The sequence below is a fragment of the Cololabis saira genome, chromosome 22 (assembly GCF_033807715.1).
Source record: "Cololabis saira isolate AMF1-May2022 chromosome 22, fColSai1.1, whole genome shotgun sequence".
NCBI classification, from domain to species: domain Eukaryota; kingdom Metazoa; phylum Chordata; class Actinopteri; order Beloniformes; family Belonidae; genus Cololabis; species Cololabis saira.
In genome coordinates this window covers 4,449,836-4,516,449 of record NC_084608.1, presented here as the reverse complement: position 1 = coordinate 4,516,449, position 66,614 = coordinate 4,449,836, and the positions used below count along the sequence as shown (strand labels likewise).

The window sequence follows — 66,614 nt, the reverse complement described above, 5'->3', positions numbered from 1 at the left end:
TTTTAGTACAGTAGCCAATACCCTAGTTAACAAACTTCCTAGTCCGTCTGGTGTCTATGGAGAAAGTCATGTGGTTAAATTTTACAACCAAAAGGGAGTCAAAGTAGATGCATTCTCCTTTTCAAAGGTGTCTGAGGAGGTGGTCTTAAAAAAAACTCCAGACCCTGAACCTCAATAAGGCTACAGGACTGGATAATATTTCCGCTAAATTCCTGCAGGACGCGGCAGAGGCCATTACTCCATGTCTAACTTTTATTTTTAATATGTCCATAGAGCAGGGGTGTTTCCCAACAGATTTTAAATCAGCAAGAGTTGTAGCTCTATATAAAAAAGGGAATAAATTAGATCCAGGGAATTATCGTCCTGTCTCCATACTGAGCACGGTATCAAAGGTAATGGAGAAAATCATCTCAGAACAAATAAATGCCTACCTTTTATCCAACAACCTTCTGTTTGATTTTCAATCTGGTTTCCGTATGTCACACTCCACGGATACCTGTCTACTTAATCTAACAGACAGGATCAAAGGGGAGGTGGATAAGGGCAAGTACTGCGGCATGGTCCTTATTGACTTACAAAAAGCCTTCGACACTGTCAACTATAGGGTACTCTTATTTAAACTTAGAGCCATGGGCTTCAGCAGCGCTGCCTTGAAATGGGTGAGCTCCTTCCTTGAGGATCGTAGGCAAATGGTGCAAGTAAATGGGTCCATGTCCTCCGCACTTAAGCCAATGTGTGGTGTTCCTCAAGGAAGCATCTTGGGTCCGCTTTTCTTATTATTATATGTCAATGATATGAAGTCAGCCTGTGACTGTGATCTATTTCTGTTTGCTGACGATGCAGCTCTTCTGACGTCTCATCAGGATAAATCAGAAGTAGAAAAAACACTTAGCTGTGAGCTCAGTAAGATCAGTACCTGGTTGGTTGACAATCGTTTATCCCTCCACCTAGGTAAAACCGAGTCCATCCTATTTGGGTCAAGCATTAAATTAGCGAGGGCTGATGGACTCAAGGTGGTGGTGGGCGATACGGAGGTGACGGATAAGAAGGAGGTTACCTACCTGGGCTGTATCCTGGACAATACGTTGACAGGAGAGAGTATGGCCAAGAGGGTTATATCAAAAGTAAACCAGAGAGTCAGATTCCTTGCCAGGACATCATCTTTCTTAGATAGGACAGCCCTAGAGATCTTGGCAGGGGCCTTGGTTCAGTGCCTCTTTGATTATGCTTGCACATCGTGGTTCTCTAGCACTTCAAAACATCTGAAGCATAGCCTACAGACAGCACAAAATAAATTAGTCAGGGTAGTCCTCCAACTACACCCCAGAACTCACCTCACTCAGTTTCATTTTGAAAGCCTCAAGTGGCTAAGAGTGAAGGAAAGAGTGCTACAAATTAAACTCTCTATGGTACACAGAATATTACACAAGCCGGTGCCAAAATATCTAATTAACTATTTTACCAGGGTCAATAGTATTCATGGACATGCTACCAGAGGAAGCTCCACCAATGTGGTGCCGGCCAAGTTCAGGACAAACGGGGGTCAAAGTTCATTTTTGTACACCGGGGCCTTGGCCTGGAATAGCCTACCTGAAGATCTGAAATCCACTAGCTCCTCTGCTTCCTTTAAAACTTTTGTGAGGAGCTGGATTATCAGGGGTAGAAGATGGGTGTAGGTTAATTTGAAAAATATTCTGGTGCATAGTGTTTTAAAATTGGATTCGGATCTGCTTTGTATTGTAATGTATGTTAAATGTGTGTATTCCTGCCTTATATCTCTCTCCCTGGCGTGGTAGGCCGACCCACGCAGTCCACATTTTCTCCCACATGTCCTGACGTACACCACACTTTCATTCAGCAGACCATTGTTTACGCACACACATATCTTAAAGGACCGCAATGGAAATAAGCTCCTGCTTTATTGTGTTTTTATCCTTTTGATGATGGTGTGGCCTATGTATTTATACATTTTCCATTGTCAATAAAGATGTCAAATCAAATCAAATCAAATCAAATCCATCCATCCATCCATCCGTGCGTCTGTCCATCCAGGTTTGTAAAATAGCGTTTTTCCATCTCCGTAATATTGCAAAAATTAGGAAAATCCTCTCGCAGAGTGATGCAGAAAAACTAGTTCATGCGTTTGTATCTTCTAGACTGGATTACTGTAATGTGTTATTAGCAGGATGTCCAAGTAATTTGCTGAATAGGCTCCAGCTAATCCAAAATGCAGCAGCACGAGTACTGACAGGAATCAGCAGGAGAGACCACGTCTCTCCTGTGTTAGCGTCGCTCCATTGGCTACCCGTAAAATTCAGAATCCAATTTAAAATTTTATTACTTGCATATACTGTAAAGCCCAAAACGGCTCAGCTCCGCAGTATTTACAACCCCTGATAGGGCCTTATGTTCCTGGCAGAGCTCTCCGCTCTCGGAGTGCAGGTTTACTCGTAGTTCCTAGAGTATCTAAATGTAGATTTGGAGGGCGGGCGTTCTGCTATCAGGCACCACTACTATGGAACCAACTTCCAATCTGGGTTAAGGAGGCTGACACCACCTCCACCTTTAAAACTAAACTTAAAACCTTTCTGTTTAGTAAAGCCCATCCATCCATCCATCCATCCATCCATCCATCCATCCATCCATCCATCCATCCATCCATCCATCCATCCATCCATCCATCCATCCATCCATCCATCCATCCATCACCCATCCATCCATCCATCCATCCGTCCATCCATCCGTCCATCTGTCCATCCATCCATCCGTCCATCCATCCATCCATCCATCCATCCATCCATCCATCCATCCATGCATCCATGCATCCATGCATCCATGCATCCATCCATCCATCCGTCCATCCATCCATCCATCCATCCATCCATCCATCCATCCATCCATCCATCCATCCATCCATCTTTCCATCCATCCATCCATCCATGCATCCATCCATGCATCCATCCGTCCATCCGTCCGTCCGTCCGTCCGTCCGTCCGTCCGTCCATCCATCCATCCATCCATCCACCCACCCACCCACCCACCTGTCCGTCCGTCCGTCCGTCCGTCCGTCCGTCCGTCCTTCCGTCCGTCCGTCCATCCATCCATCCACCCATCCATCCATCCATCCACCCACCCACCCATCTATCCGTCCGTCCGTCCGTCCGTCCGTCCGTCCATCCATCCATCCATCCATCCATCCATCCATCCACCCATCCATCCATCCATCCATCCATCCATCCATGCATCCATCCACTGAACTAGCAGCAGCAGATTAGAGTATAACATATTCATTAAAAACCGCCAGAGCAGCAGAGTTGTAGTGCATCTACATTAAAGTGTATTATACCCAAATAAAGTGCACTTTGACAGGTGGCCGCTGTCAGCAATCTGTGCCAGTGTGTGGTGGGGGGTGAGGGTCTGGATGAGAGAGTGCAGGGGGAGGGAGGGGCATCTGCGTGACAGTGGGCAGGGGGAGGGGAGGCAGACTCGTTTATGGGAAGAAGCTGTTCAGATTACTGCTCCACCTGCAACAGATGCTCCTTTCACTGTAACCAGTACTGGAGTTGAGGGGGGATGAGGTGGGACGAGGGGGGATGGCATCCCCCCCTGAAATAAAAATGGTCCAAATCATCCCCCCTGGAAAACTGCCATCCCTCCTTTCCATCCCTTATGTCATTTCATCAATGAATGTGGTTTTACTGCTATTTCAACATTTAGAGTCATCACCAGAAAAATAACTTATTTGACAAATTTCACCTGTTTCAAGTAAATTTTCACTTGAAATAAGTAGAAAAATCTGCCAGTGGGACAAGATTTATCTTCTCATTACAAGCAAAAAAATCTTGTTCCACTGGCAGATTTTTTTTACTTATTTTAAGTGAAACAGGTGAAAATTGTTGTTTTTTTCAGTGATGAGTCTTGTTTTAAGTGTAATGAGATTTTTTTTACTAAAATGAGACATTTTAACTAGAAATAAGACAAATATTCTTGTTAAGATTTAGAGTTTTTGCAGTGATCCATTTTACTTATCCTGTGAAGGACAGAGTCATATTGATAAGTTCAGAAAAGTGTTTTTTATTGTTGTGTTTTGATGTATTTGATGTAATCCCAGTGGATATTTAAAGCTTACAGAAGACTGCATTTAACTGCTGCTATTCAATTCAATTCAATTCAATTTTATTTATATAGCGTCTAATACAACAGAGTTGTCTCTAGACGCTTTACAGAGACCCATACCCAGAACATGACCCCCGAGCAGTTATTACATAAACAATGGCAGGTAAAAACTCCCCTAGTGGGAGAAAAACCTTAAGCCAAACAGTGGCAAGGAAAAACTCCCCTTTAGGAGGGAAGAAACCTTGAGCAGGACCAGGCTCATAAGGGGGGACCCTCCTGCCGAGGGCCAGACTGGTGGGTCAGGGACGGCAACAGCACAGCAGGCAGGTGGAAGCAGCAACGGGATGACCAGGGGTGGGGACCGCAGGCCAGCACGCAGCTCCCGAAGCTCCGGCCCAATCAGCAAGTCCCAGGTTGGGGTGCAGGGTCAGGGAAAGACTTGTGCTCCGTAATGCAAGCTACAAGCCACCCACGACCACCTGCAGGACAAAAGAGAGAAAAGGGAGGAGAAGGGGGGGGCCAGCAACGGGATGACCAGGGGTGGGGACCGCAGGCCAGCACGCAGCTCCCGAAGCTCCGGCCCAATCAGAAAGTCCCAGGTTGGGGTGCAGGGTCGGGGAAAGACTTGTGCTCCGTAATGCAAGCTACAAGCCACCCACGACCACCTGCAAGACAAAAGAGAGAAAAGGGAGGAGAAGGGGGGGCCAGCAACGGGATGACCAGGGGTGGGGACCGCAGGCCAGCATGCAGCTCCCGAAGCTCCGGCCCAATCAGCAAGTCCCAGTTTGGGGTGCAGGGTCAGGGAAAGACTTGTGCTCCGTAATGCAAGCTACAAGCCACCCACGACCACCTGCAGGTTCCGGTGTCCGGCAAAGGATGCTGCAACATGGACAAAAGAGAGAAAAGGGAGGAGAAGGGGGGGCCAGCACAAGAAACTACAGGAGCGACTCTGACACACTAAAGTTTACACTACCTAGAGATTTACCAACACCAGCTAGAGGTTTACTAAACACTAACTATAGGCTTTACTAAACAGAAATGTTTTAAGTTTAGTTTTAAAGGTGGAGGTGGTGTCAGCCTCCTTAACCCAGATTGGAAGTTGGTTCCATAGTAGTGGTGCCTGATAGCAGAACGCCCGCCCTCCAAATCTACATTTAGATACTCTAGGAACTACGAGTAAACCTGCACTCTGAGAACGGAGAGCTCTGACAGGAACATAAGGCACTATCAGGTCTTGCAAATAATGCGGAGCTAAGCCGTTTTGGGCTTTATACGCAAGTAATAAAATTTTTAATTGGATTCTGAATTTTACGGGTAACCAATGGAGCGACGCTAACACTGGAGAGACGTGGTCTCTCCTGCTAATTCCTGTCAGTACCCGTGCTGCTGCATTTTGGATCAGCTGGAGCCTATTCAGCAAATTACTTGGACATCCTGCTAACAACACATTACAGTAATCTAGTCTAGAAGATACAAACGCATGAACTAGTTTTTCTGCATCACTCTGCGAGAGGATTTTCCTAATCTTTGCAATATTACGGAGATGGAAAAAGGCTATTTTACAAACCTGATTGACATATGGTTTAAACGACAAATCCTGATCGAAAATAACACCAAGGTTTCTCACAGTTGCACTGGAAGCCATCGCAACACCATCTAATCCCTTCCTAAGATGCTCTGGACCAAGAATGATAACCTCTGTTTTATCTGAATTTAGAAGCAGGAAATTTCTGGACATCCAGTCCTTGATGTCCCTAAGACATGCTTGAAGTTTAACTAACGGTTCTGTTTCATCCGGCTTCATAGACAAGTAGAGCTGCGTATCATCAGCATAACAATGAAAGTGTATGCCGTGATTCTGGATTATACTTCCCAACGGCTGCATGTATAAACTGAACAAGATTGGCCCTAGCACTGAACCCTGCGGAACACCATAACAGACCCTTGACTGTTCTGAAGAAACCTCATGTACATGAACAAACTGGAACCTGTCAGATAGGTATGATTTAAACCAACATAGAGCTGTCCCTTTAATCCCAACAACATGCTCTAACCTGTGCAGTAAAATGCCATGATCTATAGTGTCAAAAGCAGCACTGAGGTCCAGTAGAACCAATATGGACACTAATCCCTTATCTGAGGCCATAAGAAGGTCATTCGTAACTCGAACCAGTGCTGTCTCTGTGCTATGATGCATTCTGAACCCTGACTGAAAGACTTCAAACAGATCATTTCTATACAAATAGTCACATAACTGGCTTGAAACTGCCTTTTCCAGAATTTTAGACACAAATGGAAGGTTGGAAATTGGTCTATAATTAGCTAAGGTGTCTGGGTCAAGAGAAGGTTTTTTAAGTAAAGGTTTAATTACTGCGACTTTTAAAGCGCTTCTTTAAGTCGGCCATCACTTGCGTTGGTTGACCACGTTGAAAGGTTAGCCGTGGTCTGCACCACGTTGTAAGCTGCCCCACCTATGTGCAGAATTGTTGTTGTAGCGACAGTCACCACTGCAGTGTCATCTGCATATTTGATGATGTGGTTGGTTCAGAGTCTGACAGTGCAGTCGTGGGCACGCAGAAAGAAAAGCAGAGGGCTCAGGACACAGCCTTGGGGTGCACCAGTGCTCAGCACAATGACTGGTGATGTTTCTCTGCCCAACTGGTCTGTTAAAATGTTGATATGGGCATGCCCTACTGCCCATTCGTCCCCTCTTTTTGCTTTGGTTTGGGGCTGTAGTGGTTGTGTAGTAGTTGTGTAGTAGTTGTGTCGTAGTTGTGTAGTGGTTGTGTAGTGTTTGTGTTCAGGGTGGTTCTATGTCAGTTTGAGGTGTTTATGGTTGTATTGCATTCATTCCTGTGCTCCCAGCAGGGTTGTGGTTTAGGGTTGTTAATAAACCACAGTCCCTGCTTCGGGGTTGTGTGGTTTAGGGTGATTAATAATGGCCAAGAAGTAGTTTAGGGTTGTTAATAAACAGTTAAATGTTGCTGATAAACCTTTGGGGATGGGGCCATTTGGCATGGATTTTGACATAAAATTTCCTTAAATCACAGCTTAATGAAATTTGAATATGTTGAAGTCCACAGCGTGCCGAGTCGGGTAACATTTGTGTGATGTCTCTACGATAACCTGTTGCCTAGCAACAAGCGTCCAAAGTCAAATGGAATTTATTTTAAATTGAAAGTTAAATATCGCAAAAACCGTAACAATTAGCATGATGAGGTTGTACGGTCCTTTAGTGCCAATAGGGCCGAGTGTTTGTAGATTTGAACGATGTCTCTACGATAAAGTTCGGCCAAGCAATAAGCTTCCGAATTTTCGCTTTTTTTTTTGCTTTTTGGCATCTAGCGTTGCCACAGTAACGCTTTTGACTGAGAAAAGTAATACCCATCGAGGCACGATGGAGATGGCATGCATGGGTGCACGTTGCGGTTTGAGCCGTATTAACGGACGAAAAAAGTGTGCGGAATAATAATAAGAAAAGGGAAACCTTTTCTGTATACTATTATATCGCCTTCATTTTCATGTTTTTCCTCGTTTTTTCGGGCGTGTTTTATTTTTTGGGGATTTTTTTCTTCCACATCAGAGCGGGGTCATGCTGTACACCCGCTGCTGCGCAATGGGACTTTTGCGACTTTAGCTTGTTAGCAAAATGCTAGCAACATTGCCCTTTGGGCCATTCTGGACGATTGCAATATGCATAATTGCATAATAAAAGATGTTTGATTTTGTTGCAACACTAAAGCCATGGAAAAGAGCCTCTTTTTTCCACCGTGCACCTAACGACGGAGAGCACAGAAACACACCCTAAGTCAAGGAAGACTCCTCAGGACTTTCTTCCAGCTGTGGAATTTCAGATCACGTTTCATAGCAAATTCATTTAGAGAACCATTAAATTCCTAAGGGTTCCCATACTTTTTAGCAGCAGTAAATTATGGTGTTTTGCTTGACCTACACCATGAGGTCTACTGCCATGTCCTGGGTCACATGACCATGTAGAAGCACTTATGACACACAATTTTAAAGAATGTTCCTTTGAAACAGCAGCAGAACCATCTGGGAGTGAATCCATGGTGATAAAACACAATCCCTCACATCTGTCTCTGTGAAGTTTATCATCCAGGAACCATCAGAGTTCTCCCCCACCCCCCACGATGAGCCTCTGCTGCAAACATCAGCCTCCTCTATTTCTCTTTAATCCATTTAAATCATGAAGATGAGCGTGCACGTCACCCCCCTGTGTGAATAATGCGAGAAAAACCCTGCAGCGAGGGATCGATGCAGAGGAAGTGTTGGTCATAACTGCAGATATTAGAGGGAGATGCTCTGCTATTGACCAGCTGCTCAGCAGAAGCCAATCAGCTGCAGGGCTCAGTAAGTGAATTAAACTGTGTCTGTGGCCCCCCAGGGCTTAATGAACGAGGCGGGTGCAGCTGGGGCTCTGATCGATTGGGGAGGAGGAGGATGAGGCAGACAGCCTCCTCTTCTTCTTCCAGCTTCACTTCAGAGCGAAGGCGCAGCAGAGAAACATGAGAGGACGGCACTGACGGCACTGGGCTTTTATTTTGAAACAAATCTTCTCAAAAAACATTTGCAATTTTTTTATATACCTTTCACAAAGAAGATGACTCTTCCCCTGGTGATGCTGGGGGTCGTCATGGTGACGGAGGTGATCCAAGTGGAGACTACGCGGGTCATGAGTGGTGAGTGTTTTTGAGATCAGGAACTTTTATATCTGAAATGTTATTGCAACATCACACTATATCATCTGTCATTACTGACCACACGCGTAAAACGATCACTGATGAGACGAGCTAGTCAGTCTCTCATTCCTTCTGTACGACATCAGTACTCATACGTTGCAGTTTTATTAGTTTTAATCTGTTATTTCCATGGTGCAGGAAGCTTTTCTTAACAAACACCTGCTGGACATGAATTAATCTGGGCATTACTTTTAAAGAGGAACGATTTTAAGATATTAGAATTAAACCTGTCACTTACGTTCTGCTTCACAGGCTTGAAAATCTCTTAAGTAATGCTTTGGATCCACTCAGAGTATTAAATCAAACCCCCACTTGGCATGAACCCCCATCAAGATGAAGCCCAGTCATGATTAGTTCCTGTATTTCATTGATGATCTTCCCTTTTACATCAAAACAGTTTGTAGTGTAATGATGACAGCATCATTACTCTTAGACTATATTAAATCCACGGTACATAAATATGTACTGAAATGCCGTGTTCCGCTCTGAATATTCTGACCAAATGGAAATGATAATAGCTGTGTAGGGGATGAAGTGGCATCTAGAGGTGAATCTGTAAACTGCTACCAACAGAAAGGGCCAGCTATCGTCCTGATTGAAATGAGAGTATGTGGGCTTGATAGGAATGACTGGAGCTGTTCAGCTTTGTGGACTGTCCCTCCTGGGCTCCTGTAGCTACAGCAACCATAAGTACCTGTATTAGAACCTGACTAATAGCTTCTTTTTGATTTGTTTTGTTTTATTTGGTTTGAGGGGCGCTGGTGGCTGATTTATTGGATTGATTTTTGTTTTTGATATTATATTCACGGTAAAAATATAAAATGCTATCAAAATTCCATGACCCTCATAAATACTAAGGCTGCGTCCGAAATCACACACTTCCACCCTAATGAGTAGCAAAATGAGTGTGCGAGATTTTTTAGTGCGTCTGAAACATTAGTACGTACTCAATAGTATGTACTATCCATACTCATTCTGGAGAAATGTATTAGTGTGGATTGATGGACACTAGCGGTGTTTGGTTGCTAAGTGCTGCACAGATACTTATGTCATAAGTATAATATTAAGTATAATAATATTATTATATAATATTAATATAATATTCGTATATAATAATATTATATAATGTCATCTTGTTTGGGCCAGAATAAACGGGAAAGAGCAGAGCGGAGCTGCTACTGCTGCTGTGACAGGTTACCATGGTAACAACCCCCCCCCCCTCCCAACGGCAGGAAGTGATGTGTGCACTCTTAATAGTACGTCCAAATTAATGCATACTACTGATATTTACTCAAAAGTGTGCCGAATTTAAGTATACTTTTTAGTATATACTGTTTAGTATGGCATTTCGGACGCACCGTAAGTGTTTGAGGGTTTACTGGAATATTCTGTACTGTTATGGAGGATAATGCAGTTGTAACCTGTTGCCAGAAGTTTGCATCAGGTTGGCATTCCCAGACCATAAGGATGGGGGTGATGGGGGTTCATAAGGATGAAGGTTCCTGGTTTATTCTGAGATAACCAGGATCTTCATATGGTAAAGCTTGTGGGGTGTTAAATAAATTCTGTGTACAAATTGATAATGAATAAGCTGATGATCTGGTTTTCTGGAAGAAGATGATATTATATTGGTCCATATTTCATTCCAGTTAAAATTTGGATCCCAGTCAGGTTTATCCCTTCTCTATATCGCATCTAGGGCTAAAGGTTTATATGACATTTTTAAAATATATTGATATATAGTTGTGGCCACGCCCCTTGTTTTTAACTTGTCTATCAGCTCATACAGGGGATGTTCAGATAACTTTACATCATTAGGTACACCTCGGCCTTAAGTGCAGCCCTAATTTGCAAGTAGAAAAAAAAAGACGTGTTCTGTAAATTAAAACTAAACTAACATCCTCCTCTTAACATCGTTGTGGTAACTTCCTCCTGGTAGTGTTTTTACTGTCCTACATTTGGTTTTAGTCATAAAATATTAAAATGGTCTCAACTTCCGTCATGACAACATCTGCTGTTCAGGAAAGTAAAATAGATCTCATTTAAAATCGTTCGTTATTCAGTAAAAGCATTTTTAATGAACAATTATAAATTTAATTTGGATTCTAAATTTACATTTTATAAAAGCATTCACACATTTTCAATATAAACCTGTGACAATATACTTGACGGATTAATATGTATAGATTGGTGGGGAAATATGACCTTCATTAAAATGCAGCGTATTGGTAAAATATGTATAATAATTCATTATTTTTTCATCAACAACCTTTGTTTTTACTGAAACCCTGAAATTTTGTTAAAATTCTGAAGCTTTGAAAACTGTATCTGGGATATAAAACCTGCCTTAAACCCCCTGAAATCATCACTTAATTTCTAATATTTTGATAGGTGTATTTGATTTTTGTTTCCGTGTCTTAACATCATGCCGTCTTCAGTATATTGCTCTCGCCGGTGAAATCTGGAAATCACCACAAACTCAGTCTTTTCTAATAATCTCAACAAGTGAAATAGTGGAAGAGGAGTGAAAGTGAAAGAGGATTTATAGAGATTATTGATTGATAGAAATGTGAATATCAGGGTTCATAATGCATTAGAACCTGTATGGACTGTATGGTCGGGATACCCGGGCCTGGCGGAGCTCGCCGTGCAGCCTGGGGCGCCTTCTGGCGGTGCTGGACCCCTCCGGGAAGGGGGAAACGGTGCGTGATTGTGTGTCTGTGTCGGTGAGAATGCGGTATGGAAGGGTCCTGCCATGGAGGATTCGGGCCTCCATTGGCAGGACATCAAAACTTAATAATTTATCATTATTATATTATACAAAGATGGTTATTATTATTATTATTATTATTATTAGTAGTAGTAGTAGTAGTATTATTAGTATTATTATTATGTATAGTATATCATATTATTATTAGTATAGATATCGGATAGGTGAATGGATGAATGAATGGGATGCCTGGGTCTGGGGCCCTCCGTTGTCGGGCCTGCACGGGTGTCGCCTTGTTGGGGGGTTCCCTCTCTCCGGGCCCGTCTCCGGTCCCCCCCGCTGCCTCTGCGGCGGGGCACCCCTCTGGTCTTGGAGGGCCACTTTCGTGGGGGGCGGGTGCGCCTGCCCGCGTCGGCGGCCGGGGGGGGCTCGCAGGCGGTGGGTTGCCTCCCTCCTACTTCTCCCCTCTGTGGGGTTGCCGGTGGCCTGGGTTCCGGTTGGTTTATTACACACACACACACACACACACACACACACACACACACACACACACACACACACACACACACACACACACACACACACACACACACACACACACACACAGTCACAGTCACTTAGTCACACGCATATACACACACACACACACACACACACACACATGATCATATACATACACACACACACACATAGACATACACACTGGCTTGTTCACCTGCATGCTGGCTCTCTAGTTTTTGGGTTTAGGTAGCGGTAGCGGTAGCTTAGCTCAGACTGCAATCAGATCTCAAGATTTAGGTCGATTGCTGTTATTGTTTTGGTTGGCTCCGTGCCGGTTTCGTGTTTTGTTTGTGGTTTTTTGTTGCAGATTTCCAGTGCTTGACGTGTGTTTCCGTGTGTTCCTGCTTCCTGGATTGGCAGTGGATGTCGTCACCCCCCCCCCCCCCCCAACAAAAAAAAAAATAATAATCACTGGGTTTGTATGTGTATATTTATGTATGTGTACGCATATGTATGCGTATATATATGTATATATATTAAATATAGTAATAATGCACATATATATACTTTTGGTTTCTACCGTCATGGTATCAATCATTAATATGTGTGCAGACAAGGGAAAAAAAAAAAAATAAATAAATAATCTGTATGGACTATAACCAGTACTCGAGTTGTAAAAAAGAATCAGGGGGGATGGTGGATTTTATCATATGGGGACAGATAATTTGTGCTGATTACAAATAATATAATATATTACAAATAATAGCAGTGACCAAAACAGCTGCAGAAATACTGCAGGAATGACATAGCAGCAGTTAAATGCAGCCTTCTGTAAGCTTTAAATATCCACTGGGCTTACATCAAATACATCAAAACACAACAATGAAAAACACTTTTCTGAACTTATCAATATGACTCTGTCCTTCACAGGATAAGTAAAATGGATCACTGCAAAAACTCTAAATCTTAACAAGAATATTTGTCTTATTTCTAGTTAAAATGTCTCATTTTAGTAAAAAAAATCTCATTACACTTAAAACAAGACTCATCACTGGCAAAAAAACAACAATTTTCACCTGTTTCAAGTAGATTTTCACTTGAAATAAGTAGAAAAATCTGCCAGTGGAACAAGATTTTTTTGCTTGTAATGAGAAGATAAATCTTGTCCCAAATAGCAGTAAAACCACATTCATTGATGAAATGACATAAGGGATGGAAAGGGGGGATGGCAGTTTTACAGGGGGGATGATTTGGACCGTTTTTATTTCAGGGGGGATGCCACCCCCCCTCATCCCCCCTCATCCCCCCTCAACTCCAGTACTGACTATAACCCAGTATGATTAGAAGTGACAGCTGAGAGACAAGACGCAGCAGCAGGATGAAGAAGTCCTGGTTGTTAGTCTGATCCAGACCAGGTTAGCTGTTAGGAACCTCCACAGTAACTAATCCAGGGCTTCTTTCAGGAAATGGACTCAAGGCTAGATCCAGCCGGGATGAGTGCCATGTCTTGGTTTAATCCCTGATCTTTATACAACAGCCCTCACATCACTGATTCTTCCTTCTTCATCCTCGTGCAGATGGCCTGAAGCTGCAAATTCTTCATTTTGATGTTAATTAACTTCAGAGGGAAGAAAAAACACTACATCGTAAGAGTTTTCTGTAAAACAGAGGGTGCAGCATCTTTTAGACATGATGGCTGCTCGTTTTCCACCATTGCTCCACTTACAGTGGGACCTGATCTATGCTGATATACTGATGTGTATCAGTCAGGCTGGAAGCTGCTGCTGTAGTGGCTAATTATGGGATACAGCCTATGAGTTAGATCAGCGAGTGCGTTTACATGGGAAGTTTAATTAGGGCCCGAGCACTTACAGTGTGAAGGCCCTATTGTATCTGTAGGAATTTTTTCTTTCTTTCTTTTTTTTCTTTCTTCTTCTGACGAAATGAGGGCCTTTTTTCCCCCTAAACGTGCCCAAAAAGTCACCAAATTTTGCACCAAGCCAGGCCTGGCGAAAAATTTGATATTTACAGTTTTTTCCAATTGCTAACACACTAAAATGACATGCATAGAACAATTATTTAAACTGACACACAGAGAGCAAAACCTCTTCTCAAGTCTCCAAAACTCTAAACACATTTTCTGCTTTACGCACATTTTGCAATTCAAAATGGCACTTTTTAAATGCACTGGACACGGTTCTCTAGATAAGACACAACAATCTGACATAAAGTCACATGTTTGCCATTTCAAAACACTGCCATTCAAAATGACCCTGCATGAGCTAATTGGCCAACACATGTGCCACCTGGCCAAACACCTCAATGGTTAATTGTTACCACTTCAATCAGGAAGTAAGCACTATAAAAAGACCACAGGTGAGCACCTTTTTCTTGGAAGAACAATGGAAGACGTTGCAGAGAGAGGAAGAGGAAGAGGAAGAGGAAGAGGAAGAGGAAGAGGGAGGGTGAGAATGAGAATGAGAGGGGGAGGAAGAGTGAGAGGTAGGGGTAGAGGAGGTCATGGCCAAAGAAGACAACAACTTTCGAATGAAATCAGAGCAACCTTAGTTGATCATGTCATCAACCATGGGCTGACAATGCGAGAGGCTGGACAGAGAGTGCAGCCCAACTTGAGCCGTTTTACTGTCGCCTCTGTCATCCGGACATTTAGACTGGAGCACAGGTATGTAACCAAACTTTCTTTCACACTATGTAGTACACCGCATGTCATAGTGTATCAGTTGGGTGACACCTGTTTACTTCATGAATGGCTGATGCCATATACTAACTGTACAAGTTTCCTGTACAATTTACTCTACTGTGGGGGAAATATCCTTAGGCTGCATTGTCCAAGCCCTATATTTTAGTTTTTTTGTTTTTCTAAAGGACTGAGAGACGCTACCATGGTGGAGGAAGGGGCCAAATGTTCACCGGGGTACAGGAAGCTGCCATTGTAAACTTGGTTTTGGAAAATAATGAAATCAGATTACGGGAAATTCAAAGCCACATCATCCAAGACAACACCATATTCAACAACATTCAACGTGTCAGTCTTTCCACATTGGCTCGCATTCTCAAGCGAAACCAAATCGGAATGAAACAACTTTATAAGGTGCCTTTTGAGAGAAACTCTCAAAGAAACAAAGAGCTCAGACGAGCGTATGTGGATGTAAGTACAATATTGACTGCAGTACACTACATGCAACATTTTTTCCCAGTGTACTGGATAACACCAAATTGACTGCTTTTTTGGTTTTTGTTTTCAGAGAGTACTGGAAATGGATGCTCATGCAATCCCACATGAGTTCATCTTTATAGATGAGGCTGGGTTCAACCTAGCAAAGACCAGAAGAAGGGGAAGAAACATCATCGGCCACAGAGCCATTATAGATGTTCCTGGCCAACGTGGTGGGAACATCACAATGTGCGCTGCCATCTCCAGTACGCATGGTGTCCTCCACCGTCATGCCAACCTTGGACCATACAACACAGCCCAAATTCTCACATTTCTGGACAGACTCCACAACATTCTCATACCACCAGAGCGTATGAATGATGCAGACCATCAAAGAAACCGGTACGTTGTAGTATGGGACAACGTGAGCTTTCATCGTGCAGCCCCAGTCCAAAACTGGTTTGCTGACCACCCAGCATTTCTCGTGCAATACCTCCCACCATACTCGCCATTTCTGAACCCCATAGAAGAGTTCTTTTCGGCATGGCGGTGGAAGGTATACGACCAGCAGCCCTTTGTGCGCATGCCTCTTGTACAGGTTATGGAAGAGGCATGTGACGAAATTGATGTGGGTGTGATTCAGGGATGGATAAGGCACTCAAGGCGCTTCTTCCCTCGATGTCTGGCAAGAGAAGATATTGCCTGTGATGTGGACGAGGCGTTGTGGCCAGACCCAGCTGTGCGGCAAGATGCTGCCTAATTATTTTTCTTGCCTCTTTTTTTTCCAACATTTTTTCTGCACACTTCTTCTGCAGTTTTCTTTTTCAGTGTACTGTTTTTTGTGAGGATATTTTTGTTCATTCCAATGTATGACTTGTTTGGTGAAAAATTAAAAAAATAAATGTTTCAACAGCATATGAGTGTATCCGCAAATATTTCTGTGCATGAGAACAATCTGAAGAATTCTCTACAATCTGAACTATTTTAGCATACTAAAGATGAGAGTGCTTTACATTATACCAAACGGTGTGTAGTTGGTTAGACAAAAATCTGGTAACATGAATGGAGTGTGTGCCATGTGGTGCAAAAGTTTGATTTTGATAATGCTATATGTAGTTTTGGTTGCAGTGCTTCATTTTGCAGGATATATGAGGTATTTTGCAGTTTGGGTGTGTGGTTTTGTGAATTGTGTTAAAGGTATTGTGACATCATTTTTAACATGCTTTTAACACTATTAAAAGTCTTGGCCAACATCCCTCAAATGTGTCTAAAAGAGTGTAACAAGAAAAACTTCACTCTTAGTACTCTTTTCCTGGCTTTTTATTACAGTGTTTTTTTGCGCCGTGAAAAATGCTTCCTTTCCCCCCTTTCCTGTCAATCATTGCTCCGCTCCTCCTCCAAACCTCCTCCAGCCCAACCATACGCTCACAGCGGCGTCGGAGCGACAGGCGAAGCATGCACGGAAGAGCAGCAGGGAGAACCACAGCAAACAATCATAAAAATAAAGGCATGCAAGCAGCACTGTCCCCTTATCTTAAGTCCAGTCAGTGGCCGCGGGTCTTCTTAGCAGTTTTCCTCCGGTGATTAGAACAAAAGACGCTCTAAACAGCTCCGTGTTAAGCCTCATTTATGGTTCCGCGTTAAATCGACGCAGAGCCTACGCCGTAGGGTTCAGCGTATGGTGCGCGTCGCAGCGTAACCCTACGCCGTAGGTTCTGCGTCGGTGTAACGCGGAACCATAAATCAGCCTTTATGGTGCGCTGGAGAGGAGGCAGGGAGCTGGGTGGAGGGGGCGGTGATTTAGCGGGCCGTTACGTAACGGCCCGCCACCAAACCACATGCGCCGTTTTTGCACAGTTATGCGGAAAATCCCAGAAAGCACACAATACACTGAATGTTAAAAGTTCGTTGTTTTTTGGGTGTAATTGATGTCAAGACACCCAACAAAACACAAAAAATCAAGAAAAATTTGTTTTTCATGTCACAATCCCTTTAAGTATTTTGATAAAACCAGCCTAGTTTGCAAAATTGTGTTAGCAATTGGAAAAAACTGTAATGGTTTGCATTAATGGGCGTGGCAAAATGGCTCAACAGCGCCACCTAGAAAACTTTGTGCCTCAATCCCCACAATACGGTTTGACGTACATGCACGAAAATCGGTACACACTTGTATCATGTCGCAACTTAAAGAAAAGTCTCTTGGCGCCATGGCCGAAACCAAACAGGAAGTCGGCCATTTTGAATTAATTGTGTCATTTTGGCACTGCAAATAAAATAAACGCTGAAAATATAAAGAAACCCCGCTGCAAATAAAATAAACGCTGCTGCAAATAAAATAAAAAAACGACGCAAATAAAGCAACAACGGTGAATTAGTGAATTACCGGGGGCTATTTTTGCTGATGCACCGGTGTTTTTTAAGTGAGAGGAGAAGATGAAAAAAATGACACGTAGCGACGTTGAACACTAACCCTTTCACTTATTTTCTCATTCGTTCTTCTTATTCCTCGCTCTTCTTATTTCTTCCTTTTCACTTACGTCCTCTTCTTCTTCTCCTCTCATGTAAAAAACACTGGTGCATCAGCAAAAATAGTCCCCGTTGTGGCTTTTTTTTTTTTTTGCGTCGTATTTTTTTAACTTGCAGCGGCGTTTATTATTTTATTTGCAGCGGGGTTTGTCATTATTTGCAGCCTTACTTTAATTTGCAGCGTTTGTTTCTGTTTGCAGCGTTACTTTTACTTTCAGCAACGGAGGGTCTCGGCCACAATACTTTTCACTGGCTGAACCCCCAAAACGAAAGCCTTACCACCTGTTGTACACCAACACTCTCAGTGCCTTTTTTAAGAAATTAGGCTTTGCTTCGTCTTTTTTTTCCACTCTTTTCTGCATGTTCATAGCAAACCCAAACCGTCCTGAAGTCTCAAAGTCCGGTCAGTTTCCTGCTGGAAGTTTCCCAGAACTACTGGAGTACTGCAAGTACTCATAGCAAATAAACAGTGCATCACTTACTGTGTTCTATATTTAGTTAAAAGTGGTCTCAGAAATGGCCTGCGTGGTTTATTTCACCATCAGATTTGATGGTCAAAGAAACAAGTGACGTAGTGTTTAAATGTTCACATGGGATTGGGCCAGGATTCAAACCCCTGATTTTCTGACTGACAGATGATCGATCCACCACCTGAGCAACAGCTGAGTATCCCTGCATCACATCACAACTCTGAATCAATCGTCTCATACAAGTGATTAACACCTGAATAAAAACATCTGTCTGCCTGTGATTGTTGCACAGAGGTTTTTCAGAGTGAAATAGCTTCAACAGTTCACTTAAATAGGACTTCAACAGAACCTCAGGACCTCAGAGTGTTGCCTAGCAACCCATCTGAGATGGACGGAGGGTTGGATACCTACTGAATTCTCCCTCCGACCACCCCATTGTCAGCTGTCTGCATCTGTCTATACAGTCATCCCTGTAGTGCACCAGTTAGCCATTGTGTCTGTGTCTCTCCTCTCTCTGTTCTTCATTCTCTCTGTCTGTTTTCTCTTTTCCTGCTCTGCCCAGCTGGTCTCCAGCAGGAGGTTTCCCCTTATGATCCAGGTCCTGGTCCAGGTTTCTTTCCTCCTAAAGGGGAGTTTTTACCTGCCATAGTTTATGTAATAATTGCTTGGGGGTCATGTTCTGGTCTCTGAGAAGATCCTGGAGAAAACTTGTGTTGTAATAGAGCAGGGGTCGGCAACCCGCGGCTCTAGAGCCGCATGCGGTTCTTTAGTGGGTCCTGGAGCTTTTTCAAAAATGTTATACCTTTTTTTCCTTTTTTTATTTTTTTTCTCTTTTTTTCCCTTTTCTCTCTTTTTTTCTTCCTTTTCTTCTTTTTTTTTCCTTTTTTTCTCTTTTTTTCTTCCTTTTTCCTTTCCTTTTTAATCTCGACATTTCGACTTTTTCCTCGACATTTCGACTTTTTTCTCAAGATTGTACTTCAACATTAATCTTGACATTTCGACTTTTTTCTCGAAGTGCATAATGAAAAAAAAAAAATCTCCCCCCAGTTATAACTAATATAGAAACATGCAGCATGTGTTGTCTTCATTCTAAGGCTGATACAAGACTTTTCATTTTTTTGCGGCTCCAGACATATTTGTTTTTTGTGTTTTTGGTCCAATATGGCTCTAAAACATTTTGGGTTGCCGACCCCTGTAATAGAGGCTTTACAAATACAATTGAATTGAATGGAAGATGTTGTTGACCTGCAGCAGAAATGGACCACTTCATGAAATCTATAATATGGAACGATTGACTTTTTCTTTGAGACATGCTAACAAGAAAGGTGAAAAATACTGGGAAAAATGGAAGTCCTATTTGAACCTGAAATGATTTTCTGTATATGTTTGGCAGAAGAAATATGCCATTGTTCTTTTTATTTTCCCTCTGCACAAAAAGAATGGACTTTTGAGTTACGAAAGAATGGGAGACATCTTCCTTGGTACGGAACGCTTAGGATCTACAAGAAACAGAGTGAAGGAGCTAAAATCCTCTAGCACCACAATCGGCACACATGGACACTAAGGACCCAATATATTTTGATAAAAATGTAACCCAGACCCATCCAATCTTGTGTCTACAATATGCATTTCTATACACCTGTGATGACCCTGTCTGTCTTATGTTTTGTTTTTGTTGAAAAACTAAATAAAAATAAAATATAAAGAAAAAAAGAAATGGACCACTTCCTGAAAATGCTTTCGCTAAGGTGTTTCAGGTGGTTGCTAGGATACAGATTTAAGTCTTCTGGTGCAGACATGTTTCTGAGTCATTACACCTCTTCCTGAACAAAACCTATTCTTCATTGCTGATTTATCCATTGCGTGGGAACAGGTCCACCTCATCTGTCGGCCCGTGCGCTGAGGACAGATGATCAGACGGGCTGAGGGAGTTGTACGTATATGGAGCTCTTTGGAAGCTTTGCAGCAAAGTGATGATTGTGCAGAAGAGAATCCAGCTAATCACTTAAAGTAGCTCTGAGGACATTTATACCAGAGTGTGTTAATCACTGCTACACACACACACACACACGCTGCATCAGCAGTGATGTGGTTCAGGTCAGAAACACTGTCAGCATCACAGTGACGGATGGGGTAACAGGAGGGCGTGGTTCTGTGTCTCCCAGGTCAAAGGGTGTGTTTGGACGACGCCGAGCGGCCCTGCTACAAGATCGCCTACTTCCATGACGTGTCGAGCCGCGTCTCGTTCATGGAGGCGTGGGAGGCCTGTGAGATGGACGGAGGGTCACTGCTGAGCATCGACAACGCCAGCGAGCAGAGGGACATCGAACACCTGCTGCAGGTGAGGGTTGTGCAGGGTCATGCTTCTCATGAACTAGTTCAAAGTTCAGTTCACATAGTTTAAAAATGAACAGTTCACGTTCATAGTTCACCATTTTCATTTTGAACTAGTTCAAATTCAGTTCATTTCAATATGTTTAGGTGAGAAGTACGAATGAAACGCCCCCCTATCCTAAAACTGTTCACCGTTTACCAGTGGTCTTCAACCCTGGTCCTCGGTAGGGATGGGAATCGAGAACCGGTTCTTGTGAAGAACCGGTTCCCAGTGTTTCAATACCTTGGAATCGTTTGCCTTTTTCTCAAACGATTCCCTTATCGATTCCAGTGGGCGCGAATGACGTCACCAAGCACGTTGTGCAACGTGCGCATTCGCGCCCAGCAGGAAAACACGGGGACAAAGCGGCATAAACGCTCGAAAGTTTGGTTACATTTGACCAAAAAGGATGACAACAGGGCAACAATAATTGCAATGTGGACATTTCCACAAAGGGGGGAAACTGTTAGGACTCGGCCGGCTGATGCGCTGGGAGCGCGGAGTCGGCCGGCATGTGGTAAGGCTTATTTATGGTTCCGAGTTACACCAACGCAGAGCCTACGGCGTAGGGTACGCAGCGACACGCACTGTACGGCGTACAAAGATATAAAACAAAGTTGATACTAAAATTGTTTGTTCTCCTTTTTTCCAAATGTGAATCGATAAGAGAATCGATAAAGAATCGAATCGTTAAGCAGAATCGAAAATGGAATCGGAATCGAAAAAATCTTATCAATTCCCATCCCTGGTCCTCGGGACCCTGTCCTGTGTGTTTTAGATGTTTCCCTGCTTTAGCACCCTGGTAAAAATGATTGTGTCATTAACAGACTTGTGCAGACCTGGATGACAAGCTGATGACGACCATTAATTACAATCAGGTGTGATGATGCAAGGAAACATGTAAAACATGCAGGACAGGGTTGGAGACCCCTGCTGTAAACTATCATGTATTGTCCTAGTGGCTTTTCTTGGTCTTTCCTGATCACTTTGTTTGATTGTCAAGGACTTGCAGATATTTTCTCACACTGGACGGATGTTTTAACTCCACATGACGTTTCAAATTTGAAGTTGACGAGGCAGAAGCTCGGACTAGTTTTCTCAGCGCAGGTGGACATAATTTGTACAGAAAGGTTAGATTTTTACCGTCGGACTCTTTGGGAGACGATGTGTAAAATTCCTGCAGATAATGATAAGGATCATCATCTGATGCCTCGCTGACGCTGCGTCTGCAACGTCTCTCTCTTCACTGATCATGTAAAGATGCACCAGGCTCGGGCCGCCGTTGCTATGGAGATGGTGCCCGTTGTTACGCTAGTGTGCACTGCATTGTGGGTAATGTAGTGTGAAGTCGTCGTCTTGTCAAGTATTTTAAATGTGCGCACCGCCTACTGGTGAAATGAGGAGGATTATTCCGTAATAATGGGACCTAAACAGTGAAGCTGAAACTCACATAATCTGAACAGTTCAAGTTCCAGTTCATGATCTGCAGAATGAACAAGTTCACGTTCTAGTTCTTTATTTGCAAATATGTTGTGTTCAGTTCAACGTTCTCACAGAAATGAACCTGTTTAATGAACGCGTTTATTTGAACTCGTTGATGCACAACACTGCTGCAGGTGAGACTCACACCTGTGTCCTCACCTTCTCCTCCCATTCCCCCTAAACTCCTGCTCCTGGTCTCCAGGCCATGCGCTCCGGTGCAGTGGGGATGGCAGGAAGAGGTGGCGGGATCGCCGACGGAGACTTCTGGATAGGTCTGAAACGAGTGGATGGAGGTGAAAGGACTCGTGCAGAGCTGGGGGGCTCCTTCACTTCCTGTCCGCAGCTGTACCAGTGGACCGACGGCAGCGTGTCCTCCTTCAGGTGAGTGTGATGTCACCACAACTCCATGTGACGTTCCTCATCCACTGAGAACATCTAGGAACTATCAGCATCAAGTACCCACCAGGCTCTAGAGAACCATCAGCTTCTAGGGAACCATCAACACCTAGGAACCATCAGCTTCTAGAGAACCATCAGCTTCTAGGGAACCATCAACACCTAGGAACCATCAGCACCTAGGAACCATCAGCACCTAGGGAACCATCAGCACCTAGGAACCATCAGCACCTAGGGAACCATCAGCACCTAGGAACCATCAGCACCTAGGGAACCATCAGCACCTAGGAACCATCAGCACCTAGGGAACCATCAGCACCTAGGGAACCATCAGCACCTAGGAACCATCAGCACCTAGGGAACCATCAACTTCTATGGAGCCATTACCACCTATGAAACACCGGCTTCTAGGGAACCATCAGCACCTAGGAACCATCAGCACCTAGGAACCATCAGCACCTAGGAACCATCAGCACCTAGGGAACCATCGGCACCTAGGAACCATCAGCACCTAGGGAACCATCGGCACCTAGGGACAATCAGCACCTAGGAACCATCAGCACATATGAACCATCAGCTTCTAGGTAACCATCAGCACCTAGGAAATGCCAGATTCTAGGGAACCATCCGCTTCTAGAAAACCATCAGCTTCTAGGTAACTATCAGCACCTAGGAACCACCAGCTTTTATGGATCCATCAGCACCTAGGGACATTCAGTTTCTAGAGAACCATAAGTATATAGGAACCATCAGCCTCTATGGAACCATCAACACCTAGGAACTATCTAAATATCTTCCCCTCTCAACTATCTTTTCTCCTGCATGGCCCTAATACTGTTATGTAGTGTTATAGTCACAATTTTAGCTGCAGATAGTTCTTCATCACGTCATTCTTCATGATTTAACCGCGAGACTTGCACCAACACTGTAAAGGAAATGTGACTATTATGGTGACGATGATGCAGGAACTGGTACTTTGACGAGCCGTCCTGTGGAGGGGAGGCCTGCGTCGTCATGTACCATCAGCCCACTGCACTTCCTGGTCTGGGCGGGGCTTATCTCCACCAATGGAACGACGACCGTTGCAACATGAAGCACAACTTCATCTGCAAGTATGAGCCAGGTAACGCCAGCCCATCACACTCAGCACCTGACGCAGGTGGTGCTCTTTATTTATGCTCCACTGTCCTGCAGAGAGCCACCTGGTGAAGGAGCACGGAGACACACCTGGGGGGCGGCACACAGGTGAGCAGAGCTTTGGAGTCATTCCTTCATTTCCTTTATTTTCAGGCCATGAGCTCAGCTGTAAGAAATCGAGGCTGGTCTCAGTGTGAGGCCTCAGAGCTGGGCCTTAAAGTTCAAATTAAGGCTCCCTGTTCACACCTTTTCCACCAAGCAAACATAGGACTGTGGCCCAACAGTGCGTTTGTGTTTGTGTGCCCTCAGCAGTGACTGCAGGTGGAGACGTGGTCACTGCAGGGGATGAGGACATCCCACCAAACATCACAAAGGCTGGAGCTTCAGGTAAGGGCCCCTATGACGTGTAACCTGCTGTGACATCACTCCGGTCTCATGTGGGCGTGACCTCTGTGTCTCTTCAGGGATGTTGCTGCTATACGTCGTCATTCCTACAATCCCACTGCTGCTGCTCATCCTGGTGGCTTCTGGGACGTGTTGTTTCCAGACGCTGAGCCCGAGGTAAGAGAAAAGCAGAAGGACTCCACATCCCAGCATCCTCCTCTGCTGCCGACAGCCAGAACCCTTAGAACAGCTGCCATCCGTCAGTGATGATGGTTGGTTGTAACCAGTACTCCAGTTAAAAAATATATAAATATATAAACTGCTCCGCTACACGCCGGGATGATGCCGGTCTGGATGTAGCCCAACGGACAGCCTGGAAGTACTCTTGTGCGCTGAGAGGGGACTTTTCTTTGCCTTTACTCTTTAGGTACATTTAGGGGCAATCCCAATACACCCCCTACTTTCTACCACTAGCCCTAAAATTTAAGCCCCACATTTTTAGGGCCCTTGTAATCTTCCCAGGGCCCTGTCCCAATACTCCCAATACACCCACTACTCCTACTTTTCAGCACCACCCCTAAATGTAGCTTGCTACGTCACTGCGTGGTTTACGTTCGGGTACGTAAGCGACTACGTAGTTACGTTTGCACAAACGTCACACCATATCAGGAAGCCCAGAGCTAAAAGCTGTTTTAATTTCAGCTGTAGCGCTGTTAATATGCCACTTTATTAAGTTTTAATATTTTTTCAGGCGTAAAAGTAACCGTTAAGATCCCCAACCTGGGCTCAGTTTATCCAAATAACGCCTGTTAAGAAATTTGATCCGAAAATTTCGAGATGAGAAGAGCAGCCGGCTCGGGAGCTGATCTATGGTTCTGCGCTAAATCGACACAGAGTCTACGGCGTAGGGAACAGCGTACTGAGCGCGTCGCCCCGTACCCTACGGCGTAGGCTCTGCGTTGGTTTAACGCGGAACCATAAATCAGCCTTTATTCTGGCGAGATCTGAAAAGACTTCGCAACAACGGGCAAGCGAGTGATTATGTACATTCACTGAGTGAATATTATGAAAGTAAAATATATATTTCTCACTAGAAATGTAATCAAAATGCATTTTTATGCAGAAACTAACTCAAAATATTGATTTTATTCACTAAAAAATAGGAAATGTCCGCCATGTTTTTTTTTTTTCTGATTCAGTCCGCAAATGATGACGAAAAGCATTCTGGGAAATTTTTCTGGCCCTCGGTCAGCTAGTCAGCATCTGAAACCCCTCGCTCTGTAGGGCTAGATTGATCCCCACTAGCCCTACATGCAAAGAGGAATTGGGACACCACTACCCTCACGGGAAGGCGCAAAATTTAGGGGTAGTGCTGAAAAGTAGGGGTAGTGGGGGATTGGGACTGGGCCTTAAACCACTTGAGGATGTTGTTATTACCTGTCCTGACATTAGTCCAGACCTGGTTTCAGCGTCCTGGTTCTGCACGTCCTGTCACCTTCTGAAACAAGAGTTCAGAGGACAGCTGTGTGCATGCACGCGTGCAGTCTTCTGCGTCTGTCTTTTCAGTAAAACCCGTTTCAGGCTGGAAGTGTTTTCAGACGCTCGGCTCAGGAATGTGGTTTTGCATAAGTAGGGCCGTTTAAACATGAGCACTGATGATGTCATCCACTCCCTCCCCACAGAAACCCGCGCACCAAGACCGCCGCCCCCCACTCCAACCTGTGGATCTCCCAAACCTCGCCCAAAGCTGACACCATGGAGGTGTGACATCACCGCTCTGCCACGGCGTCACACCACAGAGTCCTTTAACTGACACTTCCACTTCCTGTTTGACTGTGGACCCTTCCCCGTCTCCTTTCCTTCTGCTGCTCCTTTGCTTTCGTCTCCTCTCTCATCCAGTCTGTATTGTCTCTGTCTGTCTGTCCTCGTGTCCCTCCCCCCGCCATTGATTAAACACATGTACCGTATTGGCCCGAATAGAAGACGGTGTTTTTTGCATCGAAATAAGACTGAAAAAGTGGGGATCGTCTTACATTCGGGGTCTAGACGTTATACCCATCACAACGCTAGATGGAGCCAGGCCAAAACCAACCCCTGTCATGAAGAAGAAAAATAAAAAATAACGGTAAGAAAGAAAAGAAAAAGATAAAATGGAGAAACGTAGCGACAATCTGGAGAAAAGTGGGTGGAAGATCGACAGCTGAGGAGAAGTTATGATGCAAACTTCAACATGATGGTGTTGGGACTCAGCGGGCTGTCGGCGCGTGGCCGGCGACGACCGGGCCGCGAAGGAAAGCGGAGGCAGAGTCTTCAAACAATTGCAAATCTGCTGTGAAACATGGTGTAACAGATGTACTGTCATTATTTTCTGTAGCCTATAAAAATTGAATTTGGTGTTCAAAAAGTCTTTTTTTCAAACTTGAAAAAAAAAGACGGGGAATGAATTGTCCAATCACATTAGATTAAAACAACATACGAGTCACAATACTGATCGCTGATTCGTTGCTGATAACTGAGTTTCTGGGACGCACACTATTGCGTCCCTTTACCAATCTAATTCAAACAATTAACAGATCCTCAGGTCACCTGCTTATCAAATGTTGGAGAGTTTACACTGGATTCTGTTTGACCGGCGCCCCGTAGGTACTTCTGGAAGTAAATAATATAAAATAAAAAACATTTTGGAACCAAATAAATATTTAAACAACATTTAATTACCATTGACACTCACCCACAGACTAAATAACAATGACGAAATAACACTGTCTTTTAATATGCACCTTACATGTTTTTTCTTTTTATTTTATTTTATTCTTCATCTCTTGATTTGATGGCGGCGCCCTAGCGCCCTCTACTGACCAGCTGGTCCTCACTCAGACCAAGAGACCTGAGTCCTTACTATGGTCATATTCTGGTCTCTGGAAAGCACCTAGAGACGTTTTCTGTTGTAATACGCTGTATAAATAAAATGTAATTGAATTAATGCACTATTTCTTCACGCTGCCTAAGTTAAATCCTGCATGCATGCAGGTCAGGTTCTTGCAGCAGCAACCAAGACAGTAGACAGGTACCAACCCATTTTATTTACAGGCGGAGAACGCCAGGCTGGCAAATCAGATGGAGCAAGTATGAGCTGATGAAGCAGGACCAGAGGAGGCAGAGCCGGCAGAGAGGGCTTCTCTGTACAAGGTTTTAAAGGATGTCTGAAACACCACTTCATTTTTGTTTTGTAAATGGAACTGCTCTGGCATAAGTAATGGTTGTACTGACACATTTTTATTGTCTTGTGTAATCTCCTCGAAATTATTTTTGTTTGTGTTCATTTGGTTTGTTATTTAGTCGTTTGTTTTGTTTGTTTCTTAATTATTAAATTGTACTCTTTATCGTTATTCCTATATCCAATAATTTTTCTTTTGTGTAAATTCTTTGTAATTTTCATTTATTTCTATCATCTATAGATTTCTAATTGCTCATTTGTATATTTTGTTTTTATAAGTATGATATTAAATTTTACGTTAACTATAGGTGGAGGCTCCTGATAAGCTCTTTGAGTTTTCGCCTCTTCCTGCACTTTAATTTGTAAAGTTGTTACTTTTATTTGTGTAATTTTTAACTGTGCAAATAAATAAATCTAAAAATTTAAATCTAAAAAAATCTAAAGGGCTGCTGGAAGCGGGTTCTCCTACAAGCACTAGTATTTTCAGCACCCTGGAGGAACATGATGGAGCTGCACCAGGTACTCATGCAGCGGCTCACCAGATGCAAATCCCCCCCCCCCATAGACCCGCAAGGACCCCTCCGGTCAGAGACAGGGCCCCATGGAGACGACCCCCACCCCCCCCCCAGGGGCCACCAGAGGCCCGCACCCCAGCCCCCCAAGCCAGCCCCAACCCCAAGGGCCACGGGATCGCCCACCCCCCCACCCCCACTAGGTAATGCCGCCTATAATCACGGACCAGAGAGAATGCAGTTCGGCCGAATGTTGTTCACTCTCATTTTTTTACTTGATATTGAACATATCCGGGGTCTCTGGTGGAAACGGGTAGCATGGACATGGACGGCTCAGCTCCAGCTCCATCTGCCATTTCTTCACGTTCTCGCCTTCCATTAATGAAGGAGACAAGGAACAGTGTTCAGTCCTGGTGGGTCAGTACCAGCACCAAAGCTCAAAACCAGGCGACTTCTACTGAGCTGTTGATTATGCTCCGTGCTGCTGTTATTGTTGTTTTGGATTTGGATACAGGAAGAAGAATCAGAAATGATGGTAATTGTGTCATGATGTTCTCCGTGCGTCGCTGGTTTGATCCAGATATCCTGAATGATTAATTACCATGGAAACGGAATATTCCCAATGTTTCAGTAACCGGAATATTGACCATAAACCCAATTTCGACTGCATGTCTTTCCAGAGACCAGAACATAAACCCCCGAGCAATTATTACATAAACAATGGCAGGTAAAAACTCCCCTTTAGGGAGGCCCACGTGGAGACGAAAAGAGCGGTGAAGCTCGGCTGCAGGGTTCAGGTCTCTTCTGGACATTATCCCATCTTGAGCTAAAACAAGTGTTTTAAAAAAAAAAACACCCTGAAAACTCTAATCTGTGACTAAAGGAGGAAGGTGGATGGACGGACACGAGAAGCCAGATGTCATTAAACACATGTCACGTGTCACGTGCTCTGACCTCGTGGAGGAATGTCGCTGGAGCCCCAGATGTGACGCAGCTGCTTCCCAAACGCCAGCTGCTCACATTCAACCAGGCCATCACACCCCAGAACCAGGGGTTAAAGTAAGCCGGTACGATCCAGTACTCCGTACCACCAAAAGATTCTGTCGGTACTCGGTACGCAGTACCGGAAAAAAAACACACAAATTACTGACAATAATCTTTGCATACAGCGGGTCTCAAACTCTCAATCTCTCACGCCAAAGACGGCGACGCTACCACTCAGCCATGACTCAGCTCCGCCTTGTTTGACTGACTGATGAGGAGAGACCAACATGGCGATATAATCTAACTGAGTCCCGACCTGTTTTTCATAAATTTTAAAATATTTGTACGATATAAATATTAGTAAAAACCCACTATTTGTGCTTTTGTGAATAGCGTATTCCAGTCTTTACTTCCTAAACACACACACTGCATGGAAGGGAACGTTTGATTTATTGTTCACGTAACGTTACTTATTTTTTGACAACCAAACCACGCACTTTATTTATGTCATTTGCACCAAATATGATATTTGTGATGGGTTTTCATTCCTCGTTTCAGGAAAAAAAAGAAAAAAGCGGCAAAGATGTTGAAGTAACGTTTTTTTTTAAAGATTTAAGTGTTTTGCTTTGATGAAAAAAATGCTTAAGAAGTTTTCTTCCATTTCAATGCACACATTGTAAGAGACATTTTGAGACATTTTACTCATCTTTTACTCTTTTTTCATTTATGTGCCCAATGTTCTGAAAATTCAAAGACAGAGACTTGTTAACCGTTAAGATGCTGATGAATTTAACTGTAAATTTATTCTAATTTGAAACAAAACAAATTGTTATGATTTTGAAAGTTTTGTCAACATTTACAAATTATTCTGTGACAATCCTTGGTCCGGACTGGCCTTTATTAACACCATTTAAATAAATCATTTGCTATAGGCCTACACAGTGTTGTGTTTCTAATTTCTACACCGTACAGGCGTTAAAAAATTGAATGTGTGTTCAGGGATGAAGAAGCTGGAGGTGGGAGGAGAACAAGCTATGAAGGTTGGGATAGTTGTACCAGCAAGAACTTTAATCTACTTTCACCCCTGCCCAGAACACAAACCCCAGCTGAAAACCAGGACATGTGGAGGCCTCGGCCGCAGCGCCGTCACGTCCTCCGATCTGACCAGTGCAAGAAAAGCATCGACAACAATAAGGCAGCGTTCTTTCTTAGGTTTAATCAGCTCAAACATTTAGAAAAGTCACATGTGTTTCTCCCAGCCGGTCCGTGGTGACGGCTGGTCGACCTCCTGCAAGGCAACACCGAAGCGTCCGGTTCAGTCAGAGGCAGAACGGGCCCCGTCTGACCACAGCCAGCACCTACTGAGGACAATCGGGTCTTAGTGAGGTCCAATCGTGTCCTGGGACGTGTCCAGGTCTGGAGAGCAGCTCCAGCTCCTCCCTCCTCCGACGGAGCTTCTGGTCCCGTTGCCGTGGGGACGTCTCCTGTCAGTTCAGCTGACCCCCTTCCACACGCCAGCCTTCGTCAGCCTCTCTGCCCCAGAGAGTGCGTTGCCGTGGCGACCCCGGTTGATTCTGCCATGTGACTGAAAGCTCAATTTATCATTAAGAAGCATCTCAAAAGTTAAAATTGATAGTTCTGATCGGCGGAGGGTGCGACCCTCCCCTCGGATCCAGCGTGTTTCTCTGGCGTCCTCCAAGGACGCTGCTAGCGAGCTTGGATCTTTGTTCAGGTGGTCTCCAGCTGTGCGGCGACCTCCATGTCGTCCGGCGCGGCGTCGAACTGCTCCTCTGCCGATTCCAAGGCGTCCGCCGTCTCCGCCATGTCGTCGTCCTCGTCGTCATAGTCCTCATCCTCGTCACCAAACAGGACGGGCACGTCCTCCTCGTCCGCCGGCTTGCCCACGCCGTGCATCCGCTTCTTGTGCTGCTGCAGGTTGCCGTGGCGATTGAAGCGGGCGGGGCAGAGGTCGCAGACGAAGGGCCGCTCGCCCGTGTGGATGATGACGTGCCTGGCGAGCTGCGAGCGGCACTTCTTGTCCTTGCCGCAGATGTGGCAGACGAAGCTCTGGGGCAGGCGCGCCCCGTTGGCGTGCACCACCTCGCGGTGCCGCTTCAGGTGGCTGAGGCGGCGGAAGCTGCGGCTGCAGAAGTCGCAGGCGAAGGGGCGCAGCTCGCTGTGGATCAGCGAGTGGCTGGCCAGCAGGGAGCGGAACTTGAAGACCTTGCTGCAGACGGAGCAGGGGAAGGTGTTGGCGGCGTGCGAGCCCCTCCTGCGGCTGGCGGCGTGCGACGCGTCGCCGGCCTTCATCTTGAGGTGTACGCGAGCGTGGTGCTGCTTCAGGCAGGCGGCGCGCTGGAAGCTGCGCAGGCAGATGCTGCAGCGGTACGGCTTGTCGCCCGTGTGCATGCGAGCGTGGGCGTGGAGCAGCGCCTCCGACTTCAGCCGCTTTCCGCAGACAACGCAGACAAACGCCGCGTCGGGCGGCAGGTTCTCCTCGCCGTCCATGTGGTTGGCGTGCACCAGGATCTTGTGGCGCTTGAGCTGGTACTGGCGCCCGAACTTGCGGCCGCAGATGTCGCACAGGTGCGGCCGCTCGCCGGTGTGCGTCTGGAAGTGGATGGCGAGCTGGGACTTGCACTTGAACTCCTTGCCGCAGAAGTCGCAGAGCAGCGAGCTGGGCCGCTGCAGCTCGGCGGCGCCGGCGCCGTCCACGTGCACCATCTTCTTGTGGTGCTCCAGGTCGTTGGTCCGCATGTAGGCCTTGGGGCAGAGGTCGCAGCGGTGCGGCTTGACGCCGGAGTGGATGACTTCGTGGGTCTTCAGCCGGGACCTGCAGCTGAACGTCTTCCCGCAGACGGCGCACAGCCACGCCTGCACCTGCCTCTGCTTCTCCAGCTTGGCCACGCCGTTGGGGTGCAGCCGGGTCAGGTGGTGCTGCAGGTTGTCGCGGCGGTTGAAGCGCAGCTCGCACAGGTGGCAGGCGAACGGCTTCTTCCCCGTGTGGATGAACGAGTGCCTTGCCAGACTCGACTTGTTCTTCATCACCTTTCCACAAACGTCACATACGCTGTTGTCAGGTTCCAGCTCTAGCTTGACGTCACACAGAGGTGCATGCTGGGAGTCCGAGTCCAGCTGGGCGTCTCCGAGAGCAGAAGGGAGCAGCCGGGACTCCATATCTGAGGTGGACAAGAGACAAGATCACGTTAAAACTAGCTTGTTCTGCATGGAGCCAACACCCACCGCACTCTGCACATGACTAAGGGCCAGTCCCAATCCCCCCCCCACCCCTACTTTTAAGTCCTACCCCTAAATTTTGCACGTTCCTGTGAGGGTAGTGGTGTCCCAATTCCTATTTTCATCTAGGGGTAGTGGCTTAAACAAGGGGTAGGGTGTATGAATCTGGCCCTACGGAGCGAGGGATTTCCGATCCTAACTAGTTGACTAGGGCCAGAAACATTTCCCAGAATGCTTTACATCATCATTTGCAGACTGAATCAAAAAAAAAAACATGGCGGACATTTCTTATTTTTTAGTGAATAAAATCAATATTTTGAGTTAGTTTCTGCATAAAAATGCGTTTTGATTACATTTCTAGCGAGAAATATATATTTTACTTTCATAATATTCACTCAGTGAATGTACATAATCAATCAATTGTTGCGAAGATCATGCCAGAATAAAGACTGATTTATGGTTCCGCGTTGATTTAACGCAGAAAACATCGGATCAAATTTCTTAACAGCGTTATTTGGATAAACTGAGCCCAGGTTGGGGATCTTAACGGTTACTTTTACGCCTGAAAAAATATTAAAACTTAATAAAGTGGCATATTAACAGCGCTACAGCTGAAATTAAAACAGCTTTTACCTCTGGGCTTCCTGATATGGTGTGACGTTTGTGCAAATGTAACTACGCAGTCGCTTACGTACCCGAACGTAAACCACGCAGTGACGTAGCACGCAAAATTTAGGGGTGGTGCTGAAAAGTAGGAGTAGTGGGTGTATTGGGACAGGGCCCTGGGAAGATTACAAGTGCCCTAAAATCTGTGGCTTCTTTTTTAGGGGTAGTGGTAGTGAGGGAGGGCTAGTGGTAGAAAGTAGGGGATGTATTGGGATTGGCCCTTAGAGATACAGAGATACGGAGAGAGAGATACGGAGAGTTAAAGATACAGAGAGTTAGAGATAAAGATATATGGAGAGTTAGAGATAAAGATATATGGACAGTTGCAGAGATACGGAGAGAGAGATACGGAGAGTTAAAGATACGAAGAGTTAGAGATAAAGAGATACGGAGAGTTAAAGATACGGAGAGTTAAAGATACGGAGAGTGAAGGGAAAAAAAAAATATGTTTCTGTGTCCTGAAATGCCCTGAATTCCCAAAACACAGTCTGCACCTGCTGTTTGTTAACAAATGTAGCTGTGATGTGTGGCTTGTTCACACAGGGCTGGGTTCCCTTGTGAACCGAGGTCTTATTGTGAGAGCTTGCGGGCGGGCTTGAGTAAAAGGTATAAAGACGAGAAAGCCGGAAGTTCGAGTCGGAGTCAGCTGCGGGTCTAGTGCACGGACGCCCAGCGGGTTTATGGCTGCTCTGCCAGGACTGTCCGGCTCTCCAGGCCTTTGTGTGTCGAGGTAAGAGTTATCAAGGCCTAGCCCCTGTGTAATTGTTTGTTGCTCTGCCATTTGCGGGGGATAACCTGACACAGTTATCCTAGCAAAGGACAGTTGTGTGTGAGTCTTTTTGTGTGCACTGCTTGCTAATAAGTGTATTCATTATAGCAGAAGCGAGTGCGTGTGTGTGTGTGATTCATTTTTGCGCAGCCGACCGCTCTCGAACCCTAAATGAGATTCTCCCAAAACAGAGAGTTAAAGGTACGGAGAGTTAAAGGTACGGAGAGTTAAAGAATCTGAGATATGGAGAGTTAGAGATAAGGGAGATGGGCACCGGCGTCTCTTCAGAAGAACGAATGGTAGTAGTGCTGAATTAACAGACCTGGTTGTGTCCTGGCTCACCTCCTTCAGCTGGATCCCAGGTGGGATCACCTGTGTCCTCCTCCACCGTCATCATCTCCTCCTCTACTTCTTCCTCCTCCTCCTCCTCCTCCTCCTGCTGGTCAGGTGACTTCTGGCGGCTACGGCGTTGTGACAGACTCTGTCTAGTGGTAGAGAAGCTCTGAGGTGGTGCTCTTCTCCGGACACTGGCCTTGGACTCAGCAGGTGCATCAGAGAACTTGATGGCGGGTCGGATGATTCTGGTTCTGGTGCGGTTGGTGGAGCAGTGCTGCAGCAGAGCGCCTCCGTCCTCACCGTCGGGTCGGCAGCGAAGCAGCATGGTTGACGGGCCTGCAGACAGAGTCCCCCTTCAACATGTCAGACCCAGTTCTCCACGGGTTCCTGCCCACCCTACGAATTAGGGCTGAGCGAGTACACTCGATGTATCCCGTCTTCTACTCTGTGCGATGTACAAAATGACTCTATCGTGAATATTCGAGTATACATTGTCACGGCCATTAAATTACAGGCTCTCTTGTCTCGCCTCTCCTTCTCAGAGAGATAAAACAAGCGCACCCTGTTAGATACGTCAGTCACATACAGTCGTGCGTGCATCGTCATACGCCCAGCAGAAAGGTAGCGACAGCAGGTGTCGGCGCTGCTGTCCGGGACCGCCGGTGAGTTCCACCTAACTTTCCCAAACTCGTCCTGTTTGCGCCGTGAGCTCATCCGCGCGGTTTCTACGTGCGACGGACTCTTTTCAAAGCAAACTGGGACGGCTTAGTAAAGACGGGAGGAGATGTTTTCTCCTCGCACAACGCGCACGGCTCTCCAGAGAGCCAAGGAGCCGCTCAGCGCGACACGCGTCCACATCTAGTTTAGTGTTGCTTAAATGTGGCCACATGAAATCACTATCATCAAAACAAAGTCAAACGACTATATGATGTCATATTTCTAAAAGTAAGTGAAAGTGATGCAAAGTAAAGGAGAGGATGAAACATTGCAGTCCCAACACCTACAATTAGTCTTCATATAAAGGTGCTCTAAAGGCCATCCTGCTCAGAGCAGCTCATCCTGGTAAAACCGGGACCAGAAGATGATCTTAGCAGATGTTCTTCAGACAGAGAGATGCAACGTGCACTCTGTTTTGAAACTGACACTTTTTTATGTTTGTGCCACTCACTGCTTGGTAACTGTTTAATAAATATAGTTTTGGTAAATTTGACTAATGTCGCCATTAGCGGCACTCCGGCTGAACGTTGACAGCGAATGTGCCACCGTGCATGTGAGGTCAGGCCAGGTGAGTGCCGAGCACCGCTCAGACCGCTGCAGGTCCATGGGAGCATCTCTACACCAGAGTTACGGCCCGTCCATGCGGGTCGATGATCCGGGACTTTAACCACGAACCCCACTGACGTCAGCACTGATCTCTCTCTGGATCATTACCTTATGGCGCTTTTCCACTAGCTTTTCCTACTCATCTCAACTCGGCCTGGTTTCATTTCCATAACAATTCAGCACCTGGAGCAGAAGTAAGAGGTTGGAGTGAAGCTGCTGTGACGTATTTGATTGTGCAAAGTTAAAAAATGAGAATGAGAAGCTTCAAGTGGCGACGCTTTTAAGTTTTTTTGTTTGTCTCGGTGCTGTGTCAGCTGGGAGCGACAGAGCTCCTGGTAGATCTGGTCGTTCCTTATCTCCGTCTAGATCCCTTTTTAATTCTCTCCTCAGCACCAGGTTTATGAACATCTGCACCTCAGAGTTGGATCATCAAACAGACTTTTGCTGCCATTGCTGGTTGAATAAAATGAACAAGAATCCGTCAGAGTCTCTTTCTCTGATTTCCTCCTCCTGACTCAGACGTCTGACTCCAACACCCCGACCAATCGGTGGCCTGTAGTGTGATGATGTCAGATACAGCCGACTCAGCAGCTTAGAACCTCAGCAGAATAGTTACAGAAAAGTATCTACTCGGCACGTTAGACCCCTGGTGGAAAAGAACCAAACCTTGTCTAGTCGGGCTGAGTACTAGTGGAAAAGTGCCATTTCTGTCAGTCACAAACACTGATTTTATGCCAACTTACTGGCGCAATTTGACAGTTACATGTTTATGTTAACGGTATGAAATGTCACATTCCCAGTGGGCCGTGTCCCCGGTGCGGGACTCACCTGAGTGTCTCCAGCTCAGCTGCTGGCTCAGCAGGTCCACCTGGACGCCGGCGTCCCGGGTCTCCGCCAGGTCGCTCTGGCACCCCACCTCCCTCCGGTCCTCCTTCCGGTCCTCCTTCAGGTCCGGGTCGGGCCCCTCCCACTGGCAGCCGGCGTCACTGCGGGCCACGTGCTGCCCCGCCCCGTGCTCCAGCAGCAGCACGCACAGCTGCTCCTCTCCTGCAGGAGGCTCCATCCCTGCAGCACCGGCACCACGTCCAGGGTCGCCACCCGTCCCTTCAAACACGCAATTGGTACCAAATTGGGAATTAAAAGTTGCGTTCCGTAGTTGATTCCGTATTCCACAATTGTCCCATGCACATCTGTCACACAATCGCACACACATGAACAATGAACTAACATGAATGAACAAAATAAAGGACAGGATATATTAAAGACAGTAACACTATGTTGGTTCGCTCTCTGTTATTTATTGATGTTATATAGTTGAAGGTTGGAAAATTTTAATATATTGCAAAACTTCATTCGTTTCAGTAAATTCAACTAAAAGGTGAAACAAATATATTATTTCCTACTACATGCAAAGTGAGATATTTCAAGCCTTTATTTGTTATAATTTTGATGATTATGGCTCACAGTTTATGAAAACCCCAAATAAAAAAAATCTCAAAAAAGTAGAATATTTTATGAAATCAATAAACAATTCAATCATCAAAATAACAAATAAAGGCTTAAAATATCTTACTTTGCATGTAATGGGACTAGGTAATATATGAGTTTCACCTTTTAAGATGAATATAAATTAACTTTTACACCATATTCTATTGTTCCGACCTTCACCTGTAGCTATATTCTACATCTGGGCTGATGTGGACGTACGTACGTACGTACGTACGTACGTACGTACGTACGTACGTACGTACGTACGTACGTACGTACAGGGTTCCTACACATTTTTCAAGGTCAAATTCAAGCACTTTCAAGCGTCATTTTCAAAATCTTCAAGCACCTTATCGCTGGGGTAAAATATCTACAGGAATATATATATTCCTCCCAAAGGGGAGTTTTTCTTGCCACTGTTTGGCTTAAGGTTTTTCTCCCACTAGGGGAGTTTTTACCTGCCATTGTTTATGTAATAACTGCTCGGGGGTTCATGTTCTGGGTATGGGTCTCTGTAAAGCGTCTAGAGACAACTCTGTTGTATTAGACGCTATATAAATAAAATTGAATTGAATTTGAATATATACTCATAATTATTTTTTCCGCTTTTTAATCACAATTATGTACATTGTATCGTGCTGTAAACATCTAGTTATGTTTCATCTTACTGATTTTATTTCTCCTTGTATTAACTAAACTATACAGTCTGATCCCAATTTTATGAAAGACAAAGTTATAATTTCAAGCACTTTACAAGCACTTCAACTAAAATTCAAGCACTTTTCAGGCCTTGAAAACACAACATTAAAATTCAAGCACTTTCAAGGATTTCAATTACCCGTAGGAACCCTGTACATAACATAAGAGGATATTTCAGTTGCTAGTATGGTTGGCTCACTGTACCACAGACATATATACGTAGACGCCTCATAGATTGATGCTGCCTATTGGAGTTGACCTTCAGCGTGGCCGCCATCTTGGATGGGTCTCCAACGGCCCCCAGTGCATTTATTTCTACTGAGGAAGGTTTTATCCCCGACTACAGTCATCCATAACTCCCCGAGATTTAGTTATGATACAGGACGCTGTCACACATTAAAAATACATACTTTTATGCTGAAAGACTTTGTATTATGCTCTTTAACAAAGACATATGGTATGGCATATTGATAAATGTATAAATTAATTAATTTTATATTTTAATAAAGAAACAAGTTTGATTGTTCATTTGAATGTATTTGAAGGGGAGAGGGTGTGTTGTATTTATTTATTTATATATTTTTTCTTTCTTTCTTATTAATATTATTTATTTATTTTTATTTAATTATTGTTTTGAAAAGTTAAAAAAGGGGAAAATATTGATATTTCTATTGTTATTGTAAATGTTTTTTTTCTCTCTTATTGCCCTCAATAAATATATCTATAAAAATAAATCCAGGTAATTCCAGGGTCTTATACTACTAGAGATGCACCGATCAGGATTTTGAGGGCCGATCACCGATCTCGAAAACCAGTATCGGCCGATCCCGATTTTTGCCGATCACCGATCACAGGGTGAAATCCATAAATTCGTCAATATTGTTGTCTCATGTACACGACACTGACATTGTATTATTAGGTATCAAAATTATGAGATTAGGTGTAAACTCGGCTGTAGTTTAGTAGCTTCAGCTTTCCTGTGGTAATAATTATGTACAACATGTGCATGAACACAGACAACAGCGGACATGTCACTCTCTAAAAGTTGATACAAGTTGTAAACTATAAACCTTAGTTTTCCTGTGGAAAGAGGAATTAAATCTTAAAATAAAAATTAATTATGAATTATTAAGCTTTGTGAAAGCTTTAGCGATAGCATCCGCCGCGTGTGAGGAAACTCTTGTGAGTGAAGCAAAACTCTTCACACTAGAACTCCACATGTCACTGGTGAAGCGACTGACACGATTGTCGTCCTGCGTGAGGGTTTGGACTGTATATAGTCTGGTAAAACTCCGACAGGATTTCATCAGTGAAATATTTACGACGCGGCAGCGCGCACCGGCAGCGCGCACCGCGGATCCAAGCTGCAAACGTGTTTAAACCAGATGTCTTCTACAACAGAAAGCGGCTGATGAGCAAAACATATGAATTCATTACCTTTTTTCCTCTGCCTTAGCTGCAGCCAACTTTGAAAACTCAATATACTCCGTGTGAAGAACTTTCAAATGTCTTATCTGCTTCGTTGTGTTGAAATTCTTTTGTAATATTACTCCTCGTGGTATCTCCATTGGACACACTTTGCAAACTGCAAATTTGTTGTCCTTTTCGGACATTGTGACGCGGTCGGGGGTTTGTTGTTTTAAACGTCATCAGATCGGCCGCTCTGAACTATTATTTTCCGATCTCCGATCAAAACCGATAGGGCCATTATCGGCCCAATCCCGATCAGGGGCCGTCCGATCGGTGCATCTTACTACCCTGTTGGGCTTGAACTGGGGCTGGGGAGCTAAAATCCTTGAAAAAGAACTGTTTTGCAGCTTCTTGCGTGTGCTGGCTGTAACTGTAACTCTATAACTCCAGCATAGTTAATTTAGCCTTGAGTGAGCAGACCCATCCAATATGGCGGCGACACTGGATTACGTTCCAGCATGTCATGAGGCGTCTACGTATATAAATATATATGTCTATGGTCTGTACAGTCATGCATTTCAATGTTATTAAAGCACTTAAAACTTTAAATCAAAGCATTTTGTTTTTTGCACATAAAATAAATACATTTCTATGCATTTTAGAAGTTTTGGGGATGTCCCTTTTTTTGGCGCCTGCGCTGCTGAAATGGGGCGTCCCTTATTTGTATTTCTGAAAGGTGACAACCCTAACGACGTCACGTGGTCGTTACCTGCACACCCGGGACTCCCGCTGTGTAGACGGCACCTGCACCACGTGACTCACCTGCAGGCCGTCTCCCCCGAGGATCAGTCAGCTCACTTCAGACGCTAACGGAAGACAACAGACTGCTCTCCGGGAACCGCGGGGACGTTTCACGCGGTATCAAAGTCCGCCCCGAATTTTTGATTCAGTCGAGACGGCAACTGAGGCCGAACTTGAGGTTTTATTTGACTTAAGGAGAGAAAACAACAGACGAGCACAGCTCAGGCCTCAGCGCTTCTTCTTCTTCTTCCTCATGGTCCGCTCCCGCTTCTTCTTCTGCGGCTCCGCGGCTGCAGGCGGAACTGCAGCGCCGCCCTGCGGACGCAGCGGCTGCCAACAAAAATACAATAGAATACAATAGAAATAAAAACCTTTATTGTCATTATAAACAGTACTCGAGTTGTAAAAAAAAATCAGGGGGGATGGTGGATTTTATCATATGGGGACAGATAATTTGTGCTGATTACAAATAATATAATATATTACAAATAATAGCAGTGACCAAAACACCTGCAGAAATACTGCAGGAATGACATAGCAGCAGTTAAATGCAGCCTTCTGTAAGCTTTAAATATCCACTGGGCTTACATCAAATACATCAAAACACAACAATAAAAAACACCTTTCTGAACTTTTCAATATGACTCTGTCCTTCACAGGATAAGTAAAATGGATCACTGCAAAAACTCTAAATCTTAACAAGAATATTTTTCCTATTTCTAGTTAAAATGTCTTATTTTAGTAAAAACAACAATTTTCATCTGTTTCAAGTAGATTTTCACTTGAAATAAATAGAAAAATCTGCCAGTGGAACAAGATTTTTTAGCTTGTAATGAGAAGATAAATCTTGTCCCACTGGCAGATTTTCCTACTTATTTCAAGTGAAAATGTACTTGAATCAGGTGAAAATTGTCAAATAAGTTATTTTTCTGGTGTTATTTTTCTGGTGATGACTCTAAATGTTGAAATAGCAGTAAAACCACATTCATTGATGAAATGACATAAGGGATGGAAAGGGGGGATGTCAGTTTTACAGGGGGGATGATTTGGACCGTTTTTATTTCAGGGGGGGATGCCTTCCCCCCTCATCCCCCCTCAACTCCAGTACTGATTATAATAATATAATGAGATTAAGCAGCTCTATAAAAGGGCACACATGTAAAAGGCTATGTAAAAACAAAATAATAAACAGACAATATAAATATATATACACTATGAAAATGAATGAATTAAAGAATATTGCATATAAATGAGTGAAAAATATTGCACATAATGGATGAAGAATAAAAAATATTGTGAGTTCAGAAAGTTCACAGCTTTGGGAAAGAAGGTGTCCCTGAGTGTGTTTGTTGGGGTCTGTATGGACCTGAAGCTGCTGCCAGAGGGAAACAGGTCAAAGAAGTGGAAACTGGGGTGGGTGTTGTCCTTTAGAATGTTCCTTGCCCTGCTGAGGCAGCAGGAGACAAGAACAAGAACGTGAATGCAAAAATGATAATGCTATTTACATTCTTTTATCTAATAACAGTTAATAATAATAACGTTCATTTATTCAAGAAAGGACAAAGACCTTCAGAACAAAAGAAAGTTTAGTAAAATTACAATTTAAAAGGCTCAGAGTTTCAGTAGGTGCTTTGTGAGTGCATGAACACAAACTTCCTGATGTGGCCAAATGAAAAAGAAACAACACAAACCGCTGTTCATATCAGTTAGGACATAACAATATTTATGATTACCGGTATACAAAGAAATGTCTAGAACGCTTACATTGATGTATATTTTTATAAAAGGCACATGCTGTAAATACATTAATAACAGAAGTGATAATTTGATTACAATCTGGAAATCCCTGTTTAATCCTGTTAAATGTCTTAAATCATTGTCTTCAGCACATCCAGCATTCATGTTGAAGATGTTTCCTTCTCTTTGCTTCGCTCATGTCTGTTCTTTCTGAGTATTAGTATAAAAACAGCTTAAAAATGTAAATCTTTTATTTCTAAATTGAGTAAAAACAAAGTGGAGTGAAGGTTGACTCAGTTCCAGTCGTTCAAGGAGCACAAAACTTTCCTCCATGTTGAAAGATCAGCTTCACTTTAATTTTAACGGATATTTAATAACTTTTAGAATGTTAATAATAAAGTAATTACAGACGACAATATTCGGAATTCAATTCAATTCAGTTCAATTTTATTTATATAGCATCTATTACAATAGAAGTTGTCTTAAGATCTTTCCAGATACCAGAACATGACCTCCTGAGCAATTATTACATAAACATACCATAAACAATGGCAGGTAAAAAACTCCCCTAGCTGCAGCTCCTGGAGCTCTGGCCTGCAAACAACAAAAAGAAGAAGAAACCGAACAAGAGCAACTCTCTGACAGGGTTGTAGAAAGGACTTAAAGGGGACCTATTATGGCATTTAATGTATATTTTAAACAGGCCTTGAATGTCTTTAAAACAATCAAAAGCTTGTTTTTTCTACATAAATCAGAAATTCAGCCTGTGGGCCATGTCTCTAGTTTTACCGCTTCTAACCTTCTCTATGAGGGATTCTGAGGGGGCGGGGCTATGATAATGAGGCTCTGTGCTGATTGGCTGCTTGAATGACGTGTAGCAGGGGAGGACACAAAGCCTCGCTCCGGATAGAAGAGCCGGCTGCGTACAATCGTGTCCTATGCGAGCGAGCTTCGGCGACAAAATCAATTCCATTGTTTTATTTTCTATTGGACTGTCCTAACTGGCCGCGAGTTTTAGTAGCAGAGAATGAGAGGAATGGAGAAGAAAGTAAAATCCAAGACACTACAATAACTTTTTTCCACCAGAAAACCAAGTTCTTCTGATGTTTCCCAGACAGAGACAATGTGAAACTAATTTCACGTGTGCTCTGGTCATTCAACTGGGAAATGAGGAAGGGCTTGGTTTTCTGTTATGGTAGAACACATCATCAAGATCCAGCAACGTGGATGCAACAGTAGACAAACGATAAAATAAACAAACACACTTAAAGGATCTCTTATCCCGCTGCTGCTTCCACATGACTGTTGTGTGCTGCTGACGCGAAAGAATGAGCCCTCTAGTGTATCTCTCCGTTGCCTTGAACAGGCTGTGTGCTGCAAAATGTGCTGCAATTCTGGCCCAAATTTCCCGCGCTGGGCTGCGGATGTGACGTCACATGACGCTGCATGTGCGTTCTCCCCGTTCTCCCGTGCCGGCTTCACTGTTGGCTGCAGTACCCCCGACGGCCGTCGTGGTGAAGGGTGGCGCTAGAGAGTCTCATTTCTTAAAAGGAGCCTCATGCTCCTTTAAGCTAATAAACCCAGGTGATCCTGATAAAGAGCAGCTCTCTCTCTCCTGCTCTCCTCATCTTAGTGTGGATAAGAGGATGCAGCATGGGCTCTGCAGCTGGGCCTCCTTCAGCTCCAGGTCGGTCCAAAGGCGTTCACGTTGAGGCATGCAGGGTCCCTGGTTCGGCTCATCTGGGGCTCGGAACGTTTACGGGTCACTTGTTGCAGCGCTCTAGACAGACGCCTCTTCGGTCACGATAATGGAGAAGGCCGGCTCATAGCTAGTAGCTCTTCATGCTAAAATAGGAGCTGTGGCTTCTTCATAGCTCACAGAGAACTCCATGGGAGAGGGCTTGTGAGAAAGAGAAAGAGAAAGGGGCAGCACACGATAGAGGCCACAGACGCAGGCTGCAGGGTGTATATTTTTATTTGTAGTATTTTTTTAATCATACAACATAAATAAAAGTTTTCATTACAATAATATTCTCATCAGCACCAGAGCCATATGCCAACAGATCAGTCAAAACCACGAGCACACATTCCAGAGCCATGTGTCGACAGGATTCCATCAAAAACCTGCCCGAACTGTGGTTCTTCAAGTGGAACATTAATGTCATCAATCATGATTGTCTCTCTCTGTGCTTCACGAGAACAACAGCGACAACACTGAACAACTGAGGGAATAAATATTCTTCCTGCTTTCTCCTGCTTTATATACATTATTAACAGCTCACCTTTTGTATCAGTCTGAAATGAAACCTGTGAGCAGCTGACCCCAGCCTGACGGGGACCAGCGTCAAAACTGAGGCCTGGGCTGTCCCCCCCCCCCCCGTCCAGTTAGTTCAAATCTGCAGCAGTACAGTACAAACACCAGCGAAGAAGACTGACGGACGGTGACACGTAACATAAACAGCTGCATGTTTTTAAACATTTTTACCTTTCTCTGTGGACATACATAAAACACAAATATGAAAAATTTAACAATCTCCACTCATGTTCCTGAGTGTTATATATATATACGGTGTTATATAGTCCTGTCAGTAAGTTGAGGCTGTACAGCTGCCATGGAAACGTTCCCTCATCTTAAACTCCTTAAACTGACATCTGCTGGTACCCGATCTGTAATAGAGCTGAAGGTTACAAAAGGTAAAGTTAGACCAATCCATAACCTCGGTTAGGTCGGCCAGGGACGGATATAACCAGACTTAGACCGGCAGGGCCTCATATAACCAGAGTTAGACCAGCCAGGGACGGATATAACCAGAGTTAGACGGGCCAGGGACGGATATAACCAGAGTTAGACCGGCCAGGGACGGATATAACCAGAGTTAGACCGGCCAGGGATGGATATAACCAGAGTTAGACCGGCCAGGGATGGATATAACCAGAGTTAGACCGGCCAGGGATGGATATAACCAGAGTTAGACCGGCCAGGGATGGATATAACCAGAGTTAGACCGGCCAGGGATGGATATAACCAGAGTTATACCGGCCAGGGACAGATATAACCAGAGTTAGATCGGCCAGAGATGGATATAACCAGAGTTAGACCGGCCAGGGACGGATATAACCAGAGTTAGACCAGCCAGGGACAGATATAACCACAGTTAGACCAACCAGGGATTGATATAACCAGAGTTAGACCAGCCAGGGACTGATATAACCAGAGTTAGACTGACCAGGGATTGATATAACCAGAGTTAGACCGACCAGAGATTGATATAACCAGAGTTAGACCAGCCAGGGACGGATATAACCAGAGTTAGACCGACCAGGGATTGATATAACCAGAGTTATACTGGCCAGGGACAGATATAACCAGAGTTAGACCGGCCAGGGATTGATATAACCAGAGTTATACTGGCCAGGGACAGATATAACCAGAGTTAGACCAGCCAGGGACGGATATAACCAGAGTTAGACCGACCAGGGATTGATATAACCAGAGTTAGACGGGCCAGGGAGGGATATAACCAGAGTTAGACCGACCAGGGATTGATATAACCAGAGTATGACCGGCCAGGAACGGATATAACCAGAGTTAGACCGGCCAGGGACGGATATAACCAGAGTTAGACCGGCCAGGGACGGATATAACCAGAGTTAGACCGGCCAGGGACGGATATAACCAGAGTTAGACCGGTCCATAGAGAAAGAGAAACCTAATCATATTAGACCAGGGTTTGACCATATGCTATTGGTAGGATTTTTCTCTGGTTTCCATGGCAACACACACCTAATTTTTTTCCATTTTGACCTCCTAATGACCACATAGTTTGATGTCTGACATGAGTGAAAGTTCTGGGACACATTTTTATTATGTGAGATGATAAACTGAGGAGCTGAAACCTTTTTAAAAAAACCTTTCGTTGCTGATTTCGATGAAAATCTTTGTCTTCCTCAGAATCAGAACTAACCATTTCAACACACAAACAGGAAACACATATTGGTCCTGTCTGGAGAGAATCTTTCTGCTTTTAGGTTTTCTCCATCACCGGAGGAACCCGTCATGGCAGCGTTTACTGTGAAACTTTGTCTGAATGTGAACATCAACCAGCTGAAAACCCTTCCAGGGGCGGGTGCAGCCTGACAGTCGAACGGAACATCTTTTGGCTGCGGGAGTGCATGGGCACGCTGATCTCAATGTTCCAAGACATGCCAGAAGTTTTGTTTGCTTTAGCTCAACGATACGACAAAACAATCAAAAACAACACAACAAAGTGACACCAAATGAGAAACGCTGTGAGTCTGTCAGTGTCCGTGCTCGCAGTCAAGGCAGTGCAAAAACGACCTCCTCTTCCCGTCCACCTTCAGTCAGTAGTCGTCGTCCTCTTCCCCCCGTCAGACCGCTGGAGGAAGAGGAGGTGATGAAGGAGCCCCTGGTCCCAGCTAAGCAGAATTGAGATACTCCAGAGCCACTTCATAACAGAACTTGTACTGTTCCTGTGGAGACAGAGCGCAGCGTCAGCGACTGGATCACAGCTTTAATAGGTCCCCAAATAACAACCTCCAAACACCGGGAGTGTGGGCATTATTAGATGCTGGACACTTCACTTTGCTCAAGTAAATGTAAATGTACTTTATTTATATAACCCTTTACAGCCACCTCTAGTTGAGCCAAAGTGCTTTACAGAATAAAACATACAGAAATACAACATACAATCATAAGACAGAGCAAAAAATAAATATAATAAAAGAAAAAGAGAAAAAAGTGTCACCACACTACTGGGTATTAAAAGCCATGGTAAATAAATAGGTTTTAAGCCTTGATTTAAAAGGCCCAGGTCAGAGATAGTGCGTACAAGCTCCCCGGCAATTTACTGGGCCCAATTTTTTTGTTTATGCCCAAAAAAGGAATGTTTTGTTGGACACGAGAACAACTAGTGCAATGTTTTTGCTTTTAAATATGTTTAAAGGTATAAAAACATTAAAGTTTTCAGTTATAATTGCATAAATTATCTATATTTCATTACTTTATATACTGTCTTGGGGTTACATTTGCATAAAATGCTAAAAAACCAAATTATCATAAATGGGAAAAACTAAAACCGATTTAATCCGTCTCTGTTTCCTCCCTGGATCTGTTTGGTAATTTTGACCCACGATGTTTCTGAAAGCAGTTCTATCAGCATTCTGGGAGCTGATTGGTCCTTACAGCATCATTAGCTGCAATACTTGAATACTGTACTGCAATACTGAATCTCAATACAATACTAGTATTAATATGTTGCAGAACTACATTCATATCATTCATGCAACAGCTGAAAAAACAGTTTTAATAACACTAACCCAAATCAATATCGGAATAGAATCGGATTGAATCAAATCTTGATAATCAATTCTGAATCTTAAGAATCGGAATCAAATCAATTCTTGACATTTGAATTGATCTCCAGCCCTACTTTGAATGTAGCTTTCCTCAGATATATCAGACAATGGTCCATCTATGGATGTTGACAACTTGGCCAGTTCTAGTTTTAAGTGGTGATCACCTGAAAAGGTTTCTGTCTGTAAAGGACCTGCTGCAGGACTTGTCTCTCATTGTGAACCTTGCACATACATGAAGTTGTGTCTTTTACAGTCCAGGAGCTTAAGCACACATGCACACATGACAGAAATGTAACTCTAAACACAAACATTCTAAAAGATTAAACTATTGCCAGCCCTGATATAAACACCATGAATAACTGTTGCTTTACCAGCAGGTCCACCATGTTTGGTTTGTTGTTTCTGAGCGTCTTCACGGCGTGAAAGACGTCGACGCAGCGCTGCTGTCGCAGCATCTCACACACGATACTGATGCTGCAGAACACACCGCTGCGCCCCCCGCCGTTCCTGAGGGGAGAGAGGAGTGTTAGCAGCACACCATCGTACCGCCCTACCACAACTACATAAAAACAAGGCAAGGCAAGTTTATCGGTATAGCACAATTCAACACAAGGTAATTCAAAGTGCTTTACATCAACATTAAAAGCGGCAAGACACAATTAAACAGTAAATAACAAATAAAATGAAATAAAATGATAAGAAAAGAGGTAGAATAATAAAAAGCACCAGTTGTTAAAAGGTAATGGCAGTAGAGTACAGCAGGTACATCTCATTCTTACAAGGGCAAGAATTAAGTTTCTATACGGTCAAAACGTACAAAGACTGGGTCAAATACAGTATTACAAAAGTAAACTGTAACAATTCGTCTTATTTTTCTTCATGACACTGTCACTTGTAAAGTTGTAATAACTTTACAACCCCCCATTTTGTTGTTATATCGTGTTTATGTATAGCCTATATCCTTTTTTTTGGCATGTTGTATATTTTTGTGTAAATTATTTTTCTTTGCACTTTTGTATTGTTTTTGAGCTGAGTCAAAAGTGAAGTATCAAGTGAATTTCCCTGGTCTGGGATCAAAAGGTTTGTTGATCTAACCGTAATACCGCCCTTTCACCACTAGATGGAAACAAGACACCGCTGCGACCCGCCGCTCCTGCTGTTCCTGCTTTTACCGCTAGATGGAGACAAAACACTACCAAAGACGCGAACCCTGCCAGTGACTTTTCTAAGAAATACTACAGATACATCGGTAATACTCCAGCGGCATCACAACTATTACAGTTGTATCTAGGGTTGCCAACTCCCTGTAAAATAAATAAGGGACACCTCATCTGCAGGGCTGGCCAACCCGATTGCCTTCACTCTTCCTGGCGTGTTTCATTTTTTTAGCCCCTTTTTTTGTGAGTAAAACAATTTTTTAACTATTTGACTCGAACCTGAATAGAATTAGAGGCATATTTTTGAATGCCATGAACACATGGAAAACAAATTATTATCATCAATTCATTTTAATACAAAATAACAAAATGATCTGAATAAAATAAGTATCTTTCTTAAACAGAAAACGGTCCTGCTTAACTTAAAATTGTATAAATTAATATAAAACTATAGAAAGAAAGCAGAACATCCATTCTGCAATAGTGCACATTTTTAGTGCAATAACAAAAGTGCAAACAGAAAACTTGTAAACATATTTGTGCCTCTAAGGCCATGATTGTAGGATACAGTTGTAGTAAAACAGAAAACAATAACTTATGAACTCAACAGCTCAATTTTCCATTGGCATTTTATGACTATTTTCTGACTCTCACAGTAAAACGGGACAAAGTGCTTCCCGTTTCAGCTCCATATGGGACGCTACTTTAGTTTATAAATACAGTACGATTCCGTCTTTCAAGGGACAGTTGGCGACCCTGGTTGTATCAGTAGTACTACAAATACTCCAGAGGCATCACAACTACTACAGTTGTATTAGTAGTACTTCAAAGATCTTTTAAAACAGCTATATAAATTAAATTGATTATTATTATTATTACAGATACATCAGTAATACTACAAATACTCCAGCGGCAACAGAAATATTACAGCTGTATCACTAGGACCTACAATACTACAGCTGTATTAGTAGTACTAAAAATACTACCGCTGCTTCAGTAGTACTAGAAATACAGCTGATACATCAGTAGTACTTCAAATATTACCGCTCCATTTGGAGAACTAGCAAAACACACTTGCATCTGCAGTACTACAAGTATTACAGTTGCATCTCTGGTACTAAAACCTTTTCAAACATACTGCAAAAGGATCAGTTGAACTACTAGATTACAAAACTTACTGTATCTATTTAAGTATTGGTATAGTACTATAGTACTGTGCAAAGTACTGTGTAGTACTAAGAGAAACTCTTTACACTAGAGTTTAGTGCTGTTTGCAGGACTGTGGCCACGGTTACATGATGTTTTTTAATTCGGAATTAATTATTCCCAATTAAATGATTCAGAATTCAACTATTTTCCTTTGAGTTTACATGGAAATAGTAATTCTGAATTGAGGTTTACATGGAAAACACGTTTGATCGGCTTTATCCAATTCCGCTTAAGGTTAGTTACGTCTACCGGAAATTACGTCTACCGGAAGAAAAACTACAGTAACTTAGCCGCTACAACTTTGAAAAGCTCACAATTTTGATGTTTCCTGTTTCCATCTGTTCTTTTAATGATTTCTATCTATTAAATAAATGGTCTCTGCTCTTGACCAGCGTTTACTGCTGCTGCATCTTGAAACTTTGTTTGTAAAACCAGCCCAGCAGGAATATAAGATCATGGAGACAGACGGGCGAGAGAACGAGCAGAAAGAAAGACCGGAATTAATTTAAAGAGGAATGAGTGTTTACATGATCTGGAATTATTCTATTCGGATTTAAAATCTGAATAAACCAGCCACTTACTTTGGAATTGAGTTTAATTCGGAATGGCCATTTTCATTCGGAATTAGGTGTTTACATGGTCATTTTTACTCATTTTAAAGCAGCACAATGTAACTTTTCCACCTTAATCTAATATTTCATCATCATCATTGTGATGTTACATCAACTTCCAACAGGTTTAATGAACCTCTGTCATGGTCTGAGGGGTCTGTATCTCCTTCACTGGCACTATGTAACTTTGAGGAGCATGGTAGGAACCCTGCCACACTACTGGTAAAGCACTACCGCTTTTGTCCAAAGGAGCCGCCAAACTCAACAAAAGCTGAAAGTTACATTGTGCTGCTTTAAATTTGATTTAACTTTAATTCTGAATTAAAGAGGAATTAAACTCCCCATGTAAACGCACTGTGTGCAGTAGAGTGAAGTGCTGGTAGTGTGTAGTAGTGTGTAGTAGTGTGTAGTAGTGTGTAGTGTGTAGTAGTGTGTAGTAGTGTGTAGTGTGTAGTAGTGTGTAGTAGAGTGAAGTAGTGTGTAGTAGTGTGTAGTAATGTGTAGTAGTGTGTAGTAGAGTGAAGTAGTGTGTAGTAGTGTGTAGTAATGTGTAGTAGTGTGTAGTAGAGTGTAGTAGAGTGTATTAGTGTGTAGTAGTGTGTAGTAGTGTGTAGTAGTGTGTAGTAGTGTGTAGTAATGTGTAGTAGTGTGTAGTAGAGTGTAGTAGAGTGTATTAGTGTGTAGTAGTGTGTAGTAGTGTGTAGTAGTGTGTAGTAATGTGTAGTAGTGTGTAGTAGAGTGTAGTAGAGTGTATTAGTGTGTAGTAGTGTGTAGTAGTGTGTAGTAGTGTGTAGTAGTGTGTAGTAGTGTGTAGTAGTGTGTAGTAGTGTGTAGTAATGTGTAGTAGTGTGTAGTAGAGTGTAGTAGAGTGTATTAGTGTGTAGTAGTGTGTAGTAGTGTGTAGTAGTGTGTAGTAGAGTGAAGTAGTGTGTAGTAGTGTGTAGTAATGTGTAGTAGTGTGTAGTAGAGTGTAGTAGAGTGTATTAGTGTATAGTAGTGTGTAGTAGTGTGTAGTAGTGTGTAGTAGTGTGTAGTACTCACAGGCAGTGCACCACGGTGCGGCCCTCCCCCCCGTCGTACTCCTCCTGCCATTTGTCCACCTGGTGGACGAGCTTAAGGAAGGAGCGCTTGGACACGGGCGTGTCGCGGTACATGGGCCAGCCCAGGAACTGGAACTGCTGCACCATCCGGTACCCGTCCTGCGGCTGGAGGACAGAGGGACGGGCCAAGAGGAGGAATCAAGAAGGAAACATGTCAACGGAACGCCAGTGAGAAAAAAACCAACGTAAATGTGAGCAGGCAGGAGGAGGAAGGCTGTAAATCAAACACGCTGACAGCTAAATCTGTCCCGGCACCGCGGGGCGGGTAGAGACGGCAGTCTGGATCAAACACAGCTGATATTTGGTGAGACACATGGAGGAAATGAGCAACAAATCAAACACTGTGAAATGTAAACCCAGCCCGACAGGGAGGTGAAGAGGTTTAAATCAAACACATTCTGATCTAAATTTGGGGAAACGGGACAGAAAGTGGAAGTTTGGATCAAACAGGAGCACAGCTGAACTTTTCACTCAGGAACCAAACATGCTCTGAATACTTGAGGACAGAGGATGAGGAAGATTAAGTCCGTATAAATCGTGTTTTTTTTGTTAACATGCTGCCGTGCAGACTGCAGGTGGCCGCATCACTGAGTAGTGTCACGCCTTTGAGTTAATGTTAGGCCACGTTTATACATAGCCGGGTATTTACAAAAACAGATATTTCCCCCTCTACATTTTGAAAAATACCATCATTTCCACGAACCTGCATAAATATCTGTTAAGGTGCTATGAGCAGCCAAACCTACAGGGGGCAGTGTAACGAGAAGATAAAGTAGTGCTAGCCAATCAGAATCCTGGAAAAAAACATCAACAAATGACACGAGTAACTTCCAGTTACTTCCAAGATGAACCAGAGTCTTTCGTTTGGAGTGACAGAGAAGTGGAGTTACTTTTAAGTGTGACGTTAGAATATAAAACAGGTAAAATACAAGAAAATATTGACAGTGGCCAAACAAATTGTAAATACAGGTCACACTCATGACGTTGGTGACGTTTCTGTCTCATAATGTGACGTTCTGAAGCCTAAATGTCCTAAATGTTTCCCTCCGTTTACAAGCAAACGTGAAAACAGAGTTTTTGCAAATCTGCACTTTGGCGGAGTTTTCAGAAATTATGGTTTTTGGTGACTTTGAGCTCTGTTCCTTAAGGGTGGATTCTGTCACGTCTTTGAGTTAATGTCACAGTTTTTGTGTTTAGGTTCCTATTCTATTTTGAAACTATGACTTTGTTTTTCAGTTTTGTCTTGACTTCCTTGGTTCCCGTCTGCCGTGATTGTCTGAACCTGTGTCTTGTCAACCGTTCTGTGTATATCTTGTCTCGTCTTTCCCTTGCTCCCTTGCCACATTTATGATCATGTGTTTTTTGAATCGTGCTCAGCAGCGCTTTTGGATTTAAATCACTGTTTCTGGAACTACTGCCACCTTGTCTCTCCTACATCTGGGTCCTCTTCAACCACATCCCCGGCAAGCAGGACCAGTGATGACCCCGATGGGGACTGAAAAACCTCTCCACCAGACTTCTGTTCAAAAAGCACCAACTTCTCTGCCACGTTGGTCATTTTATTACATGGATGTTGAAATGCTCGTATCCACCTGGGTATGCTGTAGCTCTCAGTGGTGATGGTTGATGATGTGTACCAACCAGTGGAGACAGATTAGCAGACCAACAGAAACCTACACCTGCTAAGAACTGTGAACTAAAACCTCTCACCAGAACTGCAGAAACCATGGCATGACCTCTGTGGGGACCGGGAGGTAATACATGAGGCTCAGAGGAGGAGAAAAGGGAGGTGAGGGCATGGAAAGGAAACCCACCCTGGCTGTGTTATAAATCCTGAAGATGCGGCTGATGACGTCCTCCTCCAGATCTGCGGAGACAAACTCCACCTGCAGGGAGCCCAGGCGATGGAGCCCATTCTCTGGCCAGTACTGAGGACACAGCTGACGGACAGAAGGACGGACAGAGTGAATGATCCTCGTATCAGAGAAGATCTATGACAGAGGTTGACTTATTTTTAGGGAAATTCCTAGGGAAGTTCCTCTTGTATATCAGCATCCTCACTGCTGAACTCCAAACGGTTCGGACAATGTTTTATAATATTTACTGTTCAATGTGCGTCTACATTTGTTTGTCTTTGATGCTTGTTGATTGTCTTTCCCTCTTGGAATGTGATGACACAGCTGAACCAAAACATCTGCCCATAAGGAGGTCTGCACACCTGCCAATGATCAGCTCATCGATGTCGATGATCAGCTCATCGATGATGATCAGCTCATCAATGCCAATGATCAGCTCATCGATGACGATGATCAGCTCATCGATGCCAATGATCAGCTCATCGATGACGATGATCAGCTCATCGATGCCAATGATCAGCTCATCGATGTCGATGATCAGCTCATCGATGACGATGATCAGCTCATCGATGCCAATGATCAGCTCATCGATGTCGATGATCAGCTCATCGATGACGATGATCAGCTCATCGATGCCAATGATCAGCTCATCGATGCCAATGATCAGCTCAGGGATGCCAATGATCAGCTCATCAATGTCGATGATCAGCTCATCGATGATGATCAGCTCATCGATGATGATCAGCTCATCGATGCCAATGAACAGCTCATCGATCCCGATGATGATCAGCTCATCAATGTCGATGATCAACTCATCGATGCCAATGATCAGCTCATCGATGCCAATGATGATCAGCTCATGTTACCTGTGTGTGTGTGTGTGTGTGTGTATGTGTGTGTTACCTGTGTGTGTCTGTGTTACCTGTGTGTGTGTGTGTGTGTGTGTGTATGTGTGTATTACCTGTGTGTATGTGTGTGTTACCTGTGTGTGTATGCTTTACCTGTGCGGGGTCGACGTCGTTCAGCATGACGATGGACGTACAGTGGTAATCGAGGACCAGACGCCAGAAGTCTTTCACCGTGTTTGGCAAAGGATGCTGGGTAACGATGAATGCTGACGGCTGCTTGTAGCTCTGCAGGAGACATGGAAACTAATTCAATTCAATTCAAATTTATTTGTATAGCGTCTAATACAACAGATGTTGTCTCTAGACGCTTTCCAGAGACCCAGAACATAAACCCCCGAGCAATTACATGACCATATATGGTTATTCAGAAAACAGGAAATGATGTCATACAGGTAAACACGTTTTTGTCTTTTCTGAGCGTGAATGTGTGAAAATCATACATGTCATCTCTTGGACCGCTAACATGTTTATGAGCCAGGCCATTGTGTGTGTGTGTGTGTGTGTGTGTGTGTGTGGACACTCACGTCCATGAGCGCAGCGTTGATGTAGTTGGAGCTCTCTCCATCGATGGTGATGAGGAAGGGCAGGCAGCGGTCCGGCGGCAGCACGTCCATGCAGCGGTTCTTCTCGTGGTTCCTAGGCAACAGGGCGATGCTGCAGTCCTCCACCCGCAGCGTCGGTGTCACCATGTTCAGAGTCTGCAGCACATGATCATCAGCATCAGCATCAGCACCAGCATCAGCATCAGCATCAGCATCAGCACCAGCACCAGCATCAGCATCAGCATCAGCACCAGCATCAGCATCAGCACCAGCACCAGCATCAGCACCAGCATCAGCATCAGCATGAACATCAGCATCAGCATGAACATCAGCACCAACATCAGCATCAGCATCAACATCAGCATCAGTATCAACATCAGTATCAGCATCAGCACCAGCATCAGCATCAGCATCAACATCAGCATCAGCATCAGCATCAGCATCAGCATCAGCATCAACATCAGCATCAGCATCAGCATCAGCACTAACATACACAACTTCAATCTGATTTGACAGCTGTGACTGATACTGATTCGTACTGAAACTGTGTTATGAACAGTACAGTCTATTTTATACTGGTTTAAAATATGTTACGAACGATTCAGTGTGAGTTAAACTGGTTTAAATTTTGTTGCGAACGGTTCACTTGGAGTTGAACTGGTTTAAATTTTGTTACGAACAGTTCAGTCGGAGTTAAACTGGTTTCAACTGGTTAAAACTTTGTTAGGAACGATTCAGTCTGATTTAAACTTGTTTGAACTTTGCCATGAACAGTTCCGTCTGATTTAAACTAGTTTAAACTGTGTTATGAACAGTACTTTCTGATTGAAACAGATTTAAACTTTGTTACATATAGTTCAGTCTCATTTAAACCGGTTTAAAACTTTGTTACATATAGTTCAGTCTCAGTTAAACCGGTTTAAAACTTTGTTATGAACGGTTCAGTCTGATTGAAACTGGTTTAACTTTTACTATGAACAGTTGAGTCTGATTTAAGCTGGTTTAAACTTAGTTACGAATGGAGTTAAACTGGTTTAAACCTTTTCATGAATGGTTCAGTCTGATTGGAACTGGAACTGGTTCCACCGTAGTTCTGGGGTTCATTTTAACGTTTCACACTGAACCAAGTTCAGTTTATTTCATAAATCTAAATCGAAGATGTCAGTGTACCAGAAACCTCTAAAGTGAATTTAAACTTCTGAGTCTGAAGAAAATCTCAAAAAACTCTCTCATTAATCCTGCGTTTTATAAAACCAGGAGTCATATAAAAGAAAAGCGTTGTGAACTTATTTTTAACACTTGTTTATAAAGTTTTGTTCCCTATGGTATTTCCTGACACATGATTTTGTCACGTCGTTACTGTCGTGTGTTTTTATACCTTTATTAAAAAAATACAGGTATGAATAACTTTTTAAAGTGAATTAAGCCATGACCATTTTGTGATGAATTATCGTTCAGGACTCATATACTGACATATATGAAAACTATGTACTTTGGTCATTTACAGATGCCGTTTTTCTCTGGACTTTGGACTATTTTAATCTCATATCCACTATTTACATTAAAAAATTCTAGTCTACACTTTATATTTGACTATTTTCTTTATTTTTGAGGGTAGTGAACTTCACTCTTTCTAAATTCTGTCACATCAATCACAGAAATGTTGTTTAAAAAAAAAAAATCAATATTGTTCTACAGGACTGTCTCAGAAAATTAGAATATTGTGATAAAGTTTTTTATTTTCTGTAATGAAATTAAAAAAACAAAAATGTCATACATTCTGGATTCATTACAAATCAACTGAAATATTGCAAGACTTTTATTATTTTAATATTGCTGATTATGTCTTACAGCTTAAGATTAAGATTCCCAGAATATTCTAATTTTTTGAGATAGGATATTTGAGTTTTCAGTTGATGAAAAGAATAAGAATTGCTAAGAATTGCATTACAGAAAATCACAATATTCTAATTTTCTGAGACAGTCCTGTATAAGTGTGGGTGATTTTATTAAGGATGGTTTATCACCATCAGACGGTCACACAGATGGATTGGTGATTGAAAGTAAACATTGAGACAGCAGTGATGGATGCAAACGTCACCCTGAACTCCTCTTTGATCTGACACGAGTTGGTCTGTGGATCCAGACGGTTCATCTCGTAGTAAACTGAGCGCAGCTGACTGGTGGGCACCGCCGTGTCGCCGCACAGACACGCCTCCAGGATGGCGTCGTGGATGAAGACATACTGCTCCTGCGGACAGACGGCCGGACGGGCCAGATATTAGTGCTCCTCCTTACTTTTCCTACAAATCTTCACAAAATTCTGGTTCTACAGAAACGTTTGATTGCAACTCGATCAGAGTCACACGCTTCATCTACTCCTTTATTACACAAACTCCACATTCTTACCATTTATGATAATAATAATAATATTTTTCAGATATGCGTTTTTATTTATAAGCTAAATTCAAATTCAGTGAAGGGAATATTCCTGGACAGTTCAAGACTTACTTTAAATTAAATTCACAGGTTCATTCTTATTCAACTGGACAATCCTCAGATCTTCATCCTCCTAAATTTCTCACTTGCAGACGTCAATGTTCGGTGAGATTTAGGGACTAAATTGTGGAATGATTTTTCCCACTTGGCAAAGACTCTTCCTCTTTGAAATGTTACAAAAGACGTTTGAAGGAACTTGACTGCTGTTTTGTAACAGTTTTCCCAATGTAAGGTTGTACATGTATCCATGTTCTTTATGTTTGTTTTTTTGTGTTTCACTCATAGTGACATGTACCGTCTTATTTGCTCAGGAGTCAATATAAGTAATATAAGTTGTAAAAACAATATCCCATGCACACTCACACACACTTATTTTTTTGTCTTTATTCTTTATATATTGCATTATTAGTTTGCCATCACTTTTGTGTAGTTATACTTTTTGTTTTTGTATGTTAATCTTGTGTTCTTTATAACACATGACATTTTAATAACTTCGGTGGAAGCTTCAAATAAGCCCATTGGGTTTTTTGCCTCTTCCTGCACCTATAGTATTTATATTTGATATTTCCTGTATATTTTTAAAACTGTGCAAAACAATAAACTAAACTAAACTAAACTCCTCCCCTCCGCCGTCGCCCCCCTCCAGGTTTGATTGACAGGAGCAGCGCCGGTGAAATGCCACTTCATAAATGATTTATGTTGACACACAGCGAGGGGAGGAGGAGGCGAAGGAGGACGAGTGACATTCAACGTGAATGAAGGCCGTGACTTTGTCTGTCGCTTCCTGTCAGTGAGAACTGGACGACATCGCGGCAGCAAAACAACCACAACATGTGAAGAAGATGGGACGATCAGGGCCATCAGTACAATGTTTAATAAGAGTGTGATGACCTAACTGGAATAAATGTCCTCTTAAAATGTGGTCAAACCTAAATGCAGCCCGACAAAAGGAAACTACATTGCAAAAACTCCTGGGCTTCAACGTTGGTCCCACCTCTGGGTTCTGTTTCATGATAAGAACCGGTTTAACAACTTCCAAGTGATGGGGAGGGGGGGGGGGGGGGGGGGGGGTATATACATATATATTAATAAGCTAGTGAGATTAAAGCTGAAGTCACCCATGGTTATCATTTTAAAAGGCTTTTGCAGATACTGACTTTCTTCCATCTTTAATAATCAGAGCCCAATGGACAGTCAGCCAATATTTAACCCCCCCCAAACTGCAAAAACTCAAAATCTTACCAGGAATATTTGTCTTATTAGTGCCACGGCTGCGCCACGTGGCACTCCTCCTCCATTGAGCTTCACAATGGAGGAGCCTTTCCTTATTATTCAGGCTCAGGCTTATTATTTATTCTTCCGTATAAACTTTGGCGCGTAACTAGTCCTGCAGCTTTGAGAAAACGCAAAAAGTAAAAACGTAGAAACGTGCGCCTTAAGCAGGAATCGAGTGGTATGACTTTTATTAGCAATTGGCGTGCACGTTTTTGCGCAACGTAAAAAAACGTGCGCTTTTGGCGCCATCCGGAACACATTGGGAGAACTTTGGGGCCTCACCACTCACACACCGTTGCTCGAAAAATTCTGAACCGATTTAGAAAGTTGTAGGCCCTGAATTTAACTACAGTCATGTGGATTTTCAGAGCGATGGCACCAATAGTTTTTGCACGAAGTGCAAAAACATTTCCAAATTTTCAAACTAATGGGGAGATTTTCCCATGTAAGTGAATGGGGCAGAATGTCACACTGTGGGTGGAAGGAGGTTCAAAAAACCCCAAAATTCACCTTTTTTCTGAGTCACGTATCTTTCTCATACTTGCACGTAGAAATGTCATTCAAACTTCAAAACAGAGAAAAACTTCTCTTCTCTCTCCAAATCTGAAACTGTTTTTTCCTAAGATGTACACTTTTCAAGATATGAGCCCTCAAGCGAGGACTGGAAATCACTTTTTTGTCAAATTTAGAGTGCGGGTGTCAGTTTCTAGAGTGGCAGAGAGAGTGAAAAAATAACTTGATTTTTTATTTGTAACTTTATTTGTTATTATTTGTAACTTGATCTCACGGCCAAACCAACCAACCATTCTGACCAAATCATTTTTGGTCAGAATGTAGACATAGGTGTTGGGATTCATAAAAAGCTAAAGCGGCGCCAATTCCTGCCTCGGTCTCCATTCACTGTAATGTAATCAAAAGTTTTCTTCAAAAAAATCTCACTTTGTTTTCGCACTGCCGTTACTAACACATTTTAAGGAATATCTGAATAAAATTAAGATTGTCAGAATCTGCCGGATTCTGTGTCTCTCACGATGTCTGTTTTTCTGCTAGGAGCTATGGTTTTCTCACAAATCGGAGTTATTTGAGAACTTGTCACAAGGCAAAATCTGGGGTTTTCTCATAGCCAACCCGGAACCTTCCTCATGTCGAGGTTCTTGTTGCCCCTAGCAACCAGAGCTCAGCTGCTGAGTCATTGCCTGAGCCAGAACTGGTCACATGACTCAATCAGTCCAGACTTCATATACTTTAACCTGGAAAATGGAGAAATCTGACCCCTGACCTTTTGACCTTAGATGATCACCAGTCCTGCTGGGAACCGGTTCATGGGATATATATTATTATTATTATGATATAGATAAATATATACATTTGTATATTATATATACAAATTAGCCCCGCCCCTTCTTCTGATTGGTTGATATGTTAGGGTGCTTTCACACCTGTGGCCCGTTTGTTTTGTTCCGATTCAGGGGCTGAATCGATACAGTTGTTCCGTTTCTCGTTCGTGGGGTTTGTGTTCACAAGGCAAACGTCTGTACCGTTTCAAAGCTGTTAACAAATTCCATGCGCGAACCAGCTGCTCTCTGATTGGTCAAATGAACGCGGAAGGAGTTTTCTCTTCCGCACCCCGGGATAAACAACACGCCCCTTTCAGCGCAGCACAGACCGCAGCCGTTGGCTTTAGGTTGATTTATGGTTCCGCGTTACACCAACCCTGAGCCTACGGCATAGAGTACGGCGTAGGCTCTGCGTCGATTTAACGCGGAACCATAAATCAGGCTTTACCCATTCATTTATGTGCGCTCGGCGCAGAGCGGAGCCCGGCAGCGGACGAGAGGGCGCCTGCTGCAGCCGGGTTTGGGCTGCGCAAACCCTGCCCGAATTGAACATTGTTTAATTTCAAACAAAGTTTAATTTGTGCCGTGCTGTGAAGACATCTCGTACGTCCAACAGGAGAGGAGTTGGTGGAGGCTGCGCCGACTCCTCTCCTTGCGCCGCGGCCGCACACACACAATGAATGAATGGAGTTGTCTCGGTTGCTGTGTGGATTATGTTCTCACTCCAAATAAAAAAAATGAACCGTTTCAGGTCTCGATTGGAATCGGGCCGAGACCACCTCTCCTAGGCGATCTCGGAACGCTTGTTTTGTACCGTTTCAGAGCGCGATTGCTGTGTTCACATATACCAAATGTTCCGATCTTGAGGGGGAAGCGTTCCCTGTATCGGAACAACTGCTTGAAACGGTACAGGTGTGAAAGCACCCTTATAGTCCAATATCTTTTGAATAGTTTGACATACAGAGTCATGGGTGGTGTCATAGGACTCAGTATCGAGTCCTTGACCTTCATTGGTGCAAATTAGCCCAGCCCCTTCTTCTGATTGGCCGATATGTTATAGTCCAATATCTTTTGAATGGTTTGACATACATAGTCATGGGTGGTGTCATCGGACTCGGTATTGAGTCCTTGACCTTCATTGGTGCAAATTAGCTCCGCCCCTTCTTCTGATTAGCCGATATGTGATATTCAAATAACTTTTGAATGGTTGGACATAGAGAGTCATGGGTGGTGTCATTGGACTCGGTATTGAGTCCTTGACCTTCATTAATGCAGATTAGCCCCGCCCCTTCTTCTAATTGGTCAATATGTGATAGTTCCTATTTTCTGCAATAACTTATGAATGGTTTGATATAGGAAATGTCATCAAAATCGCAATCATCCGGCAGTAGTCCCGTGGCACTTCAAAATTTCCACGGAATTTTGTGTCTAGTTTCTAGTTAAAATGTCTAGTCCAAAAATCTCATTACACTTAAAACAAGAGTCATTACCAGAAAAATAACTTGTTATTTGACAATTTTCACCTGTTTCAAGTAAATTCACACTTGAAATAAGTTGAAAAAATCTGGCAGTGGGACAATATTTATCTTCTCATTGCAAGCAAAAAAATCTTGTTCTACTGGCAGATTTTTCTACTTATTTTAAGTGAAAATCTACTTGAAACAGGTGAAAATTGTCGAATAACAAGTTATTTTTCTGGTAATGACTCTTGTTTTAAGATTTTTTTGAATAAAAATTAGACATTTTAACTAGAAATAAGACAAATATTCCTGGTAAGATTTTGACTTTTTGCAGTGTAAGAGCAAAAATACAAAACAGAGGCTGAAAGAACGGAAAACACACAAAGCAGAGAGGAAGAGGAACCCTGCAGCTAAACACCTGATAATCCTGGTGAGAGACCGCCAGGAACTGACCACTTCATGTATTTAGCTGAGTCCACAAGGCCAGAAAAAGGTTTGTAACTGCCACCATCATGTCTGTGGTGGATGTTACTGAAGTAGTTTCCACTCCTGTTCTCCTCTCATTGTTTTACTAGACCCAGTTTAACATGAAACTCTGAGGTTTATAACTAATTATAAAGCTCTGACTCGTCACTGCTGAACTCCATCACTGGTATATTGTTATTTCCAAGTCTAATCTGGGTCTGGTCTCTTCACATCTGTTTCCATGGAATCAGCTTCAAGTGTTGATTTCCCTCAATTCATGTAAAGTTATAACTCAGACAGGAACTGCCCCAGTCCAGACCTGTCTCTGCCCCACCCAATAATGTCTGTTCCACACCGGGGACTTGTGCACTGCAAAAACTCACAATCTTACCAAGGATATTTGTCTTATTTCTAGTTAAAATGTCTCATTTTTAGTCAAAAAAAATCTCATCACACTTAAAACAAGAGTCATTACCAGAAAAATAACTTATTTGACAATTTTCACCTGTTTCAAGTACATTTTCACTTGAAATAAGTAGAAAACTTATTTTAAGTGAAAATCTACTTGAAACAGGTGAAAATTGTTGTTTTTTTCCAGTGATGAGTCTCGTTTTAAGTGTAATGAGATTTTTTGACTAAAAATGAGACATTTTAACTAAAAATAATACAAATATTCTTGTTAAGATTTTGAGTTTTTGCAGTGTGCAGCCTTAGCTGGCTGGCCCTGATCTGTGTACTTTTCTGTCCCACGTTTGTTGGGCCGCTGCTGGATGTGCTGGTGTGTGTGATGCGTTCAGGTACCTCTGTTTGGACCATGTTGACCCTCCGAGCTCTCAGCTCCCGGACGCAGTTGTAGATGTCGACCACGCCCTCCCTCTCAGCCATGTCCAGCATGATGTCGATCACGATGAAGCAGCCGGTACGCCCCGCCCCCGCACTGGTGCACACACACACACACACACACACACACACACACACACACACACACACACACACACACACACACACACACACACACACACACACACACACACACACACACACACACACACACACACACACACACACACACACACACACACACACGTTAGTGTACTCGGACAATCAGACTTCCTGAGTCAACATTAGTAATCAATAAGACGATGGGTGCAGAATCATTCGCCTCTAAGAAGTCACTCGTTTTCTTTGTTTCGTAAACTTGGGATCTTTAATATCTATCAGATTAATAACATCCAAATTGCTCAATTTGTATATGGTTCTTTAAATAAAACTCTTCCTAACTTTTTTCACAATTTCTTTTCCCCGAACAATGAATTTCTAATAATTATAATTATAAATGAAATCCTAATTATTCAACCCGTAAAGCCTAACTATTTCATCTCAATGTAAGATCTCTTACAGAGGTTCCAAGATATGGAATTCACTTTCTCCCCACCTGGTCAAACTTTCTCATGAATTATTTTAAAAATCTGTGAAACATATTTTGCTACATCAATAGCTTAACAATATGATGTACTTCTACTTACTGAAATGTGTCTTTTTTCCTTATTTTTATACAGTATTGTAGTTTTTTCTTTCTTTCCTTTGTCTTTTCTAGATTTTTGGATATGTACTTTTTTATTTTCTTTGTGTGAGCGTGCCGTGCTATCTTTTTATTTCACAATAATTTTCACAATTCACATTTTCACATTCACGATTTCTATTTTACCCACATTCCTACCCTCCCCATAATTGCCCAGGGGAAAGAAAAAAAAAAAAGAAAAAAAAAATCATACATTAAGGGAAACAAAATTAAATAAATATATCTAAAAAAAATAAAAAATAATGGCAGCAACAGCGATATCAAACTATATATATCCATACATACATACAACGCACAAGTTCGAAAACAGAGATACTCATTGGTCTCCCTTGGAAAAGTTCTCCAGTTTTGAAAATAATGGAGACCAAAATTCTTGAAAGATATGACCACGGTTGTATTTTTCCAAAAGTAAATTTTTCCAATGGTAAAAAAACTGAAATTTGATCCAAAAAAAACTTGAAAGTTGGAGGGGAATCATCTTTCCAAAGTAAAAGTATGCATCTATTGTTTTTTTAATGGTAATTGTATTACTGACTTTTTAACATGTGCTAAATGAATAAAAGAAAAGTAAAGCCAGAAACCTGCAGTGGACCACGGTGGGGCCGGCGGTGGGCGGGGTCTTGGCCTTGACGCGGCGGATGAAGCCCAGCAGCCCGGTAGCGTGGAGCGGGACGCCGTGGTCGGGCCAGCCGGTGAAGTGAAACTGCCGGATCTCCCTGATCTCGGCCACGCCTCTCTGATGGGGAAGATAGCTGGTGTTAAGGAGCAGTAGCAGCAGACAGGAGCTCACCTGGGCAGGTGTTTCAATTCAATTCAATTTTATTTATATAGCGTCTAATACAACAAAAGTTGTCTCCAGACGCTTTCCAGAGATCCAGAACATGAAGATAAACCCCTGAGGAATTATTACATAAACAATGGCAGGTAAAAACTCCCCTAGGGGGAGAAAAGCCTTAAGCCAAACAGTGGCAAGAAAAACTCCCCTTTAGGAGAGAAGAAACCTGGACCAGGACCAGGATCATAAGGGGGGACCCTCCTGCCGAGGGCCAGACTGGGGGTCAGGGACGGCAACAGCACAGCAGGCAGGTGGAAGCAGCAACAGGATGACCGGGGGTGGCGACTGCAGGCAGGTGGAAGCAGCAACGGGATGACCGGGGGTGGGGACCGCAGGCAGGTGGAAGCAGCAACGGGATGACCGGGGGTGGGGACGCAGGCAGGTGGAAGCAGCAACGGGATGACCGGGGGTGGGGACCGCAGGCAGGTGGAAGCGGTAACGGGATGACCAGAGGGGGGGGGGGGGGCAGGCAGGTGGAAGCAGCAGCAGGATGACCGGGGGTGGGGACAGCAGGCCAGCACGCAGCTCCCGAAGCTCCGGCCCAATCAGCAAGCCCCAGGTTAGGTTCAGGGTCGGGGAAAGGTTGAGAAGGGGCAGGGCCAGGGAGAGGAGTCTTGACGGACAAACCTCTCCCCCGCCTGACCGGGCCGTTACCCTGCCCCTCTCACTCCCACGCTGCAGGTTCAGGTGTGTCACCTGACCCACCATGAGGTCACGTCCTGTGCGTTTGTCCCCTCAAGACTACTACATGTGTGTCAGTGTTACTTCTACATCTTTATTACATAGAAACTGAACTGAACCAAAGTTGTTGGGTCTGAGCTTTTCAGGTTCAGGCTAAACCTGGATGACCTCACGTTGACATCCATCACCACCGTGCGGGACCCAGGATGTGTCCTTTCCTTCACATCAGACATACAACTGCTTTATTTGACTTTAGTAATGTTATGAAAGAAGGATAGAGTTCATATGTTTGTTAGTTCCAGATGGGATAGAATACCACAGTTCCTTTCGCATAGTAAAACCTTTGAGGGACAAAGTCCAACCTTGGGATTCTTAAAGGACTCATGGTTTCATACCATCCCAGCAAAGACACATGGATAATAAACTGGGGGGTGTTTTCAGTGATACAAGTGTTTTTTCTGAACCTGACATGTCCCATTAGGTGTACTTTCTGTTGACAGTTGCACTGATTCCTGCTATGCTCTGCAGACCTACCTTCTCTACGGCAAACGTTCGGATCACATACTCGGAGAGCAGCTGCGTCTCGATCAGCGTCACCTTCATGTCACCGTAGATCTCTGTGTCGTCGGGCCAATACTTGCAGCACTTCACCTGCACACAAACACGCACGCAAACACACACACAAGTAGAAATATATGGAGTCATTAATTAAACACAAACCAAAACACAGAGAAACAGCTGAAATAAAAGTCTCAGAGGCTCCGCCCCCTCCCGTCCTCATTGATGACTGCTGACCGCTGAGCTAATCACGGCATCACCACGACAACCGCTGAGGTGACCGAGGGGGGGCTGGTGTGTGTGTGTGTGTGTGTGTGTGTGTGTGTGTGTGTGTGTGTGTGTGTGTGTGTGTGTGTGTGTGTGTGTGACAGGGAAACACAGAGGCAGGTAATCAGCCAGCTCTATCCCAGAATCCCCCTCTGCGGCTCTGCTGATGGGGGGAGCAGATCCCTGGTGCCTTGTGGGTAATGAGAACTGGGACGGCGAGCCCGCCTGCAGGTGTGTGCGTTTGATCCCGGGTTAAATCCTCCAATTTCAGGCGGAATGTCTGAGCGCCTCACATCAGCGGCGCCGAGCTCGTCTGAGCTTCAGAAATCCTCCCAAACACGCCGGCGTGTGCGGAGTTTGCAACGAGGAGGAAACAACGACATTAAAGGTTGTTCTCCGGGAGACCGGGAGGAGGATGACTGGCTCAGACGGAGAACGAGGTTCGGCATAAGAGACGGATCACAACCAGGGTCGCCACCCATCCCTATAAGTACGGAATTGTTACGTAATTGGGAATTAAAAGTTGCGTTCCGTATTGAAACAATACGGAACGCAGTTTATTCCGTATTTCACAATTGTCCCATGCACGTCCGTCACACACACACACACACACACATGAACAACGAACTAACATTAATGAACAAATTAAAGACAGCAACTTATGTTGGTTTGCTCTCTGTTATTTATTGATGTCATAATCTACAGGTGAAGGTTGGAAAATTTGAATATATTGCAAAACTTCAACTAAAGGTGAAACAAATATATTATTTCCCACTACATGCAAAGTGAGATATTTCAAGCCTTTATTTGTTATAATTTTGATGATTATGGCTCACAGTTTATGAAAACCCCAAATAAAAAATCTAAAGAAATTAGAATATTTTATGATAAAAGCTTAGAATATTTTGCTTTGCATGTAATGATAAGTTGAAGTTGGTGGATGTGACGTATGACGCAAAAAAGGCGAAACCGTCATTGAGCGCGGCTGCAGGAACAGCAGGGGAATGGGACCCTCTGACAACTATTGCTAAAACCCAAGGACTCTATTTCATCTTTTTTTTTTAAGTTTGTTATTTTTACAAATAATTAAATTTTAAGCATCAGAAAATCAACACGCTCTTTGGATTATTTAAAGGACAGCTGAGAGTCTGACACATCTGCTTAAGCCTTTCCATGTGGCAATGAAATAAGAATGAATGGACGGAAAACTCATCTTTAGATTTTGCCACTACAAATATATTAGTTTCACCTTTTAAGTTGAATTATTGAAATAAATTAACTTTTACACCATATTCTAATGTTCCGACCTTCACCTGTAGATATATTCTACATCTTGGCTGATGTCGACATACAAGCATAGGAGGGTATTTCAGTTACTGGTATGATTGGCTGTCTGTACAGTCATGCAAGTTCAATGCTATTAAAGCACTTTAAACTTTACATGAAAGTATTTTGTTTTTTCATATAGAATAAATACATTCTATGCATTTTAGAAGTTTAGGGGATGTCCCTTTTTTTGGTGCCTGCGCTGCTGAAATCGGGGCGTCCCTTATTTGTATTTCTGAAAGGTGGCAACCCTAGTCACAACAGAGCCGCTGCAGAACTGTCCAGGAATGTCGTTTAAAGCTCAGTACTGTGAACGTGGCCAGATTCACAGCCAGCAGGTTCCAGGACTGCTGCCTGAAC

At 43.5% G+C, this 66,614-nt stretch overlaps 4 protein-coding genes across 12 annotated transcripts in view; 2 read left to right on the top strand and 2 right to left on the bottom strand.

Annotated features, from left to right (window-relative positions):
• Positions 1-8,632: 8,632 nt before the first annotated feature.
• Positions 8,633-26,242, top strand: chodl (chondrolectin). Its single transcript, XM_061713542.1, has 8 exons — positions 8,633-8,816; positions 20,424-20,599; positions 22,317-22,495; positions 23,476-23,633; positions 23,705-23,755; positions 23,957-24,034; positions 24,112-24,208; positions 25,714-26,242. The coding sequence occupies exons 1-8, from the start codon at positions 8,738-8,740 to the stop codon at positions 25,796-25,798; spliced, it is 903 nt and encodes a 300-aa protein (XP_061569526.1). The 5' UTR covers positions 8,633-8,737; the 3' UTR covers positions 25,799-26,242.
• Positions 14,969-16,102, top strand: LOC133423647 (uncharacterized). Its single transcript, XM_061713913.1, has 2 exons — positions 14,969-15,256; positions 15,354-16,102. The coding sequence occupies exons 1-2, from the start codon at positions 15,011-15,013 to the stop codon at positions 16,020-16,022; spliced, it is 915 nt and encodes a 304-aa protein (XP_061569897.1). The 5' UTR covers positions 14,969-15,010; the 3' UTR covers positions 16,023-16,102.
• Positions 26,243-29,476: 3,234 nt separating the features above from the next.
• LOC133422999 (zinc finger protein ZFP2-like) lies at positions 29,477-39,728 on the bottom strand. Of its 2 annotated transcripts, none has more exons than XM_061713084.1 (4): positions 39,442-39,728; positions 35,904-36,179; positions 33,759-34,088; positions 29,477-31,923 (listed from the first exon to the last, which is right to left on the bottom strand). In XM_061713084.1, exons 2-4 carry the CDS (start codon positions 36,136-36,138, stop codon positions 30,473-30,475), a joined length of 2,016 nt encoding a protein of 671 aa, XP_061569068.1. In that variant the 5' UTR covers positions 36,139-36,179; positions 39,442-39,728; the 3' UTR covers positions 29,477-30,472. The 2 variants fall into 2 exon arrangements, with proteins under 2 accessions (XP_061569068.1, XP_061569069.1); XM_061713085.1 differs by having other exon boundaries at positions 39,495-39,728.
• A 3,445-nt stretch (positions 39,729-43,173) lies between these two features.
• Positions 43,174-66,614, bottom strand: part of LOC133423533 (receptor-type tyrosine-protein phosphatase mu-like) — a 258,499-nt gene continuing 235,058 nt past the window's right edge. For all 8 annotated transcript variants that reach the window (XM_061713736.1, XM_061713737.1, XM_061713741.1 and 5 more), the window contains 10 exons: positions 64,638-64,754; positions 63,169-63,323; positions 61,807-61,942; positions 56,071-56,220; positions 53,952-54,125; positions 53,521-53,652; positions 52,478-52,603; positions 50,605-50,768; positions 46,958-47,093; positions 43,174-45,701 (listed from right to left, as the gene is read on the bottom strand). In XM_061713736.1, the coding sequence (XP_061569720.1) occupies positions 45,648-45,701; positions 46,958-47,093; positions 50,605-50,768; positions 52,478-52,603; positions 53,521-53,652; positions 53,952-54,125; positions 56,071-56,220; positions 61,807-61,942; positions 63,169-63,323; positions 64,638-64,754 (1,344 nt within the window). In that variant the 3' untranslated portion in view covers positions 43,174-45,647. The remainder of the gene's footprint in view (positions 45,702-46,957; positions 47,094-50,604; positions 50,769-52,477; positions 52,604-53,520; positions 53,653-53,951; positions 54,126-56,070; positions 56,221-61,806; positions 61,943-63,168; positions 63,324-64,637; positions 64,755-66,614) is intronic.

Coding starts and splice junctions, on each gene's coding strand:
- chodl (XM_061713542.1), top strand. CDS start 8,738: ATGACTCTTCCCCTGGTGATGCTGGGGGTCGTCATGGTGACGGAGGTG. Junction 8,817..20,423: donor GACTACGCGGGTCATGAGTG/GTGAGTGTTTTT, acceptor TGTGTCTCCCAG/GTCAAAGGGTGTGTTTGGAC. Junction 24,035..24,111: donor CACAAAGGCTGGAGCTTCAG/GTAAGGGCCCCT, acceptor GTGTCTCTTCAG/GGATGTTGCTGCTATACGTC.
- LOC133423647 (XM_061713913.1), top strand. CDS start 15,011: ATGTTCACCGGGGTACAGGAAGCTGCCATTGTAAACTTGGTTTTGGAA. Junction 15,257..15,353: donor TCAGACGAGCGTATGTGGAT/GTAAGTACAATA, acceptor TTTTGTTTTCAG/AGAGTACTGGAAATGGATGC.
- LOC133422999 (XM_061713084.1), bottom strand. CDS start 36,138: ATGGAGCCTCCTGCAGGAGAGGAGCAGCTGTGCGTGCTGCTGCTGGAG. Junction 34,089..35,903: donor GCTGAGCTGGAGACACTCAG/GTGAGTCCCGCA, acceptor CTCTGTCTGCAG/GCCCGTCAACCATGCTGCTT. Junction 31,924..33,758: donor CTGGGATCCAGCTGAAGGAG/GTGAGCCAGGAC, acceptor TGTCCACCTCAG/ATATGGAGTCCCGGCTGCTC.